General features: G+C 34.5%; 3 protein-coding genes and 2 pseudogenes across 3 annotated transcripts; all 5 read right to left on the bottom strand.

The window, feature by feature from the left end:
• Positions 1-7,025: 7,025 nt before the first annotated feature.
• Positions 7,026-16,350, bottom strand: LOC116121583 (annotated as a pseudogene).
• A 1,575-nt stretch (positions 16,351-17,925) lies between these two features.
• LOC116121588 (ruvB-like protein 1) lies at positions 17,926-22,358 on the bottom strand. The gene is made up of 13 exons (XM_031407538.1): positions 21,638-22,358; positions 20,897-21,085; positions 20,592-20,723; positions 20,329-20,478; positions 19,979-20,134; positions 19,359-19,493; positions 19,095-19,160; positions 18,869-19,015; positions 18,570-18,704; positions 18,306-18,371; positions 18,157-18,225; positions 18,026-18,050; positions 17,926-17,939 (listed from the first exon to the last, which is right to left on the bottom strand). Exons 1-13 carry the CDS (start codon positions 21,725-21,727, stop codon positions 17,926-17,928), a joined length of 1,374 nt encoding a protein of 457 aa, XP_031263398.1. The 5' UTR covers positions 21,728-22,358.
• A 1,858-nt stretch (positions 22,359-24,216) lies between these two features.
• LOC116121584 lies at positions 24,217-37,052 on the bottom strand (annotated as a pseudogene).
• A 12,099-nt stretch (positions 37,053-49,151) lies between these two features.
• Positions 49,152-50,973, bottom strand: LOC116121581 (cytochrome P450 81Q32-like). The gene is made up of 2 exons (XM_031407534.1): positions 50,068-50,973; positions 49,152-49,864 (listed from the first exon to the last, which is right to left on the bottom strand). Exons 1-2 carry the CDS (start codon positions 50,971-50,973, stop codon positions 49,244-49,246), a joined length of 1,527 nt encoding a protein of 508 aa, XP_031263394.1. The 3' UTR covers positions 49,152-49,243.
• Positions 50,974-53,430: 2,457 nt separating this feature from the next.
• Positions 53,431-58,799, bottom strand: LOC116121587. Its single transcript, XM_031407537.1, has 5 exons — positions 58,648-58,799; positions 58,502-58,565; positions 58,306-58,400; positions 57,734-57,790; positions 53,431-53,689 (listed from the first exon to the last, which is right to left on the bottom strand). The coding sequence occupies exons 2-5, from the start codon at positions 58,526-58,528 to the stop codon at positions 53,431-53,433; spliced, it is 438 nt and encodes a 145-aa protein (XP_031263397.1). The 5' UTR covers positions 58,529-58,565; positions 58,648-58,799.
• Between the last annotated feature and the right edge of the window lie 7,657 nt (positions 58,800-66,456).

The following is a 66,456-nucleotide window of genomic DNA, read 5'->3' as shown; positions in this document are numbered from 1 at the left end:
ATCTCTTTGACTAATGTGGGTGTATCCACTAGAAACTAACTCACTCGAAGAAATCAAATTATGAGTATGACTCAATACATACCTCACATGACAAAGATTCTTGACAACACCATTGTGAAGCTTGAGACGAACGCTACCAATGGCTTCAATCTTCATTTTCTCGTTATTACCAACAACAATATTTCCATAATTTTTATCTTCTTTCAATTCAATAAAACAATCTTTATCATTACAAACATGCATAGATACAACAGAATCTAAAACCCAACCTTTTCCACTCTTTGAAATTTGAGTTTCATTTTTACATGTTATTAAAAATTCACCTTTATTATCAACAGCACAATCGTCATTCTTCCATCCATCATTTGAATCCTTCATCTGTTGAGCCTTCTAGAAAGCAAACATATCCTCCCTTAATTTCTTGTAGCGTGGTTGGATATGTCACTTCTCTCCACAATAATAGCACCACATATTATTGTAATCTTTGACTTTCAGTTTAGATCTCCATCTTGATTCATCATCTCTCTCTTGAGCCCTCCCTCGATTAAAACTTTCTGCAACTAGCAAATCTCCTCTAAGTGATGAGTTCTCTGATCCCATAAATTTTTCATTCTCACTCATCTAATTTTAAAGTAGACTTGCCTACCAACAAAGTCTAAAGTAAAGGTCTATAAGATTTAGGCAAAGATGACAAAAATATCAATGACTTTTCTTCATCATTTAACTCATTAGAAATAGCCAATAATTGAGATACTAGCCTATTAAATTTATTTAAATGATTATGGAAACTCGTACCTTCATCTATCTTCAAAGAATACAGATTCATCTTCAAACACAGTTTGTTAGTCAATGATTTCGACGCATAAATACCCTCCAATTTTTCCCACAAACCCTTTGGTGTAGCCTCAATCAATACATTGTATTTTATCTCTGGAGCTAGGCCCAATCTGATTGTACTGACAGCTCTCCTTTGAATTCTATTACATTCTTTATCAGACATTTGGTCTAGCTTACTCTCTTCTAATGTCTGATCTAAACCTTGTTGTATCAAAAGGTCTTATATCGTACTTTGTCATAACATAAAATTAATTTTACCATCAAATAAAGGAACCTCAAACTTAGAAATACCTCAGGAAATTTGAGATGTTTGACAGTCATTAATCTAATCTTAAATCCGACCTCTTCTCGAGCTTGCCTTCTCTCATATCACGAATCGTGAGCTCTAATACCACTTGTTGGGAAAAAAGATTCACGCAACTCAAACGCAAAATTAAAGCAAGCAACTAAAAAATAAAACAAACCAAACGCAAGAATTCTAAAGTGGTTTGACCCAATCAATTTAGCCTACATTCACTATCTCGTCAAACAATCTACTAAGTAAAAGCTTACAACTCTACAATTTTTAGATGAGAAAAATTGTAAACTTATTATACTATCCTAAAAAGTTCAATTACATCCTTAATAATAGCCCACTCTAACTATTCTTTTGGCATCTTTTCTTACACTTTTTGAGATACATTAAAAGTTGAAACAACTAGTCTATTTAAATGCCTGATCAAGATCTAGTGACTTATATCATGCCTCATAAACATGGTGGAGGCAGTGTTAGTATTTTTGTTCTCTTTTACCCACAATATTATTGTTGGTTTGTAGCCAACCAGGGCGGATCTAGCCCCTTTGAGGGTAGGCTTGGAGTTTTAAAAAAAAATTATTAATATATAGACTCGTAAAAATTGCTATTAATATATATATTCAGGTCTACTCTCGAATTTAAAAAAAAAAAATGAGAGTTATTATACACATATCTAGGCCCACAAAAAACTTGTTATTAATATATATATTCCAAACCCTTATTATATTAAAAGTTTAAAACCCTCTCCACTCTTCTTCCAACTCTACCTACTTTTTATGATTTTATCCTCAAAATTATTTACTCTCTCATTCTCTCATTCTCTTCCTCATACTATTTGATTTTAAAACTTTTGAAGACTGAAATTGTTGAAGCTTTCACTACTCAAGGTGTCACAATTAACTATGTTTTCTGTTTTATTACTTTTAAGTATGTGTATTGCTCATATCAATTTAGTTTATTTTAGGGTTGAATCATGCTCTCTTTTTTTTTTTTTTTTTTGGAGGTTTTTTATTATAATTTGAGAGGAAAAGACATGAACCTTGTGAGTTTATTTTGTGTTTTGTGTCTAAAGAATGAACTTGCTTTCCCAAATTAAAATCTTAACTATATGTTAAAAGACGTCATTCTTCACCATTTACCCACCACTTTCCTATAATTCAAATGTCACGATTTTGATACTCAAAATAAATAAAGAAATTTGAGTTACTATATATGTTTATATTAAGAAAATTTCCTTTTTTTTTTTTTAATTCATATTAAAAGTCAACACAACGTTGACTTGATTTATGTTTTGATTGACTTTAACTTAGATTAGGTCTAGTCAAAGTCATGAAAATTTACATTATAATCTTTGGAAGCCAAAAATAAAATTAAAAATTAAAAGAAGGTTTTACCCTAGGTTTACTTAACACATTTACTCAAAAATTTGCTTCTCATGGATTTATTCAAGTAAGAAAGTACTGCATTATTGCATTTTGGTTATTTTTTAAAGTTTATCTAATTGTTTAGCAAACAATGACGAAGCCGTGAAGGTCTCCCCTTGACAAAAATCCTGGATCCGCCATTGCAGCCAACCAAGATTACCGAGGAACACAATGCTTCATTGGGCAGCACTTACAAGATTTGATCAGCTGATGATACACAGCATACTGTTAGCATAGTCCTCCTGTAGAAGTTTGGCCTCGTTGGCAGAGATGGTTCTGGGTGTTTGAAGTTGAGAGGAAAAAAAAATGTATCCTCAGTGGTAAGATTTCTATTGTTATAAACATAGTGGATCTATTGGCACCTCATTAATGGACTAAAGAAACTCCACTTTTATATAGTTAATTTTTAAGAAATAGGGTTCTTTAGTCTATTGATAGTGCGCCAATAGAACCACTCTATAAATACTATAACAAGTTTGTAACATGAACCCCCTTAATTTCTAACATTTAATATAAATTTATAATAGTGTAACAATATGAATAGAGTATTGAGTTACATTTAAATTATTTGATTAATATCAAAGTTTCTAATTTAGAGTAATTAGATTAATACATTTAAATTATTTAATTAAAATAACTTGAGTCACTTCTAATGTACACAATTACCAATATTGTTGAATCTCAACTATCCAAAGTGTCTTGACTAGACTATTAAAATATTATACTATATTTATGCACACACACACACACACAAAAAAAAAAAAAAAAAAAAAAAAAAATAAAGGGAAAAAAATTGATATTCTTGGATTTGCTCCAATAGTAGGCTAGAACTGTATTACAGAATACATTTGGACCCAAGAATCAGAGTAAGAAAAGCATCAAAAGCCCTCAAAAAAAAAAAAAAAAATTCTCATTATCAAAATTTCATCAATTACAAGAAACATGAACCACTTTTTTTTCATACACAATGCCAACAATGTCTCGGAACTCAAACTCATGGAAACTTCTCATATGAGAGTAATCTAACTCAACAACACACAAAACATTCACCCAGCTCCTTTGCAGAATAATCACTCATCACCCCATGTTGATGGCCCTCCCAATCCAACCATCCACCAACATCAACCGTAAAGTTTCATCAACCATCTTGTGTTCACCATCAAATGTTGGATTTTCAGCAATATCTGCAGAGAAAAAGATCTGCAAAAGAAGTTTCTCCATCATTGATCACATCAAATTCACCTTGTTCCGTCTTGGACCTTTTCTGTTTTTTCTTTTCAACTCCCTCACTATCAAAGTTGACAGGAACTTCTTTCTTTGTGCACTTGTCGGTAGTTTTGGTTCTCTTCTGCTCCGATTCTTTCTCCATATCAACATGTCTAGAACCATTTAGATGCCTATCTCCCTTTTCATCCTTTACACAACCTTGGTTTTCTTTTGACTTCTTTTTTAATTTTTTTTCAACAGCTGAATCATCTTTATTGTGCTGAACTTCTTTCTTCAAAAGTTTCACTTGTGTCATTCCTTTTACGCTTTCATTCTTTTCCGGTTCTCTTCGAATCATCAACCATGTCTCCCTTATCATTTTTGGTGTCTTTATCTATCTGTCTAGCATTAAATACATGTAAGTTTGGCAATGAATTTCTTACCTGCAATATTATTGATTTCAAAACCATCCTGAAAGGAATGCAATGCTGGAGTTCAAAAGACATCAACAAGATAACCATGCCAAACTCATTATCTTCTTTGCTAATTTATCGTTTTCAGCTACAGGGTTGCCTTGTAGATTGAGGTTTCTCAAACTAACTAATGAATTTAGCACCTGTCATTAATGCATGTTGTCAATATATATGGTGAAGGATATCTCAGATAAACAGTAATAAACTAGAAAGGAAACAAAAAGTTCAATTCCTCAAGTCTCAGCTTCAAGTAAGACCTTCTGGTGATCAAGTTATTTCCCAAGTCCAAATTTTGGAGCTTCTTATTATCAGCCAACTCAGCTGGGAGAGCCTAAGCAAATCAGCGAGACAACAGAAGAAGCTATAAGTAACTTAATGATCAAATGTTGTCCATCGTATAATAATTGATGAAAGCAATCTAATCAATTATTTATTAACTTAGTGATCAAATGTTGGCTTTCAAAAGAATGAACTAGTGAATAGACCACGTACTTTAATATCATTGTGTGCAAGTCTGAGTTCTTTCAGTTCAGCACAGGATTTGAGTGAAAACCCAACACTCTGAACCTGGCAAATAGAGACACAGCTGGCACAAGAGAAATTAGCAGGCTTAGCTACACTCTTGCTAAATTGTAGCTGCAGACAACCAAAGAATTGTTTAACCTCGTTAGAGATCTCATTATAAGCAGAGACTCGCCAATTTGACAAATCGGATTTCTAGAAAGAACTGCAGAAAAATCCCGAAATGAACATCATTCAGATTCTATTGACTACAAAATCTTTCATTCCAATAACCAACACGAACCTGGCAATTAGAGAGAGAGAGAGCTGGCACAAGAGAAATTAGCAGCCTTAGCTACACTAATGCTAAATTGTAGCTGAAGACAAACTATGACCAAAGAATTGTTTAATCTCAAGTCCATCAGATTGCACTAGATAACAGCAGTAGTTAACTCACTCTCTACAACACGTTGTTTCTTTATGCAACATGTGCTAACCTTTATGTGGATTGACACCATATCTCCATTTTTTTTTTGGTCAATTCACATAAATAAGGGATACAATGTATGAATTAAAAGCAAATGCTGTAGACAGTAAATTAGAGATTATTGCCAACACTCTTTTATTAAACACAATTAATTCTAGATCCTTTTCCCTTTTAAGTCCCATTCCCACGTCACCTAATCCTCTCTGAGTCTCCTCCCATTCCTCCCACTCAGCCCTCACTTAACCCTAAATCTATGGCAACTTGTAAACAAGCCCATTTTTTATTGATGACTTCAGTAAAGAACACTTATAGGCTTTATTTAAATTTTTTTTTTTATTTTTTTTATTTTTTAAGGAAATCAAGAGAACTTCTATAAATTGAAGGACGTATCACATAGAAGTGAAAAATAATTACCTACGTTTATGTTATAAGAATTACATTTACCAATCTAGAATTTAAGTACCTTTTTTTTTTCCCTTAAAACAACAAAGTCTACAGCTTTGAAATAAGCATCTAAGTACGGAAACATGTATGAGGATCGCAAGGCAAACCGGCTACCCCTGCCCGACTCCTTTGCCATCCCAACTACCCTATATGTTCATACCCATTTTTGAACTGAAGTGGACCCGATAAACCTAATGATAACCAAGAAAAATTATCCTACTCTTTAAGCTGCAGCAACAATCTTATTAACCTTGTATGTTAAGAAAACTTGTGGAGGGAACCAGGACTCAAATCACACCTTGAAAAACTCCCAAGGCCTTTCCTTCTGATGCCTGTAGAATCTACATATGACCAGAAACCTCCTAACAGGACCTGAAATAAACAGAAAACAGACACTAATCTAGGGATTTTGAGCAGATTGGCAGTAGCAGCTTATGTAGGGATTGAGATGATTATGTCATTCCGGCCTTCCTACAAGCCAATGAGCTTTATCGGTAATACTAAGTCGACAAACCCTTTTCACTAACTTTTTCTCACAAACGCAATATGACAGCTCGCAACAGGTCCTGCCTACCTAACAATGGGTCCCGCTTGACCAAATACGAGCTAACCAATTGCGAACTACCACGTCGTGTTTGTGAGAGAAATTTAGTGAAAAGGGTTTGTCAACCTATCTTTATTGGAGCTTTATACATAAAAGCTATTAACAGATCCTAAGTTCAACATTAATTCTTCATTTTCAACCTGCTTTGTCTTGTATGAGGTTAGTTGCAACAACTTTTGCCTTTACCTCAAATATGTTTTTGTTAGGATTACATCTCCTTTTTTCACCACTTTCCCATTAAATAAACAAAAGCCAACTTTTACCAACTTAACCTAAAGCATGCCATGTCAATCCATTAATAAATTAACATAGAAAGTCATACAAAATGGTGTGAAAATGAGAACTAAAAATTCATACCTAATGTATTCAAGTCCTTCATTTGATCAAGCCTACAAATGGAAACGATCTCATTGTCTGCACCATCAGTCACAATACAAGAATGTGCACAAAGTGGTCACCTTCAACAACTAAAACATAAAATGCTACAGATCCGAAAACCTACCATTCAATTAGGAAACTGAGTAGAGAGAAATTAGTTAAATATCAACGTAGGACTCATTCATATAAAGTCTCTGATTTCCAGAAGAATCCATGAATTTACATTAAGATAGTACCCTACAATGGCATCCACAATGCAACAATGACAAATTGATGGCGTTACACAGTTTCAAAACAACCAGAAACAAGGTCAAAATTTTCCATTCAAGTTAAACTGCCTTTTTCACTATTCGCAAACTATAAAAACAACCGTCTGCCATGCACATTCCATAGACTAAGCAACTCCTCTAACCATCCCAATTTGACAAGTAGCAGAGCAAAGGAGCTCGTTGAACAGAGAAGTGTCACTTCTAAGTTCGAACGGAAGTTTTGGTGGACATCTTGAAAAATCTAACATAATCATCATGTAATGTATTTTTCCTGTTGCTCTTGAAGAAGTTTTGCTGAAGACTTGCATCCAGATATAATTCTTTCACTTCCTCAACATCCGCCTATAAATTAAGTAATTAGAAAACATAAATTGCCCTTATCATACTAACGAAAATTCTGAGAAATTATGATGGTTCATTCGACACACTAAAGATATGATAAAATACCTTGGAAATATTGTCTCGCCCATTCATTTTTGCCACAACGCTGGCAGGTGATAACAGCTGTACTGCATGCCTGAACAAAGAAAAGATGTGATTTAAATATAGCATGGGAGACAAGCCTGCAGTAATTATAGAGTTAAGTCAAACCTTAAGGATGTCTCTCTTGCAATCTCTCCAAGTGTGTGCCAGACTATCCTCATCCAAACATTCCTCAACCTGTGCTCGAATCGCTAAAATCTGGCCAATCAACAAGGAATGTTATATTGGCATTTTAATAGATAAAGTTGGATGAGAACACCAGAAGAATAAAAGCATAAAGCTGGCCAAAACCTGGATCATCTCAGCAGGGCCATAAATTTGCGTTCGGATATCAACAATCGGTCCAACAAGTCGAGAGGTATGCCATGAGGACTATTCATATCAGTCCCTCTGCACCATATGATATCCAAGTTTAAATCAAGACTCATAGGTTAGTGTTGTCTTCAGTGCACTAGAAAAGCCCAAGTAATTGACCATTTCAAAGTGCTTGACCTGTGCACGTAACTTCTTCCATTTCCAGGACATGAAAGAGACGCACACCATTTCAAACAAATGTCCCACAATATTTCAACAATCATCTACTTTTTCACTAAAAAATTTAAAAGAAGAGAAACAGAAGAGTGAATGTTTATGGCTCATAATCTTTTTTCATCCAAAGAGTATACACTAATATGAAAGATAAAACCAGAATCAAGAATATTGAAAAGTCCTTTTGAGGAAGATTGATTAGAAAATAAAATGATTACGGGCATTAGAATTTTCTGCAGTAATATAAGATATTTTAAATAATTATGAAGTTCCAAGAAACAAACACTCCTTGCAGTGATCAATTACAGTGTCAGACACTTCCAATGAAATGTGTAACAGAACCACTAGTAAAGCCCATGTAACACAATAGATGAAAACTTTACTATTTGCCAAAGTTTCTCATCAAGACAACCCCAAACTTATTTAGCCTGCCATAGAAGACATGGGAAAATTACACCAACCAATTCAAAGTTTCCATAAAACTCTGGACGTTACTATTCATATGACTCAGGTTCTCTTTTTTTCTTTCTTTTTTTATTTATTTACTTTTTTTTTTTTTTTATAGAAAAATGTTGCATTCGTTAAGTTAATGCTTCCTACGATCTTCAAATTTTGTTGTTCTTTTATACAAGTCCCAAATTTTATTCATCCTTAAGTTATTTTTTCTAGTTCTATTCAAATGACCAACAAATCTTCTAGTTAAGTCTTCCAAACCAGCATACTGGCCTCATACAGATGTCAATATACTGACCTGACAAGTAATCAAGCACCTTCTACCTACTTGGTGGGCAGACCAAGTTGTTTTTTATCCAATATATGATTATATACAGGGATCAAAAAATGCAAATTTCCAATCTCCAAATAGCAATAAAAAAAAAAGTCAGGCTGAGCACTAGGTGTTAGCCACAGATTTGCCGTATGATAACTTTAAAGAATAGCTGAATAGTACCATGATTATTTGTCAGCTTCTAGCATATATAAATGGAACACCAGACACACTTTGTGTGAATAAAGCTAGACCAAAGCGACTGTCATTCAAATGAATTATTTGAAAGAACCTACATGAACACAAGCACAGGCAAACACATGTAACAGGGATCTAACCAGTGCACAAATAAAACAGGAAAGACTGCTTAATGTACCTGTATTGGAAACTCTGAACCAACTGTGATTTAAGAAAGGTTGGAATAACTATTCTAACATTTTCAACATCAGCACAGAGGTATCATACCGTATTACATATTCCTCTATTTGTAGCAAGGATTACGATTGGAGTAGTGAACTCTCTAAAGCACGATTCAAGTATGAAAAGCACTCCATGTCCAGCATATGAACCTGCAGATTGTCTAAGAAACATACAATCTGGAACATATATACATATAGAAACAAAAGGGTTTAGGAGAAAACCTCATCAATGAATAGAACTCCAGGAACAAGCTCTGCCACACCGTCATCAATATACCGATTAACAACCTGGCATCGGCGAAAATTTTCAGCCAAAGCATTACATTACAGCAAAACTAGAAGTGTGACAGTTGAGATTAAAGACCATTGCAGACTGTCATCCTTATTATTATTTTTTTTCAATGCAATTATTGGGTTCATGGCAAGGCATACTTCAAGTGCTTTTTTTGTAAATGACAAAACAAAGAGGATTAAAAAAAGAACCTTATTTATTTCTTGACGTAGTTTTTCAGTAATTTCTGTTTTCCTCGGCTTCATCACTCTGACCCATTAAAGCCAATATATCTTGCCCACCTTGAGGCCTCGCATTTGCAGCATCCAGCATGCAGTGTTACATCCTGATATAAAATAGACAATTCACCATGACTAAAATTAATTTCATGACGGATGCGATGCCCAGAAAGAAGTCATAAAGGCACAAGTCATAACTATTTTTTATTGGGTAGATTACAGCCATCAGGCCCAAAAACAAAATTGCAAGTCTAATGTTCAACGAAAAAAGTTATGGGCCAGAAATCTCCAGAAGAAGAAATATGTATCAACTGTATTTCGTTTACTTGGATCAAATATTCTTCACAGAAACGTGAGTCGTGTGAAAAGACAGAGCAGCTTAGGGCCAATAAGTTATCAACTTGAAAGCGAAGATAGCAGTGTTGATAGTATAACATCAAAAGACAAAAAAGCACTTTCACTATTTAAAACACATAAACTGATGTCTTTTAATCCAACATAACTATTATCATAAAATAAAACATCATGAATGATATCAACAAACGTGCACAAAGAAGCCACAATTCAAATGAGACAAACCTGGACTATCTCTTTCTTTTTGTGAACTTCCCCTTTAGGAGGAACATACTCTTCTGCTTCAAGGTCAAATTCAGTAGCAAAAGCATCACTCCTTCCCACCCTTTTGACTGCACCACTATTGCCTCAATATATATGACATCTCCAACAGCCACCTGCAAGAGACCAAATTAAATAAAAACAAAATATGTTTTCAAACATAAGCTTGCAGACTTGCAATAGAAAGGACGAATAACCAACATGCAATAAATTCCTCCAGAGAAAAACAGCAATATCTGAAACAGATCAAAGAACACTATTATAGCTCTGTGCATCGAAAGGAAAAGAAATAACAAGAGCTCACTTTTTCTTTGATCAAGGCATCATAATAGTGGCGTCCGCTTCAGTTGCTTGGTTCCTTTGACAGTTTTTAATCCAATAATCACATGGCTAATGCTTTTCCATAGCCCCCTGTCACACTCTCAGTTTCTTCTGGGAGAGTTCAGTCACCTATACAAGAAAAGAAAAGCATCATGAACCAAGTCCAACTCAATTGAAAATAAAAGGTAACCATGATCAGACCAGACTGATAAAGAATCATATAACTAAACTGCGCTTACCTCTCCTTCATAGACCTCTTTATTTTCCTTCATACGTAGACCAATAGCCCTTCGGAAATTTTCCATCAAAACCTCATGTTTTTACTTCTGATGAGTATACTTCTGAACCAACCATTGGGCAAAATGGAACCTGCCAAAAGTAGTAAATGTATTTTTTATATCCATGAAAGCCCATCAATGTTGTTAATACAAAAGCAATCATCCACCAGAAGAAACAGGAAACAAACAAAAGATTCCAATTAGGAACTCAAAACACAAAAAGGTATTAACAGATATGGAAATACAAGAGCACCTTGCTCCCAGTTCCTGACATATGCCGAGGGCCAGTGCAGTCTTCCCAGTACCGGGGAACCAGCCAGTAAGAGTGCACGACCACCATCTTCTTCTGCCTAATCATATCAACAACAAGACCAGCAGCTTCTCTTGCATCCACCTGACCCACGAAGCCAGCAGCCAAAGATATTGCAGTTCCTTGGCTACCAAATAGAAATAAAATATTATTGCATCAGAAAAATCCACAAACATTTATCAATTAGTCCAATGTAGATCAGTATAGCCAACCATTTACTATCTAATAAAGGATAAACCAACAGTGACCATTGTATATTGTCAACTCAAAGTAATTGGCATTACTAAACTGTCAACATTCTTAGGTTTAACACTTCGATTAGACTAAAACTTTATGCTTTACCCAAATTCTATAAACTTTAAAAAACATGAATAAAAATATAATAACACAAGCCAATTTCCTGAATCTTGTAACTTTGATAACAAAAGACAGATATAATAAACACAACCCAAACGCAACGCGAAGTCAAAACCAAAACATGTATACATAGAAACAAAAACGAAAATAAAATTCCGTACACAGCATAAACCCTAAACCTAAGAGAAAAAAAAAAAGTTTGAAGCTTTAACGGCAAAGAGAGCAATTACAGTTGAAAGCAGCGGGAAATTAGAACAAAAGTAAGATTTTTCTTAATATTTAAGAGGCAGAGAAAAAAGGAAAAAGGACCTCAAGACCAAGGCCTAATATGAGTGTGGATGCGATTCGCTGCTTCTTGGCAGTAGATTAACTTCTTCTATTTTCATTTTGTCCATGATTTTTTAGCTTTTCTTCTTCTTCTTCTTTCTTCTCTTGGTGTTTGGTTTTGCAGAAACTGGTTGCTGCTCTTTCCAGTAAACAACTCAATTTACTATACAATACATAAAACATATATACGCGTTGGACACACAGAAAGGGACGAGAGAAGAGATTGAAACCCACCTGAGGGCAGTGAGTGAGAGAGAGTGGCCCCTCTTCTCCTAACGAAGAGTGTTGTGTGTAACTAGAAGAATAAAGAATAGCCAAGCTTAGGGTTTTAGCGTACCTTCATTTCATAACCCAATAGGATTCAACAGTTTTGTGTTATGACCAACTCGGCGCCACTATAAAGAAATCGAAAAGGAATAATAGAAAAATTATAGCAAACCCTCATTTTAGTGGATTGCAATTAATAAGATGAATTTGACTAGTAAGTTTAAACGAAATCTAAAAGGGTTGAAATTTTCTCATAATTGTTGTTTCTCTCTTTCAAAAAGATTTCTTGATATAACAGTGTAAACTGTAAAGACAGAAAAATATGGAGGCCGGTGGGAGACGAAAAAAATTTCCTGGTATAATCAATTAACAGTGTTAACACTTCCAATGAAATGTGTGACTGAGCCCATGTAAATGTAATTGCCGAAGTTTTCCCAAACTGATTTAGTCTACCATAGAAGACATTGGCTGTTTATGATGAATGAAATTTGGGTCTTTTATGAAAACAATAAAATGGTGAAGTTTGTAGGAAGCATTAACTTGACTTAAAAAAAAAAAAAAAAAAAAAACACGAGAACCTGAGTCACATAACCAGTGAAGTCCAGAGGTTTATGAACCAGTTTAAAATTACGTGTTTATTAAAATATTTATAAGTGGTTGATAAATAATTTATATATTGATATTTTGATAAATATATTTATACATATTTTTTATTATAAAACACTAACAGAGACTAGATTATTAAAAATAAAAATGTAAAATGAAGTTTTAAAATTAAAAAGATGTAATATAATAATATGTTTTGTCAAAATAACTTATAAACAAAATGCTTATAAGAAAAAATAAATAAATACCTTCCCCCAACTTTTTTTTCTTCTTATAAATTCAATTATAAATCCAAAAAAGTTATAATCAAACATATTAACTTAATTTTAAAGGTTATAAATAAGTTTGACCACCTTATAAATATAGATAAACACCTATATCTAGTGACTTTTCAATTATATTCTTAATGAAACAATAAAAATTATATTAGTAACATATAACGCTAGATTATATTAAACTCAATAGTTTATACAATCTTGCTATTTTAATTTAAAGGCAATTAGGTTAAATCATGTAATTTAATGGTTAAATCTAATCTTTTAAACAAATCATTGACATTTTTAACATCAAAAGAGAAAAATCTTTATTTTTTTTCATTATTATAATAATTCTTTCATAATAAACCAAAAAATAACAGTTGAATATGGACGATACTACATTGCACAAGAAGTTGGTAACAATGTTTTAAAACCTGGCCTGACCGGTTAAACCGGGACCTGATAGCTTCAATGAGTCGGGTTTATATTTTTCCTATTCACCCAAAACCCTAAGATTTGGGAGGATGATTGGCGAACAATTGACGGTCAGAATATTGGGGCTTTTGAAGAGAAATTGCCGGTGAACGCAATGGTGGTAATAGAGTTGATTTCTGGTGAGTAAATCGAACAAAATTGGCAACAACAACAATGAGATTTTGTCGACGATTGGCGAGGCTAATGGGGGTGGGGTGAGGGTGGGTTTTGGTCGGGAGAAAGAGGGAGTAATTCTTGGGTGATGGGGAGGGTTGTCGATGCCAGCGCCAATGAGATCTGGCCTAGAATGCCAACACCGACGTCGATGAGATCGGGCCTAAATCGAACCTATTTCGACCAAATCTTAGGTATATTTTGATGGAAATGGGCTCAAGGGACGATTGAGGTTGCATCTAGTGTGTCGCCGCCACCAATCAGTCGTCGATGGATTTGCATTTGGAGTGTGTTTAATAAATTTCAAAACTATAAGGACTTAACGTAATTTTTAGGAGTGTATTTGCTAAATTTTAAAAGTTTTTGTCAGCAGTCAAACCGGTTAACCCATCAACCAGGGACCCGGAAGCTTTGCCAGGTTTCACCCCGATTGGGTTTTAAAACATTGGTTGGTAAAGTTACTACATCAATATTAAATCGAAATTTGATATGCATTTATTTAAAAGAAAAAAAAAAAAAAATGCAATTCTATGTTGTTTCTGTAACTACATTAAATTGAAATTCAATAACAAATATTAAAACTAATACATATAGGGAAAGATCAACTCATTTCCCCCCACCAATGCAAATTTCAAAGTCTCCAGTCTCCACTCTTCTGTATATTGCAATAGATTACCCAAAACTGTTACCTTCAAAAATCATTTCTGCATTTTCTAACATATACATAATTTCTGTATCATGTTCAACGCGAAAAAGTTATGCCAGAAACTCCAGAAGAAGAAATATGTATCAACTTGATTTCGTTTACTTGGATCAATTATCTTCACAGAAACGTGAGTCGTGTGAAAAGACAGAGCACTTAGGGCCAATAAGTTATCAACTTGAAAGCGAAAGAGCAGTGTTGATAGTATAACAGTCAGAAAGACAAAAAGCACTTTCACTATTTAAACACATAACTGATGTCTTTTAAAATCCAACATACTATTATCATAAAATAAAACATCATGAATGAATCAACAAACGTGCACAAAGAAGCCACAATCAAATGAGACAAACCTGGACTATCTCTTCTTTTTGTGAACTTCCCCTTTAGGAAGTGGAACATACTCTTCTGCTTCAAGGTCAAATTCAGTAGCAAAAGCATCACCTCCTTCCCACCCTTTTGACTGCCACACTATTTGCCTCAATATATATGACATCTCCAACAGCCACCTGCAAGAGACCAAATTAAAATAAAAACAAAATATGTTTTCAAACATAAGCTGCAGACGTGCAATAGAAAAGGACGAATAACCAACATGCAATAAATTCCTCCAGAAAAAAACAGCAATATCTAAACAGATCAAAGAACACATATTATAGCTCTGTGCATCGAAAGGAAAAGATAACAAGAGCTCATTTTTCTTTGATCAAGGCACATAAATAGTGGGCTCCAGCTTCAGTTGCTTGGTTCCTTTGACAGTTTTTAATCCAATAATCACATGGCTATGCTTTTACCATAGCCACCTGTCACACTCTCAGTTTCTTCTGGGGAGAGTTCAGTCACCTATAAAAAAGAAAAAAAAGCATCATGACCCAAGTCCAACTCAATATGAAAATAAAAAGGTAACCTGACAGACCAGACTGATAAAGATTCATATAACTAAACTGCGCTTACCTCCCTCATAGACCTCTTATTTTCCTTCATACTAGACCAATAGCCTTCGGAAATTTTCCATCAAAACCTCAGTTTTTTTACTTCTGATGAGTATACTTCTGAACCAACCATTGGGCAAAATGGAACCTGCCAAAAAGTAGTAAAATGTACATTTTTTTATCCATGAAAGCCATCAATGTTGTTAATATCAAAAGCATCATCCACCAGAAGAAACAGGAACAGAACAAAAGATTCCAATTAGGAACATCAAAACACAAAAAGGTATTACAGATGTGGAAATAGCAAGAGCACCTTGCTCCCAAGTTCCTGACATATGCCGAGGGCCAGTGCAGTCTTCCCAGTACCGGACCAGCCATAAGAGTGCACGACCAGCCATCTTCTTCTGCCTAATCATATCAACAACAAGACCAGCAGCTTCTCTTGCATCCACCTGACCCACGAAGCCAGCAGCCAGATATTGCAGTTCACTTGGCTACCAAATAGAAAATAATAATTAATTGCATCAGAAAAATCCACAAACATTTATCAATTAGTCCAATGTAGATCAGTATAGCCACCATTTACTATCTAATAAGAGATAAACCAACAGTGACCATTGTATATATGTCAACTCAAAGTAATTGCATTACTAAACTGTCACCATTCTTAGGTTTACCACTTCTGATTACTAAAACTTTATGCTTTACCCAAATTCTATAAACTTTAAAAAACATGAATAAAATATAATAACACAAGCCAATTTCCTGAATCTTGTAATTGATAACAAAAAGACAGATATAATAAACACAACCCAAAGCCAACGCGAAGTCAAAACCAAAACTGTATACAGAAACAAAACGAAAATAAAATTCCGTACACAGCTAAACCCTAAACCTAAAAAAAAAAAAAGTTTGAGCTTTAACGCAAAGAGAGCAATTACAGTTGAAAGCAGCGGGAAATTAGAACAAAAGTAAGATTTTTCTTAATATTAAGAGGCAAGAAAGAGAAGGAAAACGGACCTCAAACCAAGGCCTTTAATATAGTGTGGGTGCTTCGCTGCTTCTTGGCAGTAGATTGAACTTCTTCTATTTTCATTTTGTCCATGATTTTTTAGCTTTTTCTTCTTCTTCTTCTTCTTCTTCTTGTGTTTTTTGGTTTTGCGAAACTTGGTTGCGTCTCTTTCCGTAAACAACTCAATTTAATATACAATACATAAACATTAGATACGGCGTTGGACACACAGAAAGGGAGACGGAAGAAAGAGATTGAAACCCACCTGAAGGCAGTGAGTGAGAGAGAGTGGCCCCTCTTCTCCTAACGAAGAGTGTTGTGTGTAACTAGAAGATAAAGAATAGCCAAGCTTAGGTTTTAGCGTACCTTCATTTCATAACCCAAATAGGATTCAACAGTTTTGTGTTATGACCAACCGGCGCCACATAAGAAACAGAAAAGGAAAATAATAGAAAAATTATAGCAAACCCTCAAATTTTAGTGGATTGCAATTAATAAGATGAATTTGACTAGTAAGTTTAACTAGAAATTCTAAAAGGGTTGAAATTTTCTCATAATTGTTGTTTCTCTCTTTCAAAAAGATTTCTTGATATAAACAGTGTAACTGTAAAGACAGAAATATGGAGGCCGGTGGGAGACGAAAAAAATTTCCTGGATAATCAATTAACAGTGTTAAGACACTTCCAATGAAATGTGTGACTGAGCCCATTAAATGTAATTGCCGAAGTTTCCCAAAACTGATTTATTCTACCATAGAAGACATTGGCTGGATTTATGATGAATGAATTTCGGGTCTTTTATGAAGAACAATAAAATGGTGAAGTTTGTAGGAAGCATTAACTTGACTTAAAAAAAAAAAAAAAAAAAACAGAGAACCTGAGTCACATAACCAGTGAAGTCCAGAGGTTTATGAACCAGTTTAAAGTTACGTGTTTAATTAAAATTTTATAAGTGGTTGATAAATAATTGATATTATGTTTATAGTTTGATAAAATTAATTTATAAATATATTTTAGTATTAGACAACCCCAAAACTTATTTAGCCTGCCATAGAAGACATGGGAAAATTACACCAACCAATTCAAAATGTTTCATAAAACTCTGGACGTTACTAGTCATATGACTCAGGTTCTCTGTTTTCTTTCTTTTTTTATTTATTTACTTTATTTTTTTTATAGAAGAATGATGCATTCGTTAAGTTAATGCTTCCTACGATCTTCAAATTTTGTTGTTCTTTTTACAAGTCCCAAAATTTTATTCATCCTTAAGTTATTTTTCTAGTTCTATTATCAAATGACCCAACAAATCTTCTAGTTAAGTCTTCCAAACCAGCATACTGGCCTCATACCAGATGTCAATATTACTGACCTGACAAGTAATCAAGCACCTTCTACCTACTTGGTGAGGCAGACCAAGTTGTTTTTTATCAAATATATGATTATATACAGGGAAATCAAAAAATGCAAATTTCCAATCTCCAAATAGCAATAAAAAAAAAGTCAGGCTGAGCACTAGGTGTTAGCCACAGATTTGCCGTATGATAACTTTAAAGAATAGCTGAATAGTACCATGATTATTTGTCAGCTTCTAGCATATATAAATGGAAACACAAGACAACAACTTTGTGTGAATAAAGCTAGACCAAACTGAACTGTCAATTCAAATGAATTATTTGAAAGAACCTACATGAACACAAGCACAGGCAAGACACATGTAACAGGGATCTAACCAGTGACAAAATAAAACAGGAAAGACTGCTTAATGTAACCTGTATTAGGAACAATCTGAACCAACTGTGATTTAAGAAAAGGTTGGAATAACTATTCTAACATTTTCAACATCAGCACAAGAGGTATCATACCGTACGTTACATATTCCTCTATTTGTAGCAAGGATTACGATTGGAGATAGTGAACTCTCTAAAGCACGATTCAAGTATGAAAAGCACTCCATGTCCAGCATATGAACCTGCAGATTGTAACATAAGAAACATACAACAAATCTGGAACATATATACATATAGAAACAAAAAGGGTTTAGGAGAAAACCTCATCAATGAATAGAACTCCAGGAACAAGCTCTGCCACACCGTCATCAATATACCGATTAACAACCTGGCATCGGCGAAAATTTTCAGCCAAAGCATTACATTTACAGCCAAAACTTAGAAGTGTGACAGTTGAGATTAACGACCATTCCAGACTGTCATCCTTATTATTATTTTTTTTCAATGCAATTATTGGGGTCATGGCAAGGCATACTTCAAGTGCTTTTTTTGTAAATGACAAAACAAAGAGGATTAAAAAAAGAACCTTATTTATTTCTTGACGTAGTTTTTCAGTAATTTCTGTTTTCCTCGGCTTCATCATCTGACCCATTAAAGACAATATATCTTGCCCACCTTGAGGCCTCGCATTTGCAGCATCCAGATCATGCAGTGTTACATCCTGATATAAGAAAATAGACAATTCACCATGACATAAAATTAATTTCATGACGGATGCGATGCCCAGAAAGAAGTCATAAAGGCATCAAAGTCATAACTAATTTTTATTGGGTAGATTACAGCCATCAGGCCCAAAAACAAAATATTGCAAGTCTAATNAATAACTATTCTAACATTTTCAACATCAGCACAAGAGGTATCATACCGTACGTTACATATTCCTCTATTTGTAGCAAGGATTACGATTGGAGATAGTGAACTCTCTAAAGCACGATTCAAGTATGAAAAGCACTCCATGTCCAGCATATGAACCTGCAGATTGTAACATAAGAAACATACAACAAATCTGAACATATATACATATAGAAACAAAATGGGGTTAGGAGAAAACCTCATCAATGAATAGAACTCCAGGAACAAGCTCTGCCACACCTTCATCAATATACCGATTAACAACCTGGCATCGGCGAAAATTTTCAGCCGAAGCATTACATTTACAGGCAAAACTTAGAAGTGTGACAGTTGAGATTAAAGACCATTGCAGACTGTCATCCTTATTATTGTTTTTTTTCAATGCAATTATTGGGGTCATGGCAAGGCATACTTCAAGTGCTTTTTTTGTAAATGACAAAACAAGGAGGATTAAAAAAAGAACCTTATTTATTTCTTGACGTAGTTTTTCAGTAATCTCTGTTTTCCTCGGCTTCATCATCTGACCCATTAAAGACAATATATCTTGCCCACCTTGAGGCCTCGCATTTGCAGCATCCAGATCATGCAGTGTTACATCCTGATATAAGAAAATAGACAATTCACCATGACATAAAATTAATTTCATAACGGGTGCGATGCCCAGAAAGAAGTCATAAAGGCATCAAAGTCATAACTAATTTTTATTGGGTAGATTACAGCCATCAGGCCCAAAAACAAAATATTGCAAGTCTAATGTTCAACGAAAAAAGTTATGGGCCAGAAATCTCCAGAAGAAGAAAATATGTATCAACTTGATTTCGTTTACTTGGATCAAATATTCTTCACAGAAACGTGAGTCGTGTGAAAAGACAAAGCAGCTTAGGGCCAATAAGTTATCAACTTGAAAGCGAAGATAGCAGTGTTGATAGTATAACAGTCAGAAAGACAAAAAAGCACTTTCACTATTTAAAACACATAAACTGATGTCTTTTAAAATCCAACATAACTATTATCATAAAATAAAACATCATGAATGATATCAACAAACGTGCACAAAGAAGCCACAATTCAAATGAGACAAACCTGGACTATCTCTTTCTTTTTGTGAACTTCCCCTTTAGGAAGTGGAACATACTCTTCTGCTTCAAGGTCAAATTCAGTAGCAAAAGCATCACTCCTTCCCACCCTTTTGACTGCACCACTATTTGCCTCAATATATATGACATCTCCAACAGCCACCTGCAAAAGACCAAATTAAAATAAAAAACAAAAATATGTTTTCAAACATAAGCTTGCAGACGTGCAATAGAAAAGGACGAATAACCAACATGCAATAAATTCCTCCAGAGAAAAAACAGCAATATCTGAAACAGATCAAAGAACACATATTATAGCTCTGTGCATCGAAAGGAAAAGAAATAACAAGAGCTCACTTTTTCTTTGATCAAGGCATCATAAATAGTGGCGTCCAGCTTCAGTTGCTTGGTTCCTTTGACAGTTTTTAAACCAATAATCACATGGCTAATGCTTTTACCATAGCCACCTGTCACACTCTCAGTTTCTTCTGGGGAGAGTTCAGTCACCTATAACAAGAAAAGAAAAGCATCATAAACCAAGTCCAACTCAATATGAAAATAAAAAGGTAACCATGATCAGACCAGACTGATAAAGAATCATATAACTAAACTGCGCTTACCTCTCCTTCATAGACCTCTTTATTTTCCTTCATACGTAGACCAATAGCCCTTCGGAAATTTTCCATCAAAACCTCAGTTTTCTTTACTTCTGATGAGTATACTTCTGAACCAACCATTGGGCAAAAGGGAACCTGCCAAAAAGTAGTAAAATGTACATTTTTTTTATACGCATGAAAGCCCATCAATGTTGTTAATATCAAAAGCAATCATCCACCAGAAGAAACAGGAACAAGAACAAAAGATTCCAATTAGGAACATCAAAACACAAAAAAGGTATTAACAGATGTGGAAATAGCAAGAGCACCTTGCTTCCAAGTTCCTGACATATTCCGAGGGCCAGCGCAGTCTTCCCAGTACCGGGAGGACCAGCCAGTAAGAGTGCACGACCAGCCATCTTCTTCTGCCTAATCATATCAACAACAAGACCAGCAGCTTCTCTTGCATCCACCTGACCCACGAAGCCAGCAGCCAAAGATATTGCAGTTCCATTTGGCTGCAAAATAGAAAATAAAATAATTAATTGCATCAGAAAAATCCACAAACATTTATCAATCAGTCCAATGTAGATCAGTACAGCCAACCATTTACTATCTAATAAAGAGATAAACCAAAAGTGACCATTGTATATATGTCAACTCAAAGTAATTGGCATTACTAAACTGTCAACATTCTTAGGTTTAACACTTCTAATTAGACTAAAACTTTATGCTTTACCCAAATTCTATAAACTTTAAAAAACATGAATAAAAATATAATAAACACAAGCCAATTTCCTGAATCTTGTAACTTTGATAACAAAAAGACAGATATAATAAACACAACCCAAAAGCCAACGCGAAGTCAAAAACCAAAACATGTATACATAGAAACAAAAACGAAAATAAAATTCCGTACACAGCATAAACCCTAAACCTAAGAGAAAAAAAAAAAGTTTGAAGCTTTAACGGCAAAGAGAGCAATTACAGTTGAAAGCAGCGGGAAATTAGAACAAAAGTAAGATTTTTTCTTAATATTTAAGAGGCAGAGAAAGAGAAGGAAAAAGGACCTCAAGACCAAGGCCTTTAATATGAGTGTGGGATGCGATTCGCTGCTTCTTGGCAGTAGATTGAACTTCTTCTATTTTCATTTTGTCCATGATTTTTTAGCTTTTCTTCTTCTTCTTCTTCTTCTTCTTGTGTTTTGGTTTTGCAGAAACTTGGTTGCTGCTCTTTCCAGTAAACAACTCAATTTAATATACAATACATAAAACATTAGATACGGCGTTGGACACACAGAAAGGGAGACGGAGAGAAAGAGATTGAAACCCACCTGAAGGGCAGTGAGTGAGAGAGAGTGGCCCCTCTTCTCCTAACGAAGAGTGTTGTGTGTAACTAGAAGATAAAGAATAGCCAAGCTTAGGGTTTTAGCGTACCTTCATTTCATAACCCAAATAGGATTCAACAGTTTTGTGTTATGGACCAACTCGGCGCCACTATAAAGAAATCAGAAAAGGAAAATAATAGAAAAATTATAGCAAACCCTCAAATTTTAGTGGATTGCAATTAATAAGATGAATTTGACTAGTAAGTTTAAACTAGAAAATCTAAAAGGGTTGAAATTTTCTCATAATTGTTGTTTCTCTCTTTCAAAAAGATTTCTTGATATAAACAGTGTAAACTGTAAAGACAGAAAAATATGGAGGCCGGTGGGAGACGAAAAAAATTTCCTGGTATAATCAATTAACAGTGTTAAGACACTTCCAATGAAATGTGTGACTGGAGCCCATGTAAATGTAATTGCCGAAGTTTTCCCAAAACTTATTTAGTCTGCCATAGAAGACATGGGCAGGTTACACAAACCAATTCAATACGGTTCATAAACCTCTGGACTTCACTGGTTATGTGACTCAGGTTCTCTGTTTTCTTTTTTTTTTTTTTTTTTTTTTAAGTCAAGTTAATGCTTCCTACAAACTTCACCATTTTATCGTTCTTCATAAAAGACCCGAAATTTCATTCATCGTAAATCCAGCCACTAAATAGTTTAAAAAGTTACTTGTTTAATTAAAATGTTTATAAGTGAGGATAAATAGTTAATAATTAACACGTTGAATAAAATATAATTTATAAATATATTTTAGTATTAAAATAATTAAAAAGAGTATTATATTATTAAAAATATAAAATAAAGTTTTAAAATTAAAAAGATGTAATATAATAATATATTTTATCAAAATAACTTATAAACAAAATGCTTATAAGAAAAAATAAATAAATACCTTCTCCCAACTTTTTTTTCTTCTTATAAATTCAATTATAAATCCAAAAAAGTTATAATCAAACATATTAGCTTAATTTTAAAGGTTATAAATAAGTTTGACCACCTTATAAATTTAGATAAACACCTATATCTAGAGACTTTTCAATTATACTCTTAATGAAACAATAAAAATTATATCAGTAACATATAACGCTAGATTATATTAACACAATAGTCTATACAATCTTGCTATTTTAATTTAAAGGCAATTAGGTTAAATCATGTAATTTAACGGTTAAATCTAATCTTTTAAACAAATCATTGACATTTTTAACTCAAAAGAGAAAAATCTTTATTCTTTTTCATTATTATAATAATTCTTTCATAATAAACCACAAAAGAGAAAAATCTTTATTCTTTTTCATTATTATAATAATTCTTTCATAATAAACCACAAAATAGCAGTTGAATATGGACGATACTACATTGCACAAGAAGTTGGTAACAATGTTTTAAAACCCGGCCCCGCCGATTGAACCGGTTGAACCGGAACCTGGAAGCTTCAATGGGCCGGGTTTATATTTTTCCTATTCACCCAAAACCCTAGGATTTGGGAGGATGATTGGCGAACAATTGACGGTCAGAATGTTAGGGCTTTTGAAGAGAAAATGCCGGTGAACGCAATGGTGGTGACGGAGTTGATTTCTGGTGAGTAAATCGATCGGAAATCGAACAAAACTGGCAGCAGCAACAATGAGATTTTGCCGACGATTAGCGAGGCTAACGGGGGTGGGGTGAGGTGGGTTTTGGTCGGGAGAAAGAGGGGAGTAATTCTTGGGTGATGGGGAGGGTTTTCGATGCCGGCGCCAATGAGATCTGACCTAGAATGCCGATGCCGACACCGACACCGACGTCGATGAGATCTGGCCTAAATCGAACCTATTTCGACCAAATCTTGGGTATATTTTGATGGAAATGGACTCAAGGGACAATTGAGGTTGCATCTAAGGTGTCGCCGCCACCAATCAATCGCCGATCGATTTGCATTTAGGGTGTGTTTAATAAATTTCAAACCTATAGGGACTTAACTGTAATTTTTAGGGGTGTATTTGCTAAATTTTTAAAGTTTTTGTCAACGGTCAAACCGGTTAAACCAATCAACCAGGGACCCGAAAGCTTTGCCAGGTTTCACCCCGGGTTGGGTTTTAAAACATTGGTCAGTAAAGTTACTAGATCAATATTAAATCGAAATTCGATATGCATTTATTTAAAAGAAAAAAAATAAAAAGCAATTCTATGTTGTTTCTGTAACTACATTAAATTGAAACTCAATAACAAATATTAAAACTAATACATATAGGGAAATATCAACTCATTTCCCCCCACCAATGCAAATTTCAAAGTCTCCAGTCTCCACTCTTCTGTATATTGCAATAGATTACCCAAAACTGTTTGCAATTTTCCCATCAATTTTTTGAATACCTTCAAAAATCATTTCTGCATTTTCTAACATATACATAATTTCTGTATCATTTCGCTTGATCAGTGCAACAGATAGCAGCGGCGCTTTCAAATGAACTCTCTCATTGATCTAAAATCAGGTTATTCTCCAGGTCATGCTTTGGTTCTGTATGATGATGGTGATATTAGAACGTCTTCGAGTATTTCCTGATTTCGTACATGATTCAAGATATGGAGACAAGATCCTTGTTCAGTGCAGACCCACCATTAATCCTCTTTATGCAGTTGGAGAGTCTGGTGTAATAAAGCAGCAGCTGGGTCAATGCAGCCCTCAAGATCTCCATACCGCACAGGAAGTTGCTGAAAGAAGTGATGACGTCTTTGTGCATCAGCTCGATTGCAGCTTTCCATCTGCTCGCAAAGTCCTTAACAAGTGGCTCGACTTCAGCGATAGTTATGGGTTTATCTGAACTAGAACTTGCGTCCTCCGCTAATAAGAGAATGGGCCAATAAGATCATTTCCGAAAGATTACAAGCATGGCACAATAACAAGTGGGTTAGAACTTACAGGCTCGAGTCTTCACAAACTTGATTAAATCACTAAAATGCTCCAGCAGCAGTTCTTCCTGCAAATAAAGGAAGTCACAATAAAGCACACTATGAAATGATTTTTCAAGGGAGGCAAAAGAGCTTAACCACGTATATAACTTTGACAAGAACTCTTCTCCTTAAAAAATTTCTTATTCTTCCATTCTGTGCCACCATGCAACATTATGAGATAACATCCAATATGATAACTAGCACTTTTTTGCCACTAAAACAAGAGGTTCGTAGCCAGCAGGTATGCAATTGTTTTTCACTACTCTGTAAATCCAGGTTCATACAACCAGTCTATTCTACTTATTAATTATACTTGTCGCCTACAAGCTTCAAGTCAAAATCAGACAGAGACTTGATCGTAGCCATGAACCAAAAACAGAAGTCCGTTTTGGGGTGTAACACTTATCTTCTGAAAAGGGTTTGACAAACATAACATGTGTGTTTCATGAACAAGAATGCAAGTTAAAAGTTCTAAGGAGATTGTTTTCAGTCCTTCAGAATTAATAACAGAAAAAGGTAGCTTCCGTCCCTTTTGCTTCGCTTTATGTTCTTATTCTTAACACAAGCAGTAAGAAAAGAAAACTTGCAGCTAAAAGTTCAACAATAAATTTTCATTTTGCATGCAAACAAAATCTAGAACTTGAATTAGTCATTGCTTACCACAAATAATGCTGTGCTGCTCTTCAACAATTCCAGGAAGTGAAATTGAATTTTCCCACCTTCAGGGCTAGCTTCCTGGCATCCAAATGACAATTTAATTAGAAACAGAGAGCCACACAAGGCATAATAATATAAATGCTCTATACAACAGGAGCAACTGCTCTCCTTATAAAAAGTACAACAGCCTAAGCCAAGAAAATTCTCCAAAAAGTACCCTGCAGGATCTCCACCTCTGTGCATATGAAAATTTTGTAATAGCCAGCATGAAGAATCATAGTTCTCACCTTTAGTACAGTAATTGTCATGTCGTAGTTATTTATCAGAAACACAGTCTGTAATTTTGGTCTTGGAAACATTTTTGCAAGCTTCATAAGCAATTCATCTACAGCCATTCTCAACTGTTCCATATTCAATTCAAGCTGCAGACACAGAAGGCTGCATATTTAAGTACTCTCACTGAAACAGTTAAACAAAATAACAGTTAATTAGTTCAGTTTCTCAAAAGCATCTCACCTGGCCATCTCCATATTCAACATTGAGGTGAATAAGAGAAGCTGTAAATTCAGCGTAATGCCTCATTACATAATGAGGATGAATATCATCTTCCAACAATGTCCTCACATTTGCATTACGCAAACTACCAAGATGCAAGTCAAAAACCATCTTAAAACGAGGCCATAGGGAAATATTGACCTGCTCAGATTCAGTAAAAAAGTTGGTCTATGTTGGGATAACTTTTGCCTGCAAGGTACAAAAGATAACAGACCTTGTCTAAATATGAATCCAAGCATGGGATCCGCCGCCAAGACATGATGAGCTGTAACAGAAAATGAAAAAGAAAAACGAACATCAAAGGCAAGTTCAGATTGTAATTGCAAAGACAACTCTACTAGCTCTCTCTTAAAAGGGCAAATTTGAAAAAAGACACCGCAAATATATGCTGAGAGACTTTTAACAATTTGAAAATAGGACTTTTTAAGAGACTCTTAACACATAAACACTGCAATCACAAGAGCTTGTAACATCACCTGGTGCTGGTGCATTATGCGAATCATAAGCATTAAACCAATAGCATCATAACAATTTGGTAGTATTGAGTTGAAGTACTCATTAATGACTGCAAATGGACCTGATAATATCAAAGATGACATGAGAAGTTCTTATAATGTCTCTTACTTAAAATAGAATATTTATCCAAAACAGTATGTCCTCTATTTCCACTGTACAAGGCAGAGATTTTTTCCTCAGTCCATCAGTCAAATAAATGATTTACAACTGCAAGATTATTGGGAAAACTCTTAAAGTTCATGACAATGTACATTTACTAAATGCATTTTGTTTATACCCAGAAATTCCTCAACTTTTCCCTGCATGGGCACCGAAATCTAAGCTGAAGGCTACTTCCCAACCCTGCAACCTTGTTAGCCAGAAAACAAGTGAGATATAATATGCCAGGTAGGTGGCCCCAAGGGGATTTAAATCCTTGACCTCTTCAGTTACAATTAAGGGATTTTTCCACTATGCCCAACCCTTCGATTTTTTAATAAATACAAATAACAATCAAAATAGTACCATTGATTATCAAAGGCAAATAATTCAGTATCAGTTGCATGTCAAAAATTACTGCTCTCTCTCCTCTGCTTTTTATTTTATTTTGGCATGCTAGACATGTTCTTAGGTTGGGCCTCTTCTGGTGCATATCTTGACCTTATTATTCATAAAATTTTATCTGCAAAAAATTCATAAAATATAGATTCTTCCCCGAAGAAATCATCACAGAAAAGATACCTACAAATTAGAGAAGAAAAGAGTCAAAAACTATACAACGGACTTGACATTCCCTTACATCTAGAAAACAAAATCAAGGAGCAGAGCAAAAAGGTACTCAGAAGTTGCAGTATCCATAAGCAGCTTGTGTAAGCTCCGGAAAAAGACCTCATAAGGATACTTCAAGGAGTTGGCTTCAGATATATGTGGAATCAGTGCAGGTTGATCAATTTCCTGAAACCATGGAACCTCATTTGCCAGCAAAGAATGATAGATTTCATAAATAGTGAAACATTTCTTTCACACACAGGAGAAATATCCCACAAATCACTTTTCTTCCTTTCTTTCTTACTTCATTCTTTTTTTCTTACTTTCTTTCTTTTTCTTTTTCCCCTGTTTAAGGACATAGCCTAGATATCATCATTTCTCATCTCTTTACAAAACTGTCATCTTTCATAGATATAATAAATTATAAATTAAGGGACAATTTAAGAAAAAAACAAAGAGTTTAATTCATGTATCTAATTATAAGGTTGGGAAAGTGGGGGAGCAGGTGTTTGAAAACTGACTTCTGTGACAGCAAGCACACCCAGAAAAGTAGGAAACCGAAACAACTATGAAATAGTAGGGCCAAAGAGAGCCTATTTTCAACAATATTCCAATTCTCATGCACACTGCAAAATTATAACCTAATCCGATGCCAATTAAAATCTCAAACATAGTAAAAAGTAATTAACACAAGTTTACAGCATAATTCAAATTTTTTATTTTATCAGACTCCACATTTTTTTGAGTATGTGAAAAATAGGCCTAGATTTCTTTTACTACTATATTGTCTTTGGTATTTACTTTACCAAAGCAACAAATAAAAGAAATGATATATTTCAGCAGGCTTTCTATGTTTCTATATTGGCCCGATTGAGGAGAATTAGATCCACTATAATCAAAATATAAAAATTTAAATAAGACTGCAATGAAACAAAACCTACCAAAGATTGCCCATCCAATAAATTGGAATAAGAATGAGAAGTGTATATTTTCTGAAATATTCCCAAGAAGAAGCTAAGGGAAAACAATCAGTGATCAAAGATCACAACTGACATTTGATTTACTATGTGATCCAGTGAGAAACTAAACGTATAATCCAAAATATCAGGGCAAACAATATTCACAGCGAGTAAAATTAAACCTTTAAAATGTTGATCCTATCCCCCAGAGCAAAAACAGCAAACGATTCTTCAGTGGTTCTCTTCCTCTTGAAAAAAGACTAGTGCTTCCAGTCTCTACACCAATCAAATTACTATATATTGCTATATCTAACTGGAGTTTCTAAAACGCTTGTTTATATGCACGGAAATGTGCACTTAAAACCTGCAAATGGAACAGCAACGTATCAATATATGCGAGAATATTCTTCCACTAGAATATGTAGGAATCATCCTGATCTTTTCATCAGTTAGAATGTAATAATCTTATCATATGCACACAGCAATTAAAAAGGAATGGGTGTAATACATGTAGAACAACATATGCTTATCTTTCAGGAAGTGAAAACTAAATAAAAGTTACATTAAAATTGATCTGGTACACAAAATCTTAGCAATGTAATATTTGCAGCACAACCATTAACACAGAAATTCATAATAGACCCACCACTCTGTACTTCCAAAGTAGAGATAGGTATCTCAGCAAAACTTAAGCTGCATATTATTTGATACAGTGAATCAAAACAACAGTCATATTAATTGCACTAACAAATATATTTCTATATCCAGCTGCAACATGGCTACCTACTTAATCCATGACCTTAAAAAAAAATCTCAGCTTTTGAAGTTAACACAAGATGAAGTTACAAAATAGCCATCCAAACATTCCACAAACTAAAATGAATCCAGCTTTACTTTGCTTAAGCTCGTCCTTAATAAATCCACCACAAATCAAAGCACAATCTGAGCTCATTTACTCAAAAAATGAGTTTCAAGTAATACCCTTTTATAGTCGTTAGTTTGCCTAGAAATCCTAACAAGGAAGGTTTGTTAACCACTAAGAATCAGCAACCATGGCAAAAAGGTCAAACAAAAAATTGAGCCCAGAAGCCTTAGGTAAAGGTGTTAATATTTTAAACAAAAACAAAAAGAACAAGCACAAAACATCCAGGTCATCAGCAATGTTGATTATCTAAAAGAACATCATCCAAAAGTCTGAAGTTTTAGGGCACTAATTTTGAAGATATATGATGAACTAACTCTTCATCCAAGAAAGATATTCTAAAATTGTATTTTCAACGGAACCAATTCAAAAATGTGGTAGTTTTGGTACGTGCCAAAAAGATTAAAAGAAGTACCTATTTCAGACTAGGTCACTACAATTTTAAGGTCCCAAGTCAAGTTTTGTGATTAAATTATCTTCGAAGTTTGCTTGCTTGGTACAAAATACACTTCCACATATTTCAAGAGAAAAATTGAATGCTAAACTTCAACAGCAAGAAAGGTTGAGTTCTCCCGACCAATTGACTACTTATTAAATTTTTTTAATGGCCACAAAGACAAGAAAATGATTGATAGGTAAGCTAAGAATTACTAAGCAGAATACTACTGTTACTATTAAAATCTTCATAAAGTTTCAGAACAAATGCTCCTCGTAGGGTGCAATCCGTTCCCAGAAAGAGAGGAGAAAAAAAATTAATACAAATTACCTGATTCATAAAAAATGAAGAATAGAAGGTAAAGGAAATTTTTTGAAAAACGTATAAAACAAGGAACGATTATAAAGTTAACATATGAAAGAGCAGATGGCCCTAATAATCCGCACAATAGTAAAAATCTAAAGGTTGCAGTCATGGCAAAATTGTATTTCAAATGCATGATAAGTTCTAAAGCAATCACCTTGTTCATTGTGTCGATATATGCAACACAAACCTCATTATAAACCTCCTTGCCATGTTCCTTAGGAAAAGAAATAACATACCTACATTGTCAAGTTTTTCATCAAATTATGGTGAAAAGAGTGAAATTATGAGTACATGAAAAAATTAAAGGCTAAAAACGAATCGTGACACTTTTTTACTGACAATTTAATAACACTACCGACCAACTTATCAAGGACAAAGAAGCATGAAACAATGGTGCAATATGTAAATAAACTAAAATAATTTTTAAAAAATCAAACTACTAATAGCATCCAACTTAAATCAGTAGCTAATGATATTTACATAAATCAGATGTCATACAAACTAAAACTGTTCAGTTATGATAAACTCCAATGATGCTTCTAGGTAGAGAGTTGAAACAAGATATTGAAAAATGATCAAACACAGGACCAAAAAGATAGATGCCCCATATAGGTAGCTCACTTGTATTTAAGAAGAATATTCTGCTGAAGGATCTGAATGTTTGTTTTTGGTTTTCTCAATGTACAAAGCTTCTGGACAATGAAGTCAAAAACCTGCAAAATAATAAAGATAGTCACAATGAATTCTTGTGCCCTTGTTAGCAGACAAAGGTGCAGTGAAGAAAAGTTCACTGCATGGTCATTTGACATCATTTACTTCCCTATTCAAAACTATCATCATTGTTTTCATAAGAGAAGTCATAATTCTAAACCAAGCTCAGATGGACACCTGGGAACACCATTTAACTACCTTTGAAACTGCTTTCTGCCTCAGTTTTTCAAGCTCCAGCTAAACATCTTTAAGGGCTTGAAGTTTTAACCATAAGATCCACTTCAACAAATTTCAGCTTCTTACTTAAGATCTCAAATGTTCTCATATACTCCTCGTTGACCTAAATGAAAATTCCACTGAAAATATGTTAGTATGATGAAAGAAAGGAAAACCAGTAGCTTCCACATTAAATAGGATAACAAAGCAACATTTATGGTGAACAAGGAAATACCTGAGGACATATATGTGTGTGTATCCATGTATAAGGTGAAATTATGGAATTTGACCAATCATAGGTTACAATTTAAGAAATGAACTAAAAGGAACAAGTGAAGTCCAGATCTTTCATAAATATGATTTAAGCTCTACGGGCTAGGGTACTTCAAAGAAGAAAGAAGACTAAACAGACCAAAGGAAAGGAGTATATAAAATATTTTATATCTATAAAAAGAAGAGATGAACATAGAGTTCAAAGGAAGAAGTGTTCAAAATAGAGATGAGCTAAAACAATCTTTTACTATCTTCAATTGGTTATATTTCCATTTCAGGTCTGGATCCCATCTAAAATCGATAAGATTTGTACATAGACTTCATGAAAACCCTAAGAACTAGTATTGCAAAGCTTTTCCTAACGAATATGGTAACCAGTAAAACTTTTTTTTTTTTTTTGGTTAAGATACAGTATAATATTTTTTGCTGTATGATAAGGTGAACCATTGATCCATCACAAGACGTACAAAACAACAGTGGTACAAAAATGCCTCTACTCTATAATCTCAATATACAATTCAGCATCCAACATTACTGGACAAAAGTCCACCAGTTTCCAAAGATGAAAAATAAAGAACCCTGAAATTCTTTAGTTAAAAAAACCTATAAGGATATCAAAAGACAAGCTCTGCCCACAAGAAGAAAATCTCTCCTCCTCCAGAATCTTTTTCCATAAAGGGTTGCAATTTGCAAGCACCAACATCGCTATGAAAATTTTTAGACTTTCTGCCCCACCAAAGCACATAAATACTCTCAAATCAGGAATATGCAAGACTGATAACAAACCTCACCAACCTAGCTGCTCTAAAGAGATGACGTCACAACTTTAGTGAGAAGACAGATAATATTATTGATACTCTCCATCACCTTTACACTCAAACACACCAGTGATGACATAAGTAAAACGCAATACATTTCTTTGTAACTACTATAACTCATGCCCTCCCAAGAAGAAGATATATTAAAATCTATGTCGATCAAAAACTGAATCATGACAAGGACTTGCACACATAAACTTTGACCACATAAAGAGAGCACCACTAACCCAAGAGAGCTTTAGGAAGAAAACATATGAGCAGTTGCAAAATAAAATAACAAAACCATCATGTTTAAATGAGAATCCAAATAAACAAAAAAATACCTCTCCGTCAAAAATTATATCTACCATCCTTGGAGGGATTATAATGTCTTCAACAAATTTTGTTAGTTTTGACTCTGCCACCCATTCAAAGAATATAAGCAATTACCATATATATTCAGAAGATAAAAATGCATGAGAAATAAATAAAAGTATTGACCTAGTGGCATAAAAATCATTTCCCTTAATGAGCAACAAACATTTAAGAAATTGAAACATAAGGTGCATATGAGAACAACAATTGAAACTTAAGAGTTTTGTATCCTAATCAGTCCACATGTTGCAATTGCTTTCTAATCAAAACAACCAAATAAAATATCAACACTTTTTTGTAAATTCACATGAAAAAATTTATTGTAAGAGAGAAAAAGCACTTAAGAGGTTCCTCTATTAATCCTACCATATAAAACAAACACCTTTTGGATGTAATATACAATTTTTCTTTTTTTAATTTTTTTTAGAAGAAAGAAACAAAGAGAATACTATTGATTGAAAAATTAATGACAGAAGAGTGAACAAATTGTCCACAAAAGTTAGGATCCATTTAGAGGATCACAAAAAAAAAAAAAAAAAAAAAAAAAAAAAAAAAAAAAAATCTATACAACAGAAATGAAAAGCTCAAACAAAGCTCAGGGCAATTCAGAAATCAATGTCAATAGCACAAAATTAACCCAAAAGCCCTTCCCATAGATTATCTTGCTTAATAAAGTACTTCAAAAGCATAAGTTCTTTTTGTAGAACTATTGATGCTGTAACTTGATTAACTATCTGACAAGCAGCATATTCTCAAAAATAATACTCATAGGCATAGAGTTCATCCATGTGCACCCCACACACACCAAGAAAAGGGAAAATGGTAGGTACAAATTTTTTTAATATAATAGAAGGCAAGGGTTAATATTTCCAATACAAACAAATTCCTTCCAATTGAACAGGCCACCCATTGAAAAGTTTAGCTAGACCACCTAAAACAATTCTTTGAGTCTGAGAGAGCACATATGATTAACAAAAGTCTGAGGACAAAACTAATTTTATTAAAATAACAGAACTAGACGTAGCTCCTTGACAACCATCATAGCCTCCATTAAGATTAAGATAACAACAGAATCTTCTGGGATACAAAACTTCCCCAATAGAAACCATACCTTGCGATTCTTCAGCTTCAAACCCATATCCATTAACTTCTCTTGGAGGATTTTTATGTTTAAACTTATAAAACCAATCACAGACTGGAACAAAATTTCTAAAAATGTTAGTACTCTTGATCATACAACATCCAATTAAAACAAAGAACAACTCAAGAAACACAGTTAAAAGAGGTGGCTCTCCCTTTGAAATAATAATAACCATAATAACAAGATTACCAAGAAGCTAAGCAACAAACTGTAAATAAACACCAAGAAACCTATTTGAATAAATTGATGTAAGCAAAGAAGAATGAATGAGAGAGGTTAATATTTGAAATATTCCTGAATGTTCTTATCCAAATAAATGAAGAAAGCCTCTTATGTGCGATTCTCAGATGCTAATAATGCTTGTATCAGGGATTGTTATTTTGATATCACGTATGAGACCAATGAATTCATATCTTGGAAGGGCTAAATTAGTAAAAGGTCCTTTTCAGCATTTTTGTGTAAAGTGGATTCTCTCAGAACTAAAACTATGTGTGTGACGTGTAGCAATGACTTTTGCTATTGCAACAGACTTTTACCACTAGTCATGGGTTTTGTGATATAAACAGAAAGTAAGACCACATATATAAAACTTTTTTCTTCAAGCAGCAGCAAATATGAAGCTAGTAGTTCTGTCAGCTTATACCAAGCAATTTTAGAAATAGCATCTGATTGGTGATATGTCTTTGTGTGTCCTACAAAGTCCCTAACATCCTAATTTTATTGTAAGGAATGATTCAACAGCTATGACAGCAATAAGTATTTTAGTATCCAGCATTCGTTGTTGCACAGATTCCTATCAAGAACTCAACAAAGAAAATTTTTGCTTGCTCCTTTCCTCCTCAACTTGATAACAATACGAAATCCATGACACGTTCTACTACTAAAAATAGTTGACTGTATTGCACAACTTTATTATCACTTTTTCAGTTGCAAAGTTATATAAATAAGCATCAACTACTACATGAGAGTGTTCCATACAGCACTTACGAACTAAAGGTCAAACAGGAGTTTCAAATCACAACATTAGGAACAATACATAATGTTATCAGTCATAAATAATTCTTGAACTTCAGAACTTTACTATTCATTGAACTAGCAACTAGTAAATACTAAAAATTCCTTAAAAAGTGTAACTGTAATACTTTTATTCAACAGAACAAATAAAAGATGTTACCTCAAGTCAGATGAATGCAAGTTTTTCTGGCTTGCCCAGCAAGAATTAACATACCTGAAAACTGCTGAGAAGAGTCTCAATCTGTGACAAGATGGCATCGCAATCACGAATTTGATCATGAAGGGACACCAAGTTATCACTTTCTTTAATATAATCCTGCAGCATTGAAAAAGTTCCAGCATCAATCAATAATAATTCATAAATGAAAAAACAATAAAAGTACGATACAAGAAGATGATTAAAGAGCATCTCTGCAATACATAACCCTCACTGAGTGATAGGACAACAAACAGAAATCGAAGATAAGGTACAAAGGCATGAATTGATTCAATACATTTTTTTTTTTATAATAACATAGGATAAAACAACTGAAGTACTTTTGTTTAAAAAAATAAAAGTAAAACGACTGAAGTACTTGATCTTATCAATTTACACCACAACATTACATACAAAGCATCTCAGCAAAGCAAAATAACCACAAACCTGAATAGAGTCCAACTCAACTTGGCGTAGATCATTCTCAACCCCCTTCGTGTACTCCCTTAGTGTTGTACCTTAGACAATATGTTTTCAACTACCTATATTAACACATAGACACATACATTAAGGTATAAAATATGAAGTTTAGCAAAAAAATTATGGAAACAAATATAAAATACTTAATAACAGGATAGTGTAAACTTCATGTGGCAAGTACAAGAAGATCATACGGTATGCAAACTTCAGACCAAACTACCAGATAATCAGAAATGTAATCCAGACGCTTTATTCCTTTTTTATTGATAAGTACTAGATAGTGCAATCTGTCACTTCCTGTGTTACTCATTTAACAATTTAATTTTATACAAACATCTGAATCACTTTGTTCTGCAAATACTCAGACACTATAGGCAAAATTTCACCTCTGAGGAACAAGACAACCTTGATTTAACAAACATCATATATTATCTATATCATACATCAAGATATCAAAATTTCCAAATACTGTTTTCAACACAATAATCATCATGACAAAAGAAGCAGTACTCATAGATCTAATCTATGTAGCCTATTGTAGAAATTTACACCATGTCGACTCAAGGAGTCACACAAATTGAAAAACAAGAACACCCACCCTACTTTCACTTGTTGTTATCCTCAACCAGCAGGTCCTATCTCAAACAGTAAGCTATAAATACAATACTACCTTACCCTAGTTCCCCATATAACAACTACACAAGCAAAAACTACAAAAACGAGACTATAGCTTCATAAAAAAACAACACAAAAGTTACTCACATCATACTTTTTACATTCTTCAAGCTCCTTCGCAAGTCCTTCCAATGATATATCATCACTGCCAAAAACAGCAACAGCAATCAACATCTTCACAATAGAATACCTAGTAGTCTGAACAAAAATACAAGACAGTTTACAACTCTTCTCTTACAGTTAAAAGCACTCTTCATGACCTATCCCACAAACTTTTCCTAAGAATCTTCTAAGCAATAATCTCTAAAAAGGAAAGAAAAATTATTTATTTTCCAGGTTTACAATTAAATTCAGTCAGCATCACTACATGATTGAAATAGAGTGACACTTTGGTCACCGACAAAGGCTTCCAAAGGTGACCCTCTCAAGTTTCCGGCTATTTCCAAGATTTCAGCACCTCAATCAACTTGCCCAGAGAACTTACAGTCACCCACCATTTATTTCCTTATTTTAAGTTACTTTACTAACTGATCGTTACTCAAACATTCAAGAAAACTTGAGAATAGTCAAATTCTCTAAAACACAGATCACATCTTAAATAAATCAACGAACAAAATTCTACATAAATTATACAAAAAGCTTCTACAATTCTTAACTTACCCACTTGCATCTTCCTCAAAAGTCAAGTCCCCCACAAATGCGCCTAGATCAAATACATTTTTCTGGGCATCATTTGCAACACCAAAAGAACCATCCTACAAACAATAAAATTTTCATATTTAAAATCACAACAAAAGTAAACTATCCAAATTCTCAATAAGGCCAAAACAATTAACATTTCACAAATAAAAATTACCACTTGGTTTGCCACAACATCCGCCATCTTCAAACACGCACAACAGCTTCACTTGCACAAATTTAAAAAAGAAAAAAATCAAAGGAACTTCAAAATTAAGTGAAAAAATGTATAATAAGATTGGGTATTCGTTTAATTGCTTGTTTACCTAGAATCGGAACGGATTCTCGTACAACATTTGAACGAAATTGAATTTGAATTTTCAATCTCCAGAAGAGAGTTTCAGATCTTCAGTTGCTGAGATGAAGAGAAAAATTGTAAAATGAGCGGACTAGTTCGATTTTAAATAACGGTAATATGGCTAATATTAACATTTATTTTGGGAAAAATTCAAGAAACCCCCTACTTGAAAATTTTAGATTTTATCCTAGCCTGCTAGTCGTAGGGACCATTTGGGATTCGAAGAGAAATATTGGAAAGTGAGTGGACCGGTTGGGTTTTGAACAACGGTAATATGATTTTTTGAACACTTGTAGTATGATTAATTAACATTAACTCCAGGTGGTTTAGAAAAGAGTAAACGACATATTCCCACCCAAGGTTTGACGAAACCCTAAGTTGGTACCCCAAGTTCTATTTATTCCAGATTCCTACCCTTAAAGTAACAGAAAATGGTTAGATATAACGGCTCAGGGGTAAATTAGTCATTTCACAGAGGAGGCGCACATTAGCAGATCGTCGCCTCTAACAAAGCTCCAGCGCACGTTAGCCAACCTCGTCGCCGACATCAGAGGGGTTTTGGACGACGAACGATGGGGAAGTTAATGGAGGTGACTAGGGGTTTCATCGCCATCGAAAATAGCTCAGATCCGGTGAAAACCGAGATAGTGCACAGTCACTGAGGGTGTAATTGAAGTAATTTCAAAATAAGATGGTTAATTATAATTTTAGTAATTTAGGGGTTAAAACATAATTTATTAATTTAAGGTTAAGGGCATTATGGTAATTGCACCCTCATTACCCAAAAAAATGTTAATAGTGTTATTTTAAGGATGGGAATCTGGAATAAATGGAACTTGGGGTACCAACTTAGGATTTCGTCAAACCTTGGGTGGGAATATTTTGTTTACTCTTTAGAAAATAATCAATAAACACCTTTCTTGAAAATTTTTAAAGGACCAATGTAGGCTTGGCAAAATGGGCCCATACCCGTTAAAAAATATAGGGTACGAGTCCAACTCTTTGGACCCTTTTTTTTTTTACTCGTACTTGGCCTAGCCCGATTTTTTTGCTGGTAGGCTAGGTATACCGCGAATACCCGTGAAAAAAATATTAACCCTAATTCCTAAAACTGTTTCCTTTTGAAGTCTTCTCTAATTCCTTAAATCAATCAGAGATCAAGTTTCGAGTGTCACACATCAAAAATGCACTAATGAGATGACATCTCTCAACTCTTCATCTTCCACCTTTCTTCTTCAAAGTCGTCGCTGTCAGCATCTCTTACCGACTTTCAACCGAGTTTCTTCCCCATTTCAGTTGACCTCACCTTCCTCCACCATCCTTTTCAACCCAAATGGAAAGATCTATCTTTTTGGCCGATTTTCTCACTTTCCCGTGACCCACCTCCAACCCCATGCGATTGCCAGCTCAAGCTAGATCTAGCCAAATTCTAGCGCCATTGGACATCCCCATCACCACCATTTGCGTCCCCATCCTCCATTGATCAAAACCCCCAAGGTTCCAGCCTCATTGCACCCATCGTTCGCTGGCCACCACAAAGATAGGGTTTCGCTATTCTAAGCTGAATTTCGACTGATTCCGACGGCCAAAATCCACTCTGTCACAACTCCTACAACCACTGAACTTCACTCTACAAAACCGTTCTAACCCTAGCACCTGGCTTCTCGTCGTTCATCGGCCGTGACTCGCCACCTACCTTCGTGATTGGGTTTTGTGTTTTGAGTGTTTGGGAGTTTTTTTTTTTTTTTTTTTTTTTTGGCAAGGAGGGTGTGAATTGATTGTTTTAATATTGGCTATGTAATTATTTGAGATTTTGGGCTTGATTATGGGTGTTTTTCTGGTTTTCTCCACCTTTCCCAACTTTTCCCACAGTTTGGCCCAAGAGTTGAGAGAAAATTGATTGTGGTAAGCTTGGACCCACCCAAATTCAAAGGAACCAAAACTGGCTGGTTCCTTCAATTTGGAATCGAAGCCGGCCAGTTCCAATTCCTAGGAATTGGAACTTCTTTATACTAGGTTAATTTAAATTACCCCCTACTTTTTAAAAATGATAAATAAACCCTCTACAAATTACAAATACACCTTTAATATTTTACAAAATTATAATTTAGTCTTAGTTCCTACTTGAGTACTTGGATCTCGGTTCCAGTTTTGGTTCTGGTTTTGGTTTCTGATTTTTGCAGGGTGAACCAGAACCAAAATTGAAACCAGTCAGTTCCTGATTTCTAGAACCATAACCTTCCCTATGAGGGTCGATTCTAGGTAGGAACTGAAACAGGAACCCCAGGTACTCGTCGGCTCTAGTTCTGGCCGGTTCTTTTGCACACCCCTAGATTGTGGGGATGTGATTAAAAAAATGAAAACTGTAAAAATTGTGGGGTTGTAACTGTAAAAATCTAAAACTGGTGTGAACAGTACAGGTATATGCAGCCCACTCGCACCTGCATAGGGTAGTGTAAGGGTCCAACATTTTGGGCCCACTTAGGACCAACCCATTGGACCCATACCAGTTGGGCCCAACCCATATCAAGCCAACCTACCTGTTTTGCCAGATCTAGACCAATGGGATTTAAAGAGAAGAATTAGAAAGTAAGTGGACCGAGTAGTTTTAAACAACGTTATTATGGTCAATTAATTAACTGCAAGTAGTTTAGAAAACAATCAATAAATCCCTTTGTTGACTCAAGGAGCCATCATGCTCTTATTTTGATGATAACAAACCAATATGCCCCTAAGCATATTAGCTAATGACTCTTGTTTAAATGCGGGTTTAGATAGCAAGGAAATTTCTCAATGCATTCAAAGGATTATCAAGAAAGGAAAAGAAAAAGTTTGGACAAAGAATTTGGAAGATTTCAAGAAAGCTTAGTCAAAGCATGAATCTTGGTTAGAAAATGTCATTTGCATATGAAAGCTCTCAAAATGTTGTTTTTGAGGACCTAAATGTCATTATCAAACTAAAGGGGTTAAATAAATTTGCCAAGTTTTGAGTCTTCACAGTTTAACCCATTAGGTCAACCAAATAAGTTTCCATTATTGATTCTTAATCGTGATCTACTATTCAAATGCTTCAGGTATGATATTGTTGTTTTTGGCTATTGACCTAGTTATTTTCATATAAAATATAGTTTTCAAATTCTTCAGGCATATACTAGGAAATCAATAAGAGAAATAAATTTTTAAATGCTGTAACAATGTCGTTATATTGCTCCTAAATTAAACTGTATTTGTGTTATCTAGATGATAAAGTTAGTTAAGATATTGAATTAAATTATATAGTATAATTTTATTGGATTGATGGTCTATTCAAAACTGCAATGAATGGATTCCTGAACTTGTTGTTAGACTTTTTACATTATGGTCCTACACTTGTAATATAATTTCATTAAGGTCCTACACTTATGTGCTGATGTGGATTTTAAAGTCGTGTCTCTTCTCTTGAGCAGTTGTCTTTGATGGAAAGACAACTGCATATAAGAAAGAGAAGTTTACAGGTCCCCATTGATGCAGTTTTAATTTTTGATTCCCAAAACCATCACCCAAAATTGCAGTCAAGTGGAAGATCCTGTAATTCATAAAGGAGCAAGAAGATCAAGAAGTAATTGCTATGGCTGGAGGTTTGTCATTTATTTTCGCATATATTCCATGGAGTTTTTAAACTGAGAAAGATTGTATTGTAAATGAATATTGGAATATGAATATGTTTTTACATTTGTCCCTCAAGAGCTTCTGTCTTTCGAAACTGATCTTTATTGTTAGTGAAGTCAAAAGCAGAAGAAAGTTCACTGATGTCAATATACGTATATTCAGCTGCTAGTATAAGCAATTGTTAGAGTCCATAATTTTTATGGTTTTATATAGACTAAGAGTAATATTGGTCCATAATGTTTTTGTACATGCATGAGATTAGATGAAGTACGTGCGCCATTTAAACTTGTTCAAAGCTATCTTGCTAAACGAAGTTTCAAAACGTGGTCAATTACTAGGGTTAGATGTGGGTACTCAATTCCTTGGGTTATCTGAAAACTTGAACCTCCAACGAGGATTGAAAGCTTAAGGAGAGAACCTTGAGAGCAGGAACTAAAAACTTGAATCTCCAACGAGAGGTTTGGAGCAAGAATTGAAAACTTAAACCTCCGAATGAGAGAATCTAAAAAACAAGAGAGTCTGAAACAAGAGAACATAAAAGATGAGAAACAAATGAGTCGGAGTTGGTACTTATATTATTTATTAGTGTACTATAAATTATTAAAATTATAAATTTATATTGTGAAACGCCCTTGAAAAGATCCCTTAACTCAAGCAATAAGCTCATAACAAGAGATCCCATGAGAGGTAGGAGTAGCTTGGAAAGGATGATTGGTCATAGAATAGTGAGGAGATTGGGACAAACATTAGCTGCACTAAGATGGTTGATAGAACTTGAACAGTTGGTTATATTCAACTGACAGAAATACTATTTGAAGTGACAACATTAGTTTTCCAAAGTCAAGGGGGAAAATGTATTCGTGCCAAACCTCAGGGGTGGCATTGTAATAAAGCTATTCATTGACCCTGTACAATCAATAGGGATCTTCAAGCAGGGCTTCACCGATGAGATAAAGAGGCCCGGGTTTGGTCTTGGTTTTGTTGGGGCCTATCTGGTGATTGCTTGTGTTTTTAGGCTCACGTTGTGTGGGCCTCGTTTCCTGGTTTGGTTGGCCCCTTTTTTTTTTTTTTAAATGAAGTTATTAACACTCTATTACTAAACTAAAGAAGCTGCATTTCTTAAAATATCTAACTCCAACGTTTAACAATTTTTTTTTTTTTTATGCCACACCAAAAATTTAATAAATGTCCTTAATATTCTATTTTATTTTATATTTTGAAAAGGTTAATATTTTATTCCCTTCACTTATTCTATATACTCCACCATCGTCGTTCCTAAAATAAAATGATTAAATAATTAAAATGAAAAAAAAATCAAGGTAAAAAAAAATCCTTACAAATAATCCCAAACATAATACATTTAAAAAACATAAAATATATATAGATTAAAAATATCTACCAATATTTTGAAGGAAAAATAACCATGGGTGCGTTTGGTTCATTATTTTGGATAGGATTTTGGAGATAGTATTGGATAGTTGGATAGGGTTATGATTACGAGAATAGGATTTGCAGAAAATGTGTTTGGTTGAGTATTTTGACCTTGATATTTGTGTTAAATATTTGATTAATATATTTTTTTATAAATGATTTATTAATATAATATTTTGTTGCATTTTGTTAAAATAATGTATTATTATATTGGGGACCTGAGGTGGGTTGACGGTGGTTGGGGAGCTGAGGTGNATAAAGTGATATTCCACATTTAAGCGTTTATTTAGAAAGAGAAGAATTGCATTGTAATACATGGAAGGTAATACTTGTTTCAAAGGGACTTCCCGCTATGATTCATGTACTTTTTCCTCTTTCTAATTGAACATACCGCATATACATCTCTTGTGTTTTGGATTATATTAGAGTTTGGACCAAGTGGGAGAATGTTAGACTTTTTACATTATGGTCCTACACTTGTAATATAATTTCATTAAGGTCCTACACTTATGTGCTGATGTGGATTTTAAAGTCGTGTCTCTTCTCTTGAGCAGTTGTCTTTGATGGAAAGACAACTGCATATAAGAAAGAGAAGTTTACAGGTCCCCATTGATGCAGTTTTAATTTTTGATTCCCAAAACCATCACCCAAAATTGCAGTCAAGTGGAAGATCCTATAATTCATAAAGGAGCAAGAAGATCAAGAAGTAATTGCTATGGCTGGAGGTTTGTCATTTATTTTCGCATATATTCCATGGAGTTTTTAAACTGAGAAAGATTGTATTGTAAATGAATATTGGAATATGAATATGTTTTTACATTTGTCCCTCAAGAGCTTCTGTCTTTCGAAACTGATCTTTATTGTTAGTGAAGTCAAAAGCAGAAGAAAGTTCACTGATGTCAATATACGTATATTCAGCTGCTAGTATAAGCAATTGTTAGAGTCCATAATTTTTATGGTTTTATATAGACTAAGAGTAATATTGGTCCATAATGTTTTTGTACATGCATGAGATTAGATGAAGTACGTGCGCCATTTAAACTTGTTCAAAGCTATCTTGCTAAACGAAGTTTCAAAACGTGGTCAATTACTAGGGTTAGATGTGGGTACTCAATTCCTTGGGTTATCTGAAAACTTGAACCTCCAACGAGGATTGAAAGCTTAAGGAGAGAACCTTGAGAGCAGGAACTAAAAACTTGAATCTCCAACGAGAGGTTTGGAGCAAGAATTGAAAACTTAAACCTCCGAATGAGAGAATCTAAAAAACAAGAGAGTCTGAAACAAGAGAACATAAAAGATGAGAAACAAATGAGTCGGAGTTGGTACTTATATTATTTATTAGTGTACTATAAATTATTAAAATTATAAATTTATATTGTGAAACGCCCTTGAAAAGATCCCTTAACTCAAGCAATAAGCTCATAACAAGAGATCCCATGAGAGGTAGGAGTAGCTTGGAAAGGATGATTGGTCATAGAATAGTGAGGAGATTGGGACAAACATTAGCTGCACTAAGATGGTTGATAGAACTTGAACAGTTGGTTATATTCAACTGACAGAAATACTATTTGAAGTGACAACATTAGTTTTCCAAAGTCAAGGGGGAAAATGTATTCGTGCCAAACCTCAGGGGTGGCATTGTAATAAAGCTATTCATTGACCCTGTACAATCAATAGGGATCTTCAAGCAGGGCTTCACCGATGAGATAAAGAGGCCCGGGTTTGGTCTTGGTTTTGTTGGGGCCTATCTGGTGATTGCTTGTGTTTTTAGGCTCACGTTGTGTGGGCCTCGTTTCCTGGTTTGGTTGGCCCCTTTTTTTTTTTTTTAAATGAAGTTATTAACACTCTATTACTAAACTAAAGAAGCTGCATTTCTTAAAATATCTAACTCCAACGTTTAACAATTTTTTTTTTTTTTATGCCACACCAAAAATTTAATAAATGTCCTTAATATTCTATTTTATTTTATATTTTGAAAAGGTTAATATTTTATTCCCTTCACTTATTCTATATACTCCACCATCGTCGTTCCTAAAATAAAATGATTAAATAATTAAAATGAAAAAAAAATCAAGGTAAAAAAAAATCCTTACAAATAATCCCAAACATAATACATTTAAAAAACATAAAATATATATAGATTAAAAATATCTACCAATATTTTGAAGGAAAAATAACCATGGGTGCGTTTGGTTCATTATTTTGGATAGGATTTTGGAGATAGTATTGGATAGTTGGATAGGGTTATGATTACGAGAATAGGATTTGCAGAACATGTGTTTGGTTGAGTATTTTGACCTTGATATTTGTGTTAAATATTTGATTAATATATTTTTTTATAAATGATTTATTAATATAATATTTTGTTGCATTTTGTTAAAATAATGTATTATTATATTGGGGACCTGAGGTGGGTTGACGGTGGTTGGGGAGCTGAGGTGGGTTCACGGTGGGGAGATGCAGTGAAGAAAATGGCTCACGGCTGTGAAGATGCAGTGTGATGCAGTGAAGAAAATGCTGAAGCAGTGAAGAAATGTGAAGAAAAGTCAAAAATGGATACTGACAAAGCTGTGAAGATGCAGTGAAGAATTAAAAAATGTGTTAGGATTCTATTTTCGGGATACAATTGTGCAAAAAATGAACCAAACGCTATCCTAATAATCCGGTCCAGAATATGAAAAGTAATACTAAACCAAACGCGCTGCATAAGTTTATATGTGAAGCAATAAAAAACTTTTAATTTTGTATTTCTTATAATTACGAATCTTTTTCCTCTATTAAAATATTACTTTGTTCTAAGAATAATTTGAATAGCATAAAAAAAAAAAAAAAAATCAGGTTTATGAGATAACAGTGGACCATAGTATGCAAGTCTTGGTCAAGTTAATTAATTTGATAAACTTTATAATGGATTATAATAACCTTCTAAATATGAGCTTATAAGTTATAATCACCTTTTGCAAATTGGCTGTAACATCCAATTAAAAGAGTTTCCCTTCAGCAATTAATGGAATTGGATAATCTCACGTTGCCTCTTCTGCATATTAAATGGAATTATGAGGATGTTTGGCGCTTTACTTTCAATAAGGAGAAGTGGCAAACACTTTTTGTTAAATGGAAAGTGTAATTAGGTTTAATTAGTATTAACTGATCTCTATTTTCATTGATGTTAGGTAAAAATGGTGTTGTAATGAAAGAGAGAGAGAAGAATAAAGATAATGGAAATGGTGGCACCCCACAAAACCTCATCTTGGTCTATTCTCTTAGGTGATGCACCCCACCATGAATGGTGATTAAACAAAAAGGACCCATCTTTTCGGAAATTATCTTCTATTTTTCATAAAGCCAGTTATAAAATCATATAAAAACACAAATCGATTCAATTATTTAGGTTCATCATTGCAATAATAGTCCAAATGAAATGTCTGATATGTGTCAGATGATTGATAAATTGTAAGGAAATTTCTTAAAAATATCATACCACATAAATATAAATGACCGAACTCAACTCATTAGAGGCCTAAGAAGGCTTGCTGGACAAGATAATTTCAAGTACATACCAAATGAACTTGTTAAAATTTTGCATTTTTTGTTGTAGCTTTGCCTAATTGGAACCCAAATATTGATGTCTATTATGCCTGGGAAACTAAAGGACTGACGTGGAAAAGTCACGTGAAGGGTGACCTGCTCCCGTCAGAGCAACACGCACACGTCAGGCCTGCCAAATGATATGGAGCTCACACGCGTCCATTTCCCTTCAATAAATCGTGCGAAGTCAGCTTGGGAAGAGAGCAATGGGACATAAAGCCAGATTATATCCTGACAATCACACCAAACCATGGATTTAATGATGATTACACGCTTCAGTTTGATATAAAATAAAGAAGACCCCTTCATTAGGGGGATTCGGCCATTTTTACATTGAGAAAAACTCTCTCTCTCTCCTGTAAACACATTTACTTTTTCCAACTCTTTTGTAAGTCAGTCTGCTGTTGCAACCTGACCCACACTACTATCAATACAAATCAGTGGACGTAAGACTTGCTACCTTAGCATCCGAACCACTTAAAAAACTCTCCTTGCATTTATTTCACTTTCATACATTCATTTATCACGTGTGTTTATCCTCCAACTAGTGTTACGCACGTGACAATTAGTTGGTGCCAAAAACGAGCATCAACAATGTCTATCCCCTGATAATTCACAGCTTGGTGCAAGAAAGACAAGGAAAGCTATTGTCCTTTTATATGATACAAAATCTATTCATTTGCCATGGCACCGTGAACTTATTTTGATGGATAAGAGGAACAAGAAACCTGAAAAACTGCAGTGGCTTGACAACAATGTAAGCACTGGATTTGAGAAGGTTTCTTCATCTAAAGAATGTTGATCTCCTCTTCTTCTCTGATTATATATGGGCTTGTAGGTGGTGATGTTAAGAAAATGTATGGGTAAAGTGTGAGTTATGTGAGTTGTAAGGTCTTGTTAAATAATATGAGCCATAGATTATAGAAGAAAATTTCAGCTTTTGGGATTTGGGTGCATAAAGTGGCAGAATGTTGAAAGAGATAAGAGAAGGGTGTACACGGGTTTTGGGTTTGGGTACAACGTGAGTGTATTGGACTTATACTACCATCCTCTATTTTAGTTATTTGACTCACATCCATGAATGTAGGCAAGGTTTTACCGAACTATGTAAATTTGATGTTGTGTGATTGTCTTTAAGCCTTTCTTATTTTTCATATCTCACCAACTCTATCGGGGTTCTAGTGCTAAACAAAGTATGCCTTCATGTAAGGTATGGCAAAGTCATTGCAATATTTATTGCAACCAATTATAATAGGTCATTAATGGTCTGTTATGTTCATAGCATTAATTATCATACATAACTAATAAAGATTGATAGGGATTGTAGTGTCACTTTCACAATTCGTTGGAGCCAAATTTTTTTGCCCAACCTAAGTGATAAATTTGTTATTACCCAGAGATCCCATAATCTTTATACGATATGAAATGGACGGTGGAGATTACACAAAAAAATGAAGGCTCTAAACGAACAAATTTGCGAGGCCACTTCTTTTTATCATACTATCAAATATACCCCCTTATTTGTGAATTAGTTTTTATAAACATACATTTAAAATGGGATAATAATTAAATTAACCAATTTTTTAACCTTAAAAGTAAAATAACTATTAATATTCTGTATTACAATTTCCAAACAATAATATTTTGTAGTAGTTTTCTACATGAATTTTTATTTAATTTATAGTATATATGATCTTCAAGTTCCATTTAATCTTTTAAGGTAAAAGTAAATTTATGTTCCAAGTTCTTTGACATTTTTATAGCTAATGTTAAGTCAAGGATATATTCGTCTTTTCACCCTTTACTTTTCCTCCTCTTTGAACAAGTCCAATAATGCAAGTACCTGCACTATATCCATTTGAAACATTAATCAATTATATATATATATATATAATATATGTATTAGATATATATATATATATATATATATATATATATATATAGATATATATATATATATCTTCTTCTTTACATTTCTTCTTGATTCTAATTCTAACCTCAAATTAATTAATCAAGTTTTCTACATCAATCAGCGTTAATTGGCCAACTATTTTTTTTCAAATTTTTATAATTTTTTTATTTTAATAATTGACCTTATTTTTATTTTTATTTTTTGTATAAATTTATTAACCCTAAAATTAATATAAACCAAACGAGGGGTGAAAAATACATTTAATAAAATTTGGTGAGAAAATGCTATTCAACCTTGTTAAAAATTATAAAGTCAACAAGACGACGGGTGGGAAATTGTTTTTCTCGGCGTTTATGGATGGAAAAATATAATTACGGCAAATCTTGGGAGGGAAATTGTCATTCACTGATATTTTGATTTTGAAAATTTATTTTTATTTTATTTGAGATGAGATTAAAATATTTATTTGGGAAACGTAAAGAAACACATAGAGGTGTATTTGGGTGCGGCTGAAATGAGGTGGAGACTTACCTTATAAGTTAGATCTAATTTTGATGTGTGAGATGCAGTGTTTTAAAACTCGGCCCGGTCAATTGAATCGGGACCCAGAAGCTTCAACGGGCCGCGTTTAACTTTTCCGATTCACCCCAAAATCCTAAGATTTGGGAGGATGATCGACAAACAATCGACGGTTGGAAGGTTGGGGCTTTTGAAGAGTAAGTGCCGCTGAATGCAATGGTGGTGACGGCGTTGATTTCCGGTGAGTAAATCGACCGAAAATCGAACAAATCTAGCTACGGCAACAATGGGATTTTGCCGGCGATTGGCCAGGCTAATGGGGGTGGGGTGAGTAGGTTTTGGTCGGGAGGAAGAGGGGAGTAATTACGGGTGATGGGGAGGGTTTTCGACGCCGACGTCGATGAGATCTAGCCTGGAATGCCGACGCCGGCGTCGGTGAGATCTGGCCGAAATTGAACCTATTTCGGCCAGATCTTAAGTAGATTTTAATGGAAATGGCTTAAGGGATGATTGGGGTTGCATCTGAGGTGTTGCCGCCGCCAATCAGTCGCCGGTCGATTTGCATTTGGGGTGTGTTTGATAAAATTCAAACCTATAGGGACTTATAAGATTTTCAAGGGTGTATTTGCTGAATTTTAAAGTTTTTGTTAACCGATCCACCCGGGACCCGAAAACTTTGCCGGGTTTCACCTCGGGTTGGGTTTTAAAACATTGGTGAGATGTGACCCTTCATCTTTTTCATTTTAGTTACGAGCACCTCAACTAATGCTCGGAAGAGACTAGCGAACAACCCACTAACAAGACCTTCTACTTAAATGCGGATGCTTGATGTAGAATCTAACTTGAGACCATACGTCTATCCACACAATCCCAATTAGTCCTAACCATTTGGGCTACCAACGGATAGATTAAATTAACATTCATGCTATATTATTTAGAAACAAAATCATGTGATATATTTTATATTTCGTTTTATTTATTTATTTTAATTGATGGTTTCTCAATTCGGACTTTATAATCTAAACACTATAAAACTACCTGCCAATTTGGATTAAGTTATCATAATTTTAAATTCACCGCAAATTTCAAATAATTTATCCTTAAGTGCCCATAAGTTCCATTATAGGAAACGAAGACTGCAACATTGTGAAGCCACAAATATATAAGAAGATACAAAAGCAATAATCAAAGCTTTGAAAGGACATTTAACATGCACTCGCGAGCTTTGCACATAGCCTCTAATGGCTCGACTTTAGGCATTGTAAGACCAGTTCCCTCTGTCAAGTCCACTTCCTCTTCACTAATTCTCTCCCACTCAAAGCACTGAATTAAAATGGCTAATGCTAATCCCATTACTCTATTGGCAAGGCCAACTCTAGGGCAGGATCTTCTTCCTCGACCAAATGGTATGAAGTTATATGCCTCAACTTCGCCTTCCAATCCTTCAAACCTCTCTGGTCTGAAACTTTCAGGGTCCTCCCACACCTTGGGATCTCTATGAATGCCCCATGCATTAACAATCAACATTGTTGATGGTGGGACATCGTACCCTCCAATTGTACAGTAATCGGATGATTCATGTGGCACTAGAAGTGGTGCTGCTGGAAACAGCCGAAGAGTTTCATTGATTATGCACTGGAGGTAAGGCAACTTGACCAAATCAGGTTCTTCTGCTAAACGGCCATGACCAACATGATGGTCAAGCTCAACTCTGGCTCTCTTTAGCACAAGAGGATGGTTGAGGAGAAGTGACATAGCCCATTCTGCAGTCACCGAGGTTGTGTCTGTTCCCGCAACTAGTACTGTCTGTTAGAAGTCAAAGTGATTATTAGGACTACAAATATGTTTTGAGGATTGTAATCTAACAAGATCAGAACAATAGAAACTTTTTATAGGTGCAGTGCCATGTAAAGGTTCCATTTTCTTTGTGTCATGCTTGAGGAAGACACCAAATTACTTATCCAAGTCTGTCTAATTGTTTAAGTAGAAACAAAGAAGTTAAGACATACCATTATCATGCCTTTGATAATTTCATCAGTGTAGTATTCAGGTTCAGAGTCTTGTAAAGACAGCATAGAATCGATTATCGTCTTAATTGTTGCTCCTTCACCTGAAGAATTCCTTGTGTTTCGATGCTCATCAATCAAACTCTGCATGAACCTATCAGAATTTGTATGTAGTCTTATTATTCCCTTTTTGTAGCTCTTGTAATCCACCCATCGTAAAAAAGGTAAGAAATCTTCTGGATTTGATGCTCCACTGGCATCAAAAATGTCCCTTACAATTTTTAGAACGCGTTTAGACTCCTCTGGATCATCAACTTCTTCCCCAAAATATCTTTTCCCAGAAACCATCCTCATAATGATGTTAAAAGACAGTTCTGATAACTTTGACTTCATCTCCACTTTGGTGAAACTTTGGCATGAACTGTGATAAAGATTTTTAAGTAAGAATCTAACCTCATCCTTTCTAATTCCCAAAAACATGTTAAGCCGATTCGTTGAGAAGATATCAAGTGCAGCAAGTCGACGTAGATTGCACCAAAGAGGACCATAAGAGGCAGCGCCCATTGCCGTGTAGTCATAGCTAAAGTACTTGCCAGAAATAAGATGAGGCCTATTGGCAAAGAGAATATCATTTTTAGAAAAGCATTCTTCGGCGGCAGAAGGAGAGGAAATGAGAAGCACACAACGGTTTCCAAAGGAAAGACTTACGATTGGACCATAGTTGTTTGATAGCAACTGTAATGATCTATGGATGGGTTCTTTCACTAGATGGAGATGGCCAATTATGGGAAGTGATGTTGGGGTTGGAGGTCGATTCTTATATCGTGTTTGTTTCAATAGAAAATTCTTCAGAATAAGAAAACAAAGCAAGCATGATGCCGGAACGATGAATAACCATGTTTCTTCCATGAGCTTGAATTTGCAACTCCTACAACTATAAAGGAATAATGGCGGAGAACATGCATGCCCTTCACATTGTTACAGTATTATTTGACTTTTGGGCTTCTGTGTCGGTCATCTTTTTGACAAAATGGACTCTAGGCGCAAAAAATTGTCGTTTTCTAGAGAGACGGATGAATTTGCCTTGCTTCCCAAGACGGCCATTAATGTCCATTGGCTGCTTGTCATTGTCTTGTTTGATCGCTCATCAAATGGAAGATTTAGTCACCACTCACCAATCACCAAGTTGAAGAATAGTTTATGTATGGAGCCCGGTTTTTTATTTTATTTATTTTTATAAATTATTGCAATACCATCCAATAATATCTTTCTCTTTTTTGTGGACTTGTGGGAGAATAATTTCTTTTTACCATATATTTTTACAATTAATATGATTAGTAGTTATTAAATTAAATATTTTATAGTTTTTTTTTTAAATTATTATCTTTAATTTTGCTATGCACCTCATTAAAAAAATTATTAAGTGAAATAGTAAAGTGTAATTTTGTATATGTTCAAGTGACTAGACAATGTCAGTTAACAGATGTCACCGAGACACCAACTGATCTTAACAATGGGTGAAAAATTGTTTTTCTCAAAGTTTTCGGGTGGGAAAAATAATTGCGCCATATCTCGAGTGGGAAATTGTCATTTACTTTACTATTTTCTTGTATAAACGCCAAGGATAAAGATGTGTTCACAACCCAATCTTATAAATTTTCTCTCACAACTCTCGACGTGGTAACTCGTAATTGGTCAACTCGCAATTTGATAGACGGGATCATAATGAGCAAGCATGATCTATTTACGAAGTGACCAATTATGAGCTGCCACGTTGGAGTTATGAAAGAAAGTTTGTGAGATTTGGTTATAAGTGTAGTATTATCCAAACGCCGATGTTAATTGGTTGTCCTATTCTTCTCTTATAGAGTGAAAATTTGGATATCTCCCTTGCAAGCTTGTCAGTTAGTATGCTCTACTTGATGATTTGCTCAAGCCTATGGTCAGATGGTGTGTAAAATTATTCTTTCTGCCATTATGCAGACTTGTTTTTACAGCTTTATCATCTTCTTTATAAAAATGGAACGGTCTATTAAATTTGCCATTGTTTTCATTAGTATAAAAACCAAAGACATTTATGCGAAACTGTGATTACAAGAGAGCTCTTAACACTGAAGGTTGTCCATGTATGCAGGTGTGAACTGTGACGCCCTCCCAACAACGGCCTTGTTTCTATGTGGCTTTAGGCTATTGACTCTGCTTCTTCAATCTGATGCAAGTCAAACCTAGCAAGAGCTTCTTCATTTCTTTTCACTATCACTAACGAGTAATGACAATGAGCCTGAGGGGTTTAGGCTCACGTTGTGTGGGCCTTATTTTTGTTATGGGCTTTGATGGTAAAGGGTTGTATATCCTTATGTCTCTCAGCTTTTTCACGAGTGTTTGGGCTTGTCCAAGTTGCTCATATATATTGAAGGCGAGTCCTTTGTTATAGGCTGTATTTGTTTCATTCTTTCTATATAATTACTGTTTTACTTAATTTTTTAATTTATTGAATTAAATATGAAAATCATATGTGATATTTTTCATATTTCAATTATTCTCATGATAAGAAATAATTTATGTAACAGTGGGAATGTACTATAAATCATCTTAACTGATTTTTATAATGTTTGAAACATACACGTGGAATTTATCTATATTTTATTCCCATGATTTATAAAAACAACCATTTATTCAATATGGATGCCACGACTGTAATCAAGTTAAATCTCAATTCATAGGATTACAAACTAGAGCAAAAATATTTAATTCAATTAATACAAGTTTTTCGGTCTATAAAAAATTTCCTTACTCTTCAAAAAATGAGATCACCATTAATTTTTGTTCTTGCAAAACAATAGCCTCTTTTAAATTTGAGGTAAGTATTGTGTTGTATAAAGTTTTCGTCACAGGTCCAATCCAATGCAACAAACAAATACAATTCAATCCATTGACATAAGAGGTCCGTATCCATAAGTCTAAGTTAAAAGTAACAATCCAATGCAATTAACAAAACATGTCTAATTCTATCCGTCCAAGTTCAAATCATTCAAAGCATAAGGAGAGAACTTTAAGAGCAAAAACTGAAAACTTGAACCTCCGAACGAGAGATTTTGAAAACAAGAGAATATGAAAGATAAGAGACAAATGAGACGGAATCAGTATTTATGTTAATAAATCAATACATTAATGTACTTTAAATTATTGAAATTATATATTTATATTGAGAAACGTCCTTGAAAAAAATCCTCTAGCTCAAGTATCAAGCTTATAACAAGAGATCCCGTGAGAGGTAGGTATCGCTTTGGAATGATGATTGGCCACGGGTTAGTGAGGAGATTAGGAAATATGACAAGCTCATCATATGACAACATATTGAATAATTTAATTTTCATAACAACATAATGTAACATGAAATATGCACAAACTGTGCATGACATAATTTAATGTTTGCAACTTTTCGTTAATATTAGATAAGTGACAAAAATGACACATTTGATGTAATTTAATGTTTGTGACAATTGATAGCTTAAAGAGAGAACCTTGAGAGCAAGAACTTAAAATTTGAACCTCCAACGAGAGCTTTAAAGCAAGAGCTAAAATCTTGAACCTCCGAACGAGGAATATAAAAAATGAGAAGAGCCTGAAAAAGAGAATGATAGATAAGAAACAAATGAGACAAAACTAGAATTTAGGTTATTTATTAATGTATTTTAAATTATTGAAATTATATGTTTATATTGTGAAACGCTCTTGAAAAGATCCTTTATCTCAAGCAGCAAACTCATAACAAGAGATCCTATGAGAGGTAGGTATAACTTGGAAATGACGATAAATGACAGGTTTGTGAGGTAGGTATAGCTTGGAAGTTACGATTGGCCATAAGTTACCGAGGAGATTAGGACAAACATTAGCTGCACTAAGATGGTTGATAGAACTTGAACAGTTGGCTATATTCAACTGACATAAACACTATTTGAGGTGACAGCATTAGTTTCTTAAAATCAAGAGGAGAAATGTTTTCGTGCCAAACCTCATAAAGTCATTCATAAACCATGTACAAGCAATAGTGATCTTCAAGCAGGGCTTCATTGATGGATAAAGAGGCCCGCATGGAGTATTATATTTAGGCTGGGGGATTTGGGCTTGGTTTTGTTCGGGCCTATCTGGTGATTGCTTGTGTTTTTAGGCTCACGTTGTGTGGGCCTTGTTGCTTGGTTAGTTTTTTTTAATGAAGCTATTGACACTACTATGGATTAAAGAAATTGTATTTCTTACGAGTTGACTAATTACGAACTGTCATATCGGGGTTGTGAGAAGAGATTATGACTGTAACATTTTCTTTTCTTAAAATATCTCAACCAAAGTTTTAAATTTAATATTTTTATGGCACCCCATAAATTTCATAACTGTCCTTAAAATTATACTTTTTATATTTGAAAAAGTCAATATTTCATTCCCTTCAATTATTCTATAAACTCCACTACATCATTCCTAAAATAAAATGTTTAAATAATTAAATTGGAAATTAAAAAAAAAAAAATTCAATGCAAAAAAAATTCTTACAAATAATCTCAATAACATAAAACAGTTAAACAACATAAAATATACAGTAAACGTTTCTATAGTCATAATGTTGGGATCAACTAAATTTATTACTATAAGTAGGTTATAACTTAATAGATAGTTAGTTACAAGAATTATTGTTTATTTTAAAAAATAATTGTTTTGATTTCTTGTTTTGTAATTCATGTTTTAGTAATACAAATGAATTGAGTAATCAGATTCGACAATTTCACTACACTAATCAAATGGATATTAATGTCTTCCCTAATTATCTAAATGAGCAATAAGTTGAGTATGTTTTAACTAAAGAAGAAATCATTACTAGAATTAGACAAGAAGGGGAATGAGATAATCCTAGGGATGATGGTATGAAAATATCAAAAGTTTTGTGCCAAGAAGCTTTAAACATGCTTGAAAAGCTAGAAATATTTTGTCTTTAGCAAGAAGATGTTCGTGTTGTGATTTACTACGTATTCGTAAGATAAAAGATATGATAACAACTCTAAAGTATAAATTATTATCCTAAACAACTTTAGATAAATATATTATTTTATCTTAAACCGTTAATGTAACATAACATATATTTTTTACAATATATATATAATTATTACTATTTAGAGGTGAGTTCTTTAAGATAAACCCTAGAAAAATTATAACTTATTATAATATGAAATTTATTCTTATTTATAATTGGTCCAAGTGGAGACCATAATTTTTTTATAAATATACGAGGTTATTTTTATATAGAGTATCACTATAGAGAGGTTCTAATGTATATAGATTAAAAATAGTTATAAATACTTTGAAAAAAAAATAACAATGAACTGATATGTGAAACAATTAAAAACTTTTAATTTTGTATTTCCTGTAATTATGAATTTTCTTCCTCTATTAAGCTATTATTTTGCTCTAAGAGTGATTTTAAATAGCATAAAAAAAATAAGGTTTCTGCGATAATATGCAAGTCTTGGTCAAGTTAGTTAATTTCATATACTTAATAATGTATTATAATTTTATAATCGCCTTCTAAATATGAGCTTCTAATCACCCTTTGCGAATCGACTATAACTTCATATTTTTGTTTAAACCTGAGCCAATTATTTTTTGGCCGAACACAAATAACGAAAATTATATTATAACTATTTATATACAATATTCGATAAGCATCACTAATAAAGGAATACATAGAAAAAAAATTCCACCATAAATATAAATGACTGTATTCAACTCTATAGAGGTGAAAGCAATTACTAATTTGGGTAAAATTATTGATAAAGTGTTATAAAATTTCTTAGAAAGATATCATGTTAATCAGTTACATAATTGAACAATTCCAATTGGTAATAAATTAATTTGATAATGTCAAGAATTGATTGATAAATATCAAATCATACTAAAGTGATAAATAGCAAGTCTTGGTCCAATTAATATGAGAATTCAGCAACTTCTCAACAAATTAACTTTGCCGAAATTACAGATAAGTTGCAAGGAAATTTCTTAACAATCTTGGTCAAGTGGTTCCCACATTGTAATTGTAAAGTATTGTAGCCACAAAGGCCTGTAACTTTCTTGTATCTTAAGAGTCCATTTTCAGCATCTGTTTCTATTTGCTTTGCTCTCAAACTCAAATCTTTCAGATCTTTTCTTTTGATAACCAAAACTATGGCTAACTTTTTGCTCTCTCAATTGTTTGAAAGACAGACGTATTATTATATGCACTCTTGAGCTTATTTATAAAGGGAGAAAGGAAAAAGTTATCTAGAGATGGAGGAGGAGGTTACCTTGGTTTTATATTACATCACAAAATTATAAGTCTTTTGGTAGCTTCAAGGATTTTGTAGGATCTGTTTATGCTCTTTGTAACTGTGTTGTTACTGCAATCAATTATGCATAAGCTGAGTCTATTAATATATCTTTCTGGCCTGTTATATTTGCCTTTGATTTACTTTGTTCTAAAATAATGGACAAGCCCGAGAGACAGAGCATTGTGTAATGTGATAGATGCTTCAATGAATTTGTGTAGATTACAATTTACAAATATGAGATTCTATCTTGGATTATTAGGCATTCTACTAATCATTAATACATCCCCAATCATTTTCTCCAAGATATTCCCTTCATATATTTTAAATCTCTACTCTTTCTTGTTTTTTCTTAGTTTTTTTTTCCTCACTTTCTTATTAACCAAGCACTCTGCAAATTAGGAATTAACTAGAGAAATCAACAAAGATTTCCATGAATCTTCATGCCTCAAACCTATGTTGATTATATATGGCTCAAACACATTGAACATTGGAAAATATGTTGTTTACTTATATCCCATATTGCTTAGCAAACTAAGAAGTGAAGTCTTGGCATAGATCATTCTCAACCCCCTTCGTGTACTCCCTTAGCGTTGTACTGTTAGATAATATGTTTTCAACTACCTATATGAACACATAGACACATATATTAAGGTATAAAATATGAAGTTAAGCAAAGTAATTATGGAAACAAATATAAAATCCTAAGGACAGGATAGTGCAAACTTCATGTGGCAAGTACCAGAAGATCATATAGTATGCAGACTTCGGACCAAACTACCAGATAAACGAAAATGTAATCCAAACAATTTATTCCTTTTTATTGATAAGTACTCTCAAATTGCTTAAAAGAATTAACTAGATAGTGCAATCTGTCGCTTCCTGTGTTACTCATTTAACAATTTAATTTTATACTAACATTTGAATCACTTTGCTCTTCAAATACTCAGACACTACAGGCAAAATTTCACCTCTGAGGAGCAAGACAACCTTGATTTAACAAACATCAGATATTATCTCTATCATACATCAAGATGTCAGAATTTTCAACACAATAATCATCATGACAAATCCATGAAGCAGTATGAACTCATAGAACTAACCTATGTAGCCTATTTTACAAACTCACACCATGTCAACTCAAGGAGTCACACAGATTAAAGAACAAGAACACCACACTACTTTCACTTGTTGTTATCCTCAACCAGCAATCCTATCTCAAACAGTAAGTTACTAGTTCCCCATGTAACAACTACGCATGCAAAAACCACAAAAACGAGACTATAGCTTCATAAAAAAACAACACAAAAGTTACTCACATCATAGTTTTTACATTCTTCAAGCCTTTCTCAAGTCCTTCCAACGATGTATCATCACTGCCAGAAACAGCGACAGCAGTCAATATCTTCTCAATAAAATATCTAGTAGTCTAAACAAAAATACTGGATAGTTTACAACTCTTCCCTTACAGTTAAAAGCACTCTCCATGACCTATCCCACAAACTTTTCCTAAGAATCTTCTAAGCAATAATCTCTAAAAAGGAAAGAAAATTTATTTCTTTTCCAGGTTTACGAATTAAATTCAATTAGCATCATTACATGATTGAAAGAGAGTGACACTTTGGTCACCGGCAAAGGCTTCCAAAGGTGACCCTCTCAAGTTTCCGGCTATTTCCAAGATTTCAGCACCTCAATCAACTCACCCGGAGAACTTACAATCACCCACCATTTATTTCCTTATTTTAAGCTAGTTTACTAACTAATTGTTACTCAAACATTCAAGAAACTTGAGAATAGTCAAATTCTCTAAAACACAGATCAAATCTTAAACAAATCAACGAACAAAATTCTACATACATTACACAAAAAGTTTCTTCATTTCTTAACTTACCCACTTGCATATTCCTCAAAAGTCAAGTCCCCCACAAATGCGCCTAAATCAAACACATTTCTCTGGGCATCATTTGCATCACCAAAAGAACCACCCTACATAAAATAAAATTTTCATATTTAAAATCCCAGCAAAAGCAAACTATCCCAATTCTCATTAAGGCCAAAGCAATTAACACTTCACAAATAAAAATTACCACTTGGTTTGCCACAACATCCGCCATCTTCAAACGCGCACAACAACAAATTTACCTGCACAAACTTTAATTTTTTTTCCAAAAAAAACTTCAAAATTAAGTGCAAAAATCGTATAATAAGGGTATTCGTTTAATTGCTTGTTTACCTGGAGTCGGAATGGATTCGCATTCAACATTTGAACGAAATTGAATTTGAATTTTCAATCTTCAGATTCAGATCAAAAGAGAGGTTTAGATCTTCAGTTACTGAGGAGGTGAAGAGAAAAATTAGACAGTGAGTGGACTAATTCGATTTAAACTCCAGTTAATTCAAATTAACTCCAGCTACGTTGGGTAACAGTTCATAAACCCTTTTTTTTTTTTTAAAGTCAATATTGTATTATTAGAAATATTATATTAATGAAACAAATATTATATTAAATATGTTTGGTTAGATTGAAATAAATTAATAAATATACTATGGAGAAACCTTACTCTGAGTTGTCCACATTTTTAATATTCTTTTTCTTGGATAATCATCTATTAAAATAACAAAGTATTACATTCCTTTAATACGTCTAAATTCTCATAGGTCCATATAAATCATATCATTCCTCTCTAAATTATGTAAAATTATCTTGAAAATTTTATTAGAATTGAGACCAAGAGCTTACGATTTTATATGTGCTTATGTTGGAAACTATTTGGTTTCCTTCATAGAGAATTAGATTGGAAAATAGGACTTTTTTACTTGCCACACCATTACCCACCAGATAATGCCCCATGGTAGATTGGAAAATAGGACTTTTTTACTTGCCACACCATTACCCACCAGATAATGCCCCATGGTTTAGGTCAACGGGCCTTCGGAAAAGGATTTAAGAAAAACTAACCTTTGAATCGAGCCTAATTGGCTTTACTAAAGCGTCGAACAGCTTTCAAACTCCTTTTTGTTGAGTTGTTTCTTCGATTAGACATAATCACCCTAAAGTGGGTAGAATAGTGATTTGGGGTGCATGGTCACCTCAAAGTTGTAATCGGATGTATTTAACTAATAATAATTTTAACAATTTGCCAATCAGGAACGTTGTAGACAAACTATTGAATTAATGGGGCAGAAGAAAGCTTTAGGCTATAACAAATGATAATGGAACAAAAACTTAAGATGCATCGTATTATTCATTATATAATTGATTTTTAATTTGTGCTATCATTGTTTTTCTCTCCAAAAGACCAAAATATATACCTTGATTCGTGTTAATACCACGTTAATTGATAAAGATAGTTTACATTAATATATATATATAGAAATTTAGAAATTTAATCTTGAATGAAATCATTATAGATCCCACATTTTTATTTTTCAATTTTGACAAATTTAATCTTGGATAAAATTATTATAAAGGACACTATATGTTTTGACGAGTTTTAATTCCTATTCATTTTTTTGAATTTTGATTATACCTCAAACAATTCATCTGTAATAAGTTCCATTTTATGAGCAAATGGTATTTTTGCACAATTTCAAGGTATGTATCTGTGTGTGGATAGGGTTGCAAACAAACCGATCTGTTTGCAAGCATTTTGATGTCATATATATATTACAAACTTATAAAAGACCCCCGTTCTATTATATAATACATAATATAATAGAATATAAAATTATATTGAAAATTATAATATGTATTGATCATATATTACAATAGACCATCATTCCACTATGAATTTATGGGTATTGATACAAAATATATTTGTAGATATTTAAAATATGTATGATAATTTATGTAATAATAATATATACATGATAATCTATTATTTTAATAATTTAATAACATATAAAACACATTTAATCTATGATTAATATATGTATGATAATAATTTTGTATATACATAATTACACATTATATATAAAATAAAAACACAATAAACTAACCAGCTAACCCGACCCAACCCACATTTTTAAACAAAAATCCAAAACCCTATTCTAATTTCCCTTCAAAGATATTCGAGTTATTCGAATGCTTAATTGAACACTTAATCAAATGATTTCGAACAACTCATTTTGTTAATCGAATGACTTCAAACGGCGATTCTATGTTCATTCAAGTTTGAACAGGATTTCAAACAACCCATTATGCTTATCGAACGATTTTCGAACAGGGGTGTTTGTTTGTGTTCAGTTCGTTTGCAACCTTATGAGTGGACATCCTAGCCCTAAAGGTGTTATCGAGCCAAGCCAAGCTTTTGGACAATCGAGCTCAACTCAGCATGTACAGGAGGAGCTCGAGCTCGATAGGAAAAATAGAGCTCAAGTGACNTATATAGAGAAATTTAATCTTGAATGAAATCATTATAGATCCCACATTTTTATTTTTCAATTTTGACAAATTTAATCTTGAATGAAATTATTATAAAGGACAATATATGTTTTGACAAGTTTTAATTCCTATTCATTTTTTTGAATTTTGATTATACCTCAAACAATTATCTGTAATAAGTTCCATTTTATGGGCAAAGGGTATTTTTGCATCAGTTTCAAGGTCTGTATCTATGTGTGAATAGGGCTGCAAACGAATCGATCTGTTTGCGAACATTTCGATGTTATATATATATTACAAATTTATAATAGACCCCATTCTATTACATAATATATAATATAATAGAATATAAAATTATACTGCAAAATTGTAATATGTATTGATCATATATTACAATAGACCCTCATTCCACTATGAATTTATGGGTATTGATACAAAATATATATGCAGACATTTAAAAAATATATGATAATCTATTATTTTGATAATTTAATAACATATTAAACACATTTAATCTATGATTAATATATGTATGATAATAGTTTTGTATATACACATTTACACATTTTATATATATAAAATAAAAACACAATAAACTAACCAACTAACCCGACCCAACCCACATTTTAAAACAAAGATCCAAAACCCTATTCTAATTTCCCTTAAAAGTTATTCGAGTTATTCGAACGCTTAATAGAACGATTTCAAACAGCTCGTTTTGTTAATCGAATGATTTCAAACAACAATTTTGTGTTTGTTCGAGTTTGAACACGATTTCGCTCAACCCATTATGCTTATCGAACGATTTTCGAACAGGGGTGTTTGTTCGTGTTCAGTTCATTGGCAACCCTATGAGTGGACATCCTAGCCCTAATGGTGTTATCGAGCCAAGCCAAGCTTTTGGAAAATCGAGCTCAGCTCAGCATGTATAGGAGGAGATCGAGCTCAGTAGGAAAAATAGAGCTCAAGCGACTCGATTACCTGTGCACATGTGTAATCGAGCTGAGCTCAACCTTCAGCTTAATCGCAACCATAGATTCCAAGAGGTTCTCTAAGATAGAAGGGGGAGAGAGCCCTAATCCAGCCATCGTCACCAATGGTACTTATTTGAATTTCAATGGCCACTTCCCTTCAACTTCTCCCTCTCTTCTCTCATTCCTTCTCCATGATCAAGACTTAATCCAACCTGCGGGCTTGCATGAATCACCTCCTCTGCAGCTTATTTATGTCACAATAAGAAATGGATCATTGAACATTTACTACAATGCAATTTTCTAATCTAAGAGAGAAAAGGGAGAGAAAGAGAAAGAGGAGAAAAAGAGAGAAGGAGAAAAAAAAAAAAAAAAGGAGAAGAAAAGAGAAAGAGAAGTGACTGAGTTGACAAATGAAGAAGAAGCTAGGGTTTCTAGAATTAAAATAATTTATATGTAAAATGGAAAATAACATGAACCCCTTCATACTTACAAAACATGCATATATGCCCATTCGAGCTCGTGGAGGCTTGTGAGTCACTTAAGCCTAGTACTGGGTGGCTTAGGCTTGACCTAAAATGGCACCTGAGCTACTCAAGAATGGCTTGGCATGACTAAAACCCCCACTAGCAATAATCCCACTGGGACATAAATTAGGGTATAAAGATGAAAGCAATTCGTAACTTTATCCATAGTAGAATTGTAATGTAAAGATTTTGAATTAGTTATATTGAAATCTGATATGGGAATTGATTGTTATTAAACATTTTATCGTGGTAACTCTACACCAAAACCCTATTTTAGAAAGAAAAAAAATGTTCATGCTTATCCTTTTATGAAATTCTTGGTTTAGTTTAATTCTGTCTATTGTGCCTGACAAAGTAGGGCTGATGCAAAGTCTTATCAGCATGGGGTAGTCATAAGTTAGGAAGGTACCACGACTATTTAGATACAGCCACGTCGCATGATGACGTGAATGGCATGCCCCTGTCAGTGTAGTGGGTGAATGCCAGGTTATCGGATGGTTGGAAATTATCCACATGTCCAATCCCTACAGAAGTCGAGGAAATCACTCGAGCATGTGAGCAATGGGACGCAGAGAAGGATTTGCACAGTACTTACCCATTTGCAGATTTAATAATCATTACCTTGATTCATCACACTATAAATAGAGGACTCCTCTCACAATTGCAGGATTGGCTAATTTTACTCTAGAATAGCATACACACACTCTCTCTCTCTTGTATTCTCTAAGCTATAACTCAGCTCGCTGAACGTGATCTAACCTCACTCTAATTAATACAATATCAGTGGACATAGGATTCGCTTTTGAGCGTAAGAACCGCTTTAAACATTGCCTTTCACCCGTTTATTTAACTAAATATTCTCATATCGCGTGTGACTTCTAAGCCTGCCTAGCATTTCTCACATGTGAATAGTTTGTGTCAAAATCAAGCATTAATAGTTTGACGCTACAAGGAGGGCCTGATTTAGTACCTGCTCTTCATCAAGAAAATCTCTAACTAATCGATCCCACAACAGCAAATAGCTTGCGGCTTCAAATATGAGGTAACCAATTATGGCAATGAAGAGATCCCCCAGGTACAGAGGACACTTTTCCCGAAATGCTGCCAGCCCAGCAAAATATCATTGGGGATATCTCTTCAAGCTCACAGCTTGATCCGGTCATCATGAGTTATCTAAAGAGGTTCAATAACACTCTTTAGACGGTCTAGCCTTTGGATTGGGCCGTGCCACCCAAATCCAATGAGGCGGAGCTACCGCAAAAAACGTTTGCAGGTTGCGTGAAAGCGTGGAAAAGGGCAAAAGCCCATACTGCGTGCACTGTAGCGTGTTAGAAAAAGGGAAAACAAGTAGCACATAGCGGACCCAAAGGTCCGAGGGACTAGCAAACACTAATCGTGCCTCGGGTAGAATACCTGTGGCATTGCGACTCAGTGACATGCCGCGACACGAGCCGTCCCATCCCATCCCATGCCACGTCCCCGTCCCACTCCCACTCCCACTCCCACAAAATTGCAAGGCGGGGAGATTCCCATTATTGCCAAAATGATGACTTTGATCGTCATCGTGCAAAGGATTCTAACCATCTGCAGGTCAGTTCGTATCACCGCGGAGGTCGAGAAAATTCCCTGAACCACTTAATGTCATCACACGGCTCTAGCTAGTGTGCGTTAAGATTAGCCAAAATTGTCGGTTGAGGCGAGGAGGAGTCTAATTTGCGGTCTCTCCTCAACCACAACCATGAGGGTTGAACCCACTTTGGGAAAGTGATCCCCAGATAACTCCGTTGCCTCAGATTGAGGAGCTACAGCGAGCTCTAGATCAGCTTAAGGCTCAGCGAAATGAGCAAGGGTAGGTCGCAGAGGCATCTCCCTTTTCTCTGGCAATGTTAGCTGCTGCCCTCCCATGAGATTCAGAATACCTAACATGCAAGTATTCGATGGGAATTCTGATCTGTAGGATCATTTATATGAGTTCAATGATCTCATGGAACTCCACCAAGTCTTTGACTTGGCAAAATGCCGTTGGTTGGCGGTAACCCTTACCTCCCATGCCAAGCGATGGTTTAGGTCGCTCCTAATAGGATCAATCAGCTCGTAGCCTCAAATGAGCTCGACATTTCTAAGGCACTTCCAAGCAAACAGGAAATTCTCAATGCCGCTAAGTTACCTAGGCAACATAAGGCAAGAGAGGGATGAGCCCCTCCAATCTTATATAAATAGGTTCCACAGGGAGCTCCACAAAATAGCTCACACTCCCGAAGAGTTCGTTTGGAGTTCTCCAACAGACAGACTTGTGGAAGGAGCTGCAATCTAAGGACGATGTTTTACTTACTTGCTTCTACAACCTTACTGAAAAGTACCTTCGCATTGAAAACTATGTGGTTGCGCTCAACCACCATGACCCTGGTTTATCAGGCAGTGCCCCCGATCAGGGGGAGAATAAGATGGTTGATCATAGATGGGCTAATGACGATCAGTGAGAAGGAAAGAAGCAGCAATACAAGCCCAGGAAATCCGATGCTCTAGTTCCTCGTCGCGATTGTGACAAGAGTCAATACACTCCTCTGAATGCCTTAGTATCGGCTATTCTGGATAAATTAGAGGAGGCCGGATTGCTTGGAGAGCTCGAGTCTGAGCCCATAAAAAATCCCCTTTCAGCCAAAAACAATAAAAAATATTATCACTATCATCAGGATAATGGGCACCACACTGATGAGTGTCGGGCCCTCAAGCAAGCTATTGAAGACCTCATTAAGCAAGGGCACTTCAAAGAGTATGTCGATGACTCTACTCCTGTTCAGGAGAAAAATCAAGAGGAATTGGGAAAGAAGCATCGTAGTTGCAAAGGTCTCTACAATATAGGGATCATCTTTAGGGGACCACACCTCGCACGGAATTCTCGAGGTGCCCATGAAAGGTATGCTCTTGCAGCTCATCATGACCCCATAAGCGTGATGAGCACGACGTTACGACTCGCTAAGGTTCGCAGGGAGGAGGAAATCACCTTCTCTGAGAAAGACGTGGTGCGATTGCATCATCCCCACGATGATGCTCTCGTCATCACACCTAAAATAGGACGGTGCGAGGACCACAGGATGTTGGTGGACAATGGAAGCGCTGTGACCATATTATTCCAGTAAGCCTTCGAGATGATGAAACTTGATGAGGAAGATATGAAGCTTGCCTTTATCCCTCTGTATGGTTTCACGGGGGATCATTTGATCCCCAAAAGGACGATCTTGCTCCCGGTCACGTTGGGAGAGACCAGCGAGATGACCAAAATGACTGAGTTTTTAGTGGTGGATTATCTATCTGCTTTCAATGGCATCTTGGGATGACCTTTACTACGAAGCTTCAAAGCAGTCACTTTAATCTACCATCTGAAAATGAAGTTTTCCACCCCGATGGGGATAGGGGAAGTAAGTGGATCTCAACGCGTATCTCGCGACTGCTATGTAAGGGCAGTGCAGATGGCGTGCAAGGAAAAAGGAACTCCAATCAGTATCCCTAAGCAGGCAATGGCGATCAGCAGGATCTAGCCATAGCCTGGCCCACCTGAGGATAACATAGATCCTCGCATCTAGGAATGCCCTTGTAGTGGGCCGGTTGAGGACCTATCTAACGTATCGGTTGATCAAAGCGAGCCGAGCAAGTTGAATGTTGAGAATCGAAAGCAATCTCAACCCCCAACTTGCCAGCGACCTCACTAACTTCCTTAAGGAAAATATTGACGTATTCGCATGGACTCATGCTGACATGGTCGGGATCAATCCGAATATTATATGTCATGCCTTGAATATTGATAGTGAGGTCAGGCCGGTTCTCCAAAACAGAAGAGCAATGGATCCGGAGCGATATACTACCTTGAAAGTTGAGATAGATAATCTCCTTCTAAACGAATCCATCCGGGAGACACTCTACCCGAGATGGGTTGCCAACTAGGTCTTGGTAAAGAAGACTAATGGCAAGTGACGGACCTGTGTTGACTTTACCAACCTCAACAAAGCCTATCCGAAGGATAGTTTTCCCTTGCCAAGAATCGACCAGCTCGTTGATGCCACCTCTGAGCACGAGCTACTAAGTTTTATTGATGTCTACTTGGGATAAAATAAGATTTTGATATACACATCGAACGAAGAGCACACCTCCTTTGTTACAGA

Source organism: Pistacia vera, unplaced genomic scaffold (genome assembly GCF_008641045.1).
Source record: "Pistacia vera cultivar Batoury unplaced genomic scaffold, PisVer_v2 Contig996, whole genome shotgun sequence".
NCBI classification, from domain to species: domain Eukaryota; kingdom Viridiplantae; phylum Streptophyta; class Magnoliopsida; order Sapindales; family Anacardiaceae; genus Pistacia; species Pistacia vera.
The sequence above is the reverse complement of the archived record's forward strand: the minus strand, read 5'-3'. Positions and strand labels throughout refer to the sequence as shown.

Bases quoted from the DNA above. Each gene is read 5' to 3' on its own strand.
- LOC116121581 (XM_031407534.1), bottom strand. From the start codon at position 50,973: ATGGAAGAAACATGGTTATTCATCGTTCCGGCATCATGCTTGCTTTGT. The intron at 49,865-50,067 runs GTATGTCTTAAC...GACTTCTAACAG, and splicing joins TTATCAAAGGCATGATAATG to ACAGTACTAGTTGCGGGAAC.
- LOC116121588 (XM_031407538.1), bottom strand. From the start codon at position 21,727: ATGGACAAAATGAAAATAGAAGAAGTTCAATCTACTGCCAAGAAGCAG. The intron at 21,086-21,637 runs GTCCTTTTTCCT...TCTATTTTGCAG, and splicing joins TTAAAGGCCTTGGTCTTGAG to CCAAATGGAACTGCAATATC. The intron at 20,135-20,328 runs GTGAGCTCTTGT...GGTCTTTTGCAG, and splicing joins ATGCCTTGATCAAAGAAAAA to GTGGCTGTTGGAGATGTCAT.
- LOC116121587 (XM_031407537.1), bottom strand. From the start codon at position 58,528: ATGGCGGATGTTGTGGCAAACCAAGTG. The intron at 57,791-58,305 runs GTAAGTTAAGAA...TGTTTCTGGCAG, and splicing joins TTTGAGGAATATGCAAGTGG to TGATGATACATCGTTGGAAG. The intron at 53,690-57,733 runs GTGAGTAACTTT...TCTCTTTTTCAG, and splicing joins AAGAATGTAAAAACTATGAT to GCTCTTCTCATTTTTTATAT.